Source organism: Urocitellus parryii, chromosome 8 (assembly GCF_045843805.1).
Source record: "Urocitellus parryii isolate mUroPar1 chromosome 8, mUroPar1.hap1, whole genome shotgun sequence".
In the NCBI taxonomy this organism is placed as follows: Eukaryota; Metazoa; Chordata; class Mammalia; order Rodentia; family Sciuridae; genus Urocitellus; species Urocitellus parryii.
The window spans coordinates 151,765,630-151,837,718 of NC_135538.1; positions in this window are offsets into that span (position 1 = coordinate 151,765,630).

Below are 72,089 nucleotides of genomic sequence, written 5' to 3' on the forward strand. Positions count from 1 at the left end.
CCTGTGTGCATTTTCTTTTCCTTTTGGCTTATTGCATTAGTTAGGGCTTCGGTGTGATGTTGAAAGCAGGGGTGAAAAGGGTCACCCTGAAAAAAATACTAGAAATTCTGTAATGAATTTAAAGAAAAAGCATCTCATCCTAGTATTCAAAACAGCATCAAAAATAAGAGCATGTAGATCTGTAAGTTGTAAGTTACAAACAATCTATGTTGTTTGTAACTACCTAAAACTTGGGCATAAGTTGACTGTACAGGGGACCCCTTGCAGAAACTTCCACCACTCACCCCAGACCTGCTGGTGTTCAAACCTCGGTGTTACTCATTAGTGTTGGGGATCAGCGTGGGTCCAGGGGGAGTGACTGACAACTAAGTGAGCCTCTCTGAAGTTGTTTCATCATATGCGAAACTGCGATGGTGCTTACCTTGTGTGGTGTTTGTGAAAATTAGATGACAGGCCTCCAGTGGAATCAACTAATTCCTGGAAGAAACGGGGTGCAATTCAAAGTCACCTCTCTCTCAGCTGACACTGCCAATGCCCTCTGAGCCAAATGTGTTGCTAGAGCATTTTAATCTATTCCATACCCGTCCCTACAGAGCTCCGCTTTCCTCCTCATCTCTCATAGGGGTGAGGACAGGTTTCTGATGACACAGACTCCGTCGTCTCACAACGCTAACTACATAAATGCCGTCACGTTTCCACATAATGGTAGTTAGACGACGTCACCTGGAGACGCCACAGCCTCTTCATTTGTGTGAGGGCCTTCTCTGTGTTCTCCCAACAGCACCATAGTCAGGCGACACATTTGTCAGAACCTGTTCATTGTTGTGTACCCGTATCAACTTAGGGACAAACCCTACAGAGGAAAGGACAGCATTGAAGAAGGAGACAACTTGAGATTTACTCCCAGCTCCACTACTGACGGGCTTATTTGCATAGGCATGTGATTTAATATTAATAGGCCTCAGGAAAATTAAATGATTTTTGAGATGGTTTTAAATTATAATATGCAATTATTCTCTTCTTTAAATAGAGACACATTTGGAATCGACACCATGCTCTATATAATTTTCTTACTGTGTCAGACTTTTGAAGACAGAATCTTAATATACATCTCAAGAAACTGTCTACTAATATTTCTCTCTTAAGCATGCCTTTAGGTAGCTGAGACTAAAATTAAAAAGACATTTAAGGCCCATAGCTATCAGAATTTTATCTTTCAGTGATGCAAAAACATTTTTCAAATCCCCCTGAGAAAATTTAAACTTCCATTTGGTCTACTCAAAACCTGTGTCTTTGCAAAATCACCATCTAGTGAAAAGAATATTGGACTAGAGGCAAATGGGATTGTGGCTGAGTGGTACAGTGCTCATCTAGCATGTGCAAGGCGCTGGGTTTGATCCTCAGCACCACATAAAAATAAAAAACTAAAATAAAGGCTTTATGTCCAACTACAACTAAAAAAGTACTAAAAGAAAGAAAGTATACTGGGAAAATACTGATTAGGAGTAAAAAAAAAAATACTAAGAAGTTTAAGGCATTATTTTAGAAGATCCTTAAGTAAGCTGCCAAGTACTGTTAGATAAATTGTTTACTATCTTAAAAACTAAACATTTCAATCTTAAATTGTTATACTCTTTTTATTTTATGAAAAGAAGGAATAATTACATTTTATAAAAATAACAGCAAAGTGAATCCCCTTCAACATTCATTTATGTTTTAATGGCAGTGATGAATTGGAGATGATTTATTTATCCATAATCTCCCTAAAAAAGTGAAGTCTGTTTTCATGTTTTGATATAGTTCACTTAGATGCGTAGCATATCACTTTGGTAATACATGCTTACTAGATATGATGCGGAGTTTTTCAGTTATTTTCTTTTATTATTATTATAAGTTATTCAGAAAAAAATGAAATCAATGAAGTATAAAAATTCATTAAACTCCATTCCCAGTACCGGCTCCTCTAACTTAGAAAAGTAATCATTTCCAGGAGTCGCAGTTGGAAGGTTTTCACTTGCTTTTAGCTTTTAAGTGTCTGTGGGAGCCAAGTAAAGTGAACGGCACACACATCTTTCTTCCCTTTAGACTCACACTTTTGAGCAAACCATCGACCTGGTATCCAGCACTGGTGACCATTTCTAATACAAGTTTTCCAGCTAGAAAGGCAGTGTCTCTGGCTACACATATTAAAAAAAAAATGCTTACTAGAACCTATTCACTCATTATGTGGCTACTTACAGGAATTGAAAAAGAGTGAAAAAAATACAGATATTATGCAAAGAATATTGGAAGACACATAAAATGTTCCATATATAAATGAAATGCTGGTGATGAAAAGTGTGTAAATCAAAGATAAGAAAACACAGGAGTAATTCACATTCCACCCCAAAATACTGTTTTCAGGGGTTTGCATGGCAGCAGGCCAAACGCCTTCTTTTCTGTTTGCCAACATTCTATCTTCATAGTAGGACATCAATGCAGGCAGTGAATATCACCATTTTATTTAGCATTTGATATTTGGAAGTTACAAATTGCATTTTTGATATTAGGAAATTGGGGACAGAATATTGGAGAGTTTCTATGTCAGCAGCTTAGTTCTACCCTTGACTTTGGCATTAAGGAGCTTTACAATGTTAGAATAACACCATACTTCTCTGTGCAACCATAATTTACTCAGTGTCCTGTGTTTGGGAAATATTAACTTTATTTGGAAAAAGCAAAGTACCAACTGGAGAGTTTCTTACATATTAGAAAAAGGAGATCAAATGACAGCTACTTGGGTCATGTCATGTTTTGGAAGGTCAAGTGTCCTCAACAAAAAACAACCACAAGGACAGCTCTTCACAGAATTCTCAGCACAGATGTGGAGCATGAGCCCTTGTGGGACACAGGCCTTGCGTGAGAACTGTGCATCTCAATGGCCCCCACACTGATGCTCCCAAACCAAAATATATGGCTGAAGACTTGCATTTTATTAAGTCAGAGAATTTTGCAAACTTGTTCAGTTTGCCAATGACTTGCTGGGCTTTGGGGTGAAAGACCTGCATTTTGGGAAACCACATTGTCTGTTGCTTTTGTGTTTTGCTGTGTGACCCAGAGCACTAAGCACCTAGATCATTTAGATGTCATTAATTTGCACCTCAGCATCCAATCATGTACATGTTATCGTCAGACAATGGGAACTGATGAGGCTCTTATCAGCTTATTGACCGATTTTCTGCCACTAACAACATCCTGTCCCACTCCACCCTACCCCACACATCCCCACAACTACAGCCTGCGTGTGCCGGGCTAGTTTCACACGAGTGCACAAAATGACCAGGAATACAAGTTAAGGGAATAACTAGCACAAGAGCTGGATTTTTCTGAACCTAATTCTCACTATTAGATAAAAATGGATTTAGAGACAGTGACAGGGAGGGGTGACACTCATGGCTTTAATTTTGTGAAGTCTGTTTATTATGAAATTGTAAGTCCATTATGAAATTATAAGATCTGACAAAAGCAAAAAAGTGCCTTTAGAAGAGATGGAAAGGGAAATGAGGTATCACCCTTGGTGCTGCTAGACAGGTGTGTGAATCCTTTTGCTTCTTTCAAGGCAACTGAAAGGATTAGCACAGATAGAACCTCCAGAGGGTGGATCAATAGTGGCCGCTGCAGATACCCAGGGTGACCTCATGTGGAAAAAGGAACTTTGCAGACAGGAGCATATCGACTATTTGGGGGTAGGGACCATCCTGGATTATCCAGGTGGGCCTTACGTGCAATCACAAGAGTCAGATGTTGTGGTACATGCCTTCCATCCAGGCCCAGGCAGGAGGATCGAAAGTTGGAGGCAAGGCTTGGCAATTTAGCAAGTCCTTGTCTTAAAAAAAAAAAAAAAAAAAAAAAAAAATTGGCTGAGGATGTGACTCAGTGGTTAAGCACTCTTGGACTCAATCCCTGCTCCAAAAAAATAAATCAATCAATAAAAGGAAAGGAAAAGAAAAATAAACAAAAGAGATCAGATAATGGAAGGCAACCTTACGCTTCTGACTTTAAAAGCAGAAAAGGTGTTCAAGGTCAAGGAGTGCACAAATCTAGAAGGTGGAAGAGGCAAGAAAAGAGCCTCCAGGGGGAGCACTTTGATTTTAAACCAGAAAACTGATTGCAGACTTCAATCCACCAGAACAACAACACCACCAAAGAGCATGTTATTTTAAGTCACCAAATTTGAGAGGATTTGTTACAGCAGCCGTAGGAAACTAATACACAGCATGCAAATAAGAAACCAACAATATGACAGAGTGAAGGAGAAAGCCATGAAATGACCCAAATTTTTGAGACTAAATGAATCACAGATTCAAGTGACAAATCAAATATCATTCTTCGTTTACTGCAAAATGTCACTGTGATATTCAGTATGAATAACAAAGTGAATAAATCCACTTCATGTTAATTCCTTCATAAATACAACTTAAGGACAAGAGTGCCATGGTACTGACCACCAGAATACAAGCAGTTGAATTTTACTAGAAAATACCCACGGTGTCCAGGCTGTGTGTTAAATGAGTCGGAGACGTGGAGACATGCACATTGTTACAGAAATAAATACCACTGCCGAAATGAGCAACTTTACAGAAAGTCATAAGGGATAGAAAAACCAATCTGAGTTCCAGAGATTCTGAGCAAATGCTTTACATAAATAAATAAATATTAGATAGCTCTCTCTCTAACTGAGGTACTCACTAACTCCCCCCTACACACACACACACACACACACGCACACACACACACAAATATTGATAATCATAAAAAGGAACTTCATGACAACTGAGGTCTCTTTATGGGCAATACTGTCCTATGCTGTCTGGAAACTTACCCTCTAGGGAGAGTTTGTGATCTCCTTTTGACTGACAGATCAGAATACAGCGTAAGTTCTTTGTCTATTCTAAATAGGCATCCCCTGTTGGAGGAGGAGTGGTTTTCTCCAATCCCATAGTCGCTCCCTTCACACTCATTTCCTTTGCTGTGCAGAAGCTTCTTAATTTAATGCCATCTCACTTACTGATTTGGGGTTTTATTTCTTGAGCTTTCTGGGTCTTGTTAAGGAAGTCAGTGCCTGTGTCAATATGTTGAAGCATTGCCACTATGTTTTCTCCTAGCAACTGCAGTGTTTCTGGTCTAGTCCTAGGTCTTTGATCCACTTTGAGCTGATTTTTGTGTAGCGGGAGATATAGGACTCTAGTTGCATCCTGCTGTAAATGTGCATCCAGTTTTCCCACACCCTTCATTAAAAAGGCTATCTTTCCTCCAACATGTGTTTTTGGCATCCGGATCTATGCAGATTTGTTTCTATGTTTTCTATTCTATTCTGCTGATCTTCATGTCTGTTTTGATGCCAATACCACATTATTTTTATAACTATGGCTCTGCAGTATAATTTGAGGTCAGATCTTGTGATGCTTCTAGCATTGCTCTTATTGCTCAGAATTGCTTTGGCTATTTTTCTGTCTTTTAACCCTACCAACAAATGAGCAAATGATCTAAACAGGATATTTCTCAAAAGAATAAATACAAATGTCTAAGAAATATATGAAAAATTGTTCCACATCCCTAGCAACAAGGGAAATGCAAATCAAAATTAGACAGAAATTTTATCTCATTCCAGTTAGATTGCAGTAATCAAGAATACAAATAACAAAAATTATTGAAAAAAAAATTATTGACTTCACGAATGGGGCAATTATAAAGTATAGAAAAACAAAAGTGAAACATCTAACATCAGAAGACTCTCATGAAAGGAAATTTCCAAGACATACATCCAGCTGCTGGCAATTCACACCAGAGAAATATACTTGTACATTGTTGGTGGGACTGAAAATTAATACAACCTCTATGGAAAGCAGCATGGAGATTCCTCAAAGACTAATGAATAGAATCACCATATAATCCAGTGGTTGGTATTTGAAAAGAACTAAAATCAGCAGAGTACCATGATTATTGCATATCAATATTTATAGAGCATAATTCTTAATGGCCAAGTTATGGAACCAGCTCAGGTGCTCATCAATAGACAAATGAATAAAGAAAATGCCAAAAATAATGACTGGAAATTAAAGAAAAAATAAGTGAATTTCTGAAGTCAATTATTCCCTAAGAGTTTTTTACAAACCTACATAAATTTAGTTCCTGTGTTCATAGTCCTAGTAGCACCTGGAGAGAAGATGAAGTTCACTGCCCTCCAATGAGGGCTTCTAACAGGAAATCCCATGATGATAAAGCTGAGATCCTGGAGGGCTGAAGCCTACCCATGAATATGAGGCACAAGCTAATCCAAATCAGGCTCCATTCTCAGGAAACACCAAAAATAAATGCCTTGGTCAAGGACAGAAGTGAGTTCTCAGAGAAAAGGTCCTGAAGGTTGTAATTATGAGCTGGCTCTCAAAGAGATTTGCAGTCCCCAATTACATTACCTGGGTCATCCCAGATAATCTCAAATCACTAAGTCAAAGGTACTCTAGAGCTTTTACTGCCCTGAAGCACCAGGCAGAATGTGTCATCTGCAGCAGACACATACCCTTGGATCTAAAAGAAAAGGAAAAAAATATTTTCCCACCGGAAATGAGCACCTCTGCATCAAAAATCAGAAAGAAAAGAAGAAAAAGTCACCTTGACAGAGAGTCAGCAAAACAATAGACCAAAGGAAGTCTTCCAAAGATTCTAATTGTTGGAATAAGGATGCAGAAAATAAAGAGCTATTTTAATTGATCATTTTTAACTTTTTAAATTGTTGATAGACCTTTATTTTATTTATTTATATGTGGCTCTGACAATTGAACCCAGTGCCTCACACACGCCAGGTAAGTGCCCTACTGCTGAGACACAGCCTCAGCCCCTTAATTGATCATTTTTGAAGGAATAAAACACAAAATTAAGATAATCTTAGACTTTTTACGGAATAAAAAGTCTATTTACAACATTACAAAATAGACACTTTAGATTAAGCTGAAGACAGAATTAGTAAACTGGAATGTGGGCTTAGTGGGAAGTTATCCAATAAGGAGCAATGGGAAGATAAACAGGAGAAGAGAAGGGAAGACATGAAGGATGAAGTATGCAGGTGAGGTCTGGATTTAATAAAGCCTCCAAAGAAATGAGTGGGTGAAGCAGAGGCAATACAGTAACATAGTAGTAACACTGGATAATAACTTAGGAAAGACTTGAATCCCTAGATTCATAGAAACCAGTCAATCTTAAGTAGGAGGTTAAAAAAAAATTAAATCCACAGCCTGGCTTATTATCACCATGCTGAAAAATGCCCAGATACTGAGAAAAAAATCTCAGGAGCCTGCAAATGACAGACGGATTACCTTCAAAGAAGCTCAGTCCTCGGACCGCCTCTCCACGGCCACACTACAGAGCGAACGAGGAGGTGATCTTCAGTGTCACAGAGAACCAAGGCCAACAGAAAATGCTGCACCCAGAATGACTGACTTATGAATGGGGCAAATATACAGTACAGAAAAACAGAAGTGAAACGTCTAACATCAGAAGACTCTCATGAAAGGAAATTTCAAAGACATACATCCAGCTGCTGGCAATTCACACCAGAAACAAGGACAGATAAGAAACCCCAAGTTATAATGCATTGAAAATAATAATCTCTCAATTTACAAATGAGATAGAGTTAAAGTACACTAAGGCAGAGGCATTTAATGCAGGAAGAAAGTATGTTTAACATGTGATGTGATCCTTGCTATTATTAACTTGGGATACTTTGATGTTAAATGTGTATTTGTAATTCAGGAGAACCACTAAATGAAAAGAAAATATGTAAAGCCCAGAGATTAGGAGAAGACGGAAACAGAATGAGAATAATCAACCCAGGAGGATAATAATAAAAAGAGGATGAAAAAAGAGCCATAGCCTACCTTGACCCATATCAAGTTGTGTAACTAGAGCACAGGGGGTACCCGATGGGGCTCTGAATAGATCTGTTTTATAGGAACATGCCCGACTAAGTGCTCCAATTAAAGTCTAAGACTAAAGACTATCCAACTAGATTTCACACACCTAAGCCATTATGAGAGACATATCTATCTATCTATCTATCTATCTATCTGATAGAAAGAAAGAGAGAGAAGGAAAGAAAGAAAAAAAGGAAGAAAGAAAGAAAGAAAGAAAGAAAGAAAGAAAGAAAGAAAGAAAGAAAGAAAGAAAGAAAGAAAGAAAGAAAACCCAGAAAGTTGAAAATAAAAGCACAGGAACATATATGCAAGGAAAATTTTGACCAAAATAACTTTGTATTTCAATAGCAGCTGGCATAGTATTACCAGATAAAACATACTTTGAAAATCCCCAAGTATACAGGTGAAGATATCCACTCATAATGAAATGATCACTTTGCCAGAAAGATCAGTGATAAGTTTGTGAGTGTTCAATAATATAAAAAGAAACCAATGAAAGTTCAAGGGGAAATGGAGTGACAGAATTCACCACATGGCTCTTAGCAATTGGTAAGACATCAAAAAAAGTCAAATGGATACAGAAAATTTGGAAAGCATGATGACCAAACTTGATATAATTAATATCTGAATAAAGAGTATTTTTAAAAGGAAATTTAAAAGGGTGACATGATAGCAAGATTTGCCACATAGAGTCCCTTAAGAATTGCTATCCATATGACTTCAAGTACCTATTATACAAGTCAACTTTAAAATGAAAGAAAGAGAACCCAATGGAAAACAGGCAAACCCTGGGAAAGGGGTGGCTCCCGTGGGTCCTGGTGTCCCCTGGGGAAGTGCTCTTGGGGGGCCTCCTTGGAGCCAGGCTCCCTGGCCTCTGGGGTCCTGTGAATGTCCAGTCCTATAAGCGACTCCTTTCTCTTACAGCAGTCAGAATAGGTGTCTGTGTCACACTCAGATTTCTGTCTCAACACCAGGTGCCAACGTGTGGCCTGTGGGCAGCTGGGTTTGCTGATCACACTCGAGGCAGAGTTAACCCAGCATGAAGCGCCCACGCCCCTGCAGGCGCCTTTGGAGGGTCATCAGGCATCCGCCACTGTTGCCTGTCTCCTCCAGCTGGATCATCCCCTGCCCCTCCTGCTGACTCTGTGCTCTTTCCCCTCGCCTGCCAGCAAATTCAGAGCTGGGTACCTTCCCAAGCACCTCTCTCCTTCCTGACAGCACCCTTTGTGGGGGGCACAAATTCATCCCAAATGCCAACCACCTTCTGCTGGGGGGCCGAGGAGCCCCTGTGTGACTCCACTCTGCTCTCTGCTCTTCCCGTATCCTGAGGGCATTTCCAGGAGGAAGATGACTGTTGCCAGGCACCCTCCTCTGGGTCCCTCCAGCACAGATTGCCGGAAGTTTCGCCTTCCCCAAGCTCCCCCTGGATTTCTGGATTAATAAAGTGCTTTGATCAGAAGAACATCAATATTCTGCCTGGCTTCCTGGTTTCCCTGCTTGTTCCCGTGGCTGTGGTGGGAGTGGGCATCCCTGTTATTGATGGAAGTCTTGTCGATGCTCATATTTTGTTTTTCACCTCTATTTTTCCTCAAGGTGAGACTGAACTCTGTAGTTCTCCCAGATCTATTCATGACCTTTATTTTTTTTTATTTTCACTTGCTAATAATTCATTTCTTGAATAAAATATATCCCCTTCTGAATTTCATTCCTGATCAGTTATCTTAACTCAACATGACTCAATGTCGGAAAATACCCTTTTACTCTTCATTCTCTCTCCCCATAAAAAAGTATATTGTGATTTTCCTGCATGTATTTTTGGCTTCATTTCTTTTTTTTTCTCCTTATAACTTTTCTATGTTAGCTAAATGCTAATAGAAAATAAATAAATAATAAAGATACTCTACTATTATAATTTCTTTACAACACACACCAAAGAAAAAGTTATATGAAATTTCAGCTTTTAAAGATAGCGGCTCCCCATTCGCTCTTTCAAAGCGCGGTTCACTCCTAACAAACCCCGTGAGCTGCGCTGGGAAGCGATGCTGGGTAAACCCTGTGGACTGGACCCACTCCTCTGTTCTTCATCTAACTGCACCCCATTCCTTCAGTGTTTGCCAATGTGTTTTTCCTTGTCCTGCCAGAAATAAATTCATGCTTCCACGCTATTTGATTCCTGAATGTGGTTCTCAATTCGGAGTGATCTTGGGTAGAATTAGAAATACACTGGAGATTAACAGTCTGGATTCTCTGATTAGAATTTTCCATCATCTTTACATACATGTTGGAATCTTCGGGGCCCCGATAACTAGTAGTCTTCTTTCCTATTCAATTTCTGAATGAAATGTGAAGATAAATACAGAATTAGCAGATGAGAGAACAAAATTATGTTATTATATCTCAAAAACTCTGATATCTCCCAGAGTCTAAGACATTCTGCACTTACAGAAATAAAAATTTGAAAAACGCGTGACAGGTATTAAAATGTGCTCGTCTCTGTCCTCCTGACAAAGGTCAGGCTGCAGGATACCATTTCCACCTGTGAGAACAACTGCCATGTCCTACTCACACAGAGTCACCCAGCCAGATGTGCATGCTGCTTCAGGCAAGATGGGCCTGGAGCAGGTGTCCCCCGGCCAGAGGGCCAGTGCAGCCAGGTTAACTTGTGGCATGAGAAGTGATCACCTTTACCTTTCTGTCCACCCACTCCTTCGCCCAGCAGTCAGAAGAGGAGGCTGGGCTGAGCTGCAGACAAACCCATAGCTGCCCCAGGCAAAGAATGATTGAAGTATAAATTGAGACCAGGAATGTTCAGCCAGAGTGGATCCTTCCATACTGAAGGAAACATCAGGAAAGAGGAATAAGGACCTTGTTTCTATGTCCTAGCAAACCCTCCTTCCCAACAAAATCCTGTCATTTTCCATGGGGACCGATTCCAATGAATCTCAGCTGCAAGGCATACCCCAACCAAACATGCCCCTGAGGGAAGTCTTGAGGTTGCAGCAACTAGAGATTGCTGTTTAGCACCAATGCTCCAGTTCCCGGCATAAATATCTGAAAGACACTTAATCTTTCCCTACAAAAGGGGTAAGAGTTACATCCACCCTCCCTGATGGCTGTGATCTGGCCACAACACAATCCTGGGTTCAGTTGACTTTATAAACATTCTTTTCCAGACAACCACATGACATTTCATGGTACTATTAAATTTGGACTCATAGAGAGGACTACCACAATTTCACAGGCTGGGTCGCAAAAGTATAAATTACTATCTTAGTCCATGAAAAGGAGCCATGGTATCGTGGTTACAGAAAATGTGGGGAAAGTCAAACACTTGACGCAAAATCTCCACCTCATTTTCAACTTAAAAATCCCTCTCTATATGGTATAATCCTTTTTGTTGACTAAAATAACCTGGTAGCATACAAGTCATTCGAGTTACACAATAAATATAGCCTTACCTGCAGGTGATATTAGAAACTCAAGAACATTGCAAACACTGTTCAGCAGTCTGTGTCAGCATGCTCATAGATGTGTGGCTTCTTCAGCAACCGCATCTCATTCCAATTGCCTGCAATTTTTATCTTTCTCATGCTCCATTTTAACACCATAGCCACCAACAGCTCTTTTCTTAACATCGACCTCTGTGCTTTTTCCAATACAACCGCAATTGCAAACATCTCTGACAATGTTTGCTTTCTTACAATAAAATATTTTAGGTCTGTATTCGTTTGTTCTGCCTCAAAACGTGGCGTTAGCAATTCTCCCAGGAGTTCTCATTGCCTTAGTGGATTATACTAGTGCTCAAAAACTGGGGTCAAGAGAAACATGAAAATCGTTCCCATTGAGCACTTACAGTAGCCAGAGTAACTCAAAAAAATGATAGGGAGGACAGGTCCTGTGGCCACGAGTTCATGTTGACAATTTCAAAATGCTACCCTTCGTTGGCTTTTCCATTTGACTTCTTGCACGGTAAGGCTTCCCAAAGCAGTACTCACCCTGGTGACTGGCACCTTTTATTCTCTTTCCCCGCTATTCCCCAATGTGCACATATTCCCATCTTTCCCGCTGATTTTCAGCAAAGCATCCTGGAACAGACTACGAGATATCAAACGTGTCCAACACTCTCCATGGATTGGAACCCAAGGAGGGACAGCAGGGGGATGCATCAAACACGACTCCCCAGGTCTTCTCCTTTAAGCTCCACATCTTTCCCATTGCTTTTGTTTTTTCTTCTTTTATTACTTCGTCACTTGTATTTTGATCATTGAGATCAGTCCAGTTGTAACTCCATATCTGCCTTTTATTTAGATACCGGCCATCCCCACCATCCCCATGACAAGTAGTTTCAGATACATACAGCGCATCACCAGATGTTTTCTCTCTACTGTGTCCTAACAAAAGGAATCCACAATGTAATAGCACTGAGAACTCAGTATGAACACACGCATTTTGTCATGGATGAGGACCTGCCAAAGCCAGCGTAAATGCATACCTGCTGAAGAAATAAAACACTCAGTCATCCTAGAAGAACAAAGGCATCAAAATGTAGCCTCGCTTGTCAAGGGAACTCACGTTGTCCCCGAGTAAACACTGGCAAGCTAAAAGCTAACTATTTTGACACCAAGTAACTTGAAGACATTTGGGAAAATCAACACCATCCAAGGTCAGACTCTGTTACTGCAGAGAAGATGGTTTGGGGTCCACGTTTCCCATGAGAGCTATCTGGACCCCGGTCTCCCTTGGAATGCAAATGGGCCAAGCCTTAGCTGGAGCCGAAACAAGGGGCCTGGAGTCTGTGTGTCCCTCACTCATGCAGCTGTGCATGGCTTGGCCCAGGGCAGGCGTCAGCTTGGATCACCAGAGTGCACATGGCATCCAGTTGACGGTGTGGGTGTATGGTGTGTGTGCTGTGCACGTATGTGGTATGTGTGGTGTGTATGGTGGTGTGAGTGGTGTGTGTGGTATGTATGGGGTGTGTGTGATGTGGATAGAGTGTGTGGGTGATATGTGTATGTGATGTGTGTGTTAGGTGTGGGATGTGTGTGGTATAGTGTGTGTGGTATAGTGTGTGTGCTATGTGTATGTGTGCTGTGTATGTGTGCTGTGTGTGCACGTGTTGGTATATGTGGTGTGTGTGTGGGGGTGTATGTTGTGTGCTGCGTGTGGTGTGTGTTTATGTGTGTATATGGTGTGTGTATGTGTGTGTGGTGTGTGTATGTGTGTTGTGTGGGTATGTGTGTTGTGTGTGCACTGTGTGTGGTGTGCATGTGTGTATGTGTGTGCTGTGTGCTGTGTGCATGCTGTATGTGGTATGTGTATGTGTGTGGTGTGTGCTATGTGAGCTGTGTGTGTGTAGTGTGTGCTGTATGCCTGTGTGTGCTATGTGTATATGTGTGTGCTGTGTATAGTATGTGTGTGCTATGTATGTGTGTACTGTGTGTGCTGTGTGTGTATGTGTGTGCCATATGCCCTGTGTATGTAGTGTGTGCTGTGTATATGTGCCATGTGTGTGTTGTGTGTGCCTGTGTGTGCTGTGTGTAGTATGTGAGTGTATGCCGTGTGTGTGTGCCCTGTGTGTGTGCCAAGTGCCCTGTGGGGGGTGGCGCCCCTCCTCCACAGCAGTGCCCAGTGGCCTGGCTGGTGCCCTCTCCCCTGCTGGGCGCCCTCGGGCAGCACTTGGCCCCGGGCTGGGCAGCGCCTCTGCTCACCCTGGTGGCCAGCGCTGAACCCATCTGGGGATCTCCGCACACGGCTCACCTGCCCGCAGTCCCTCCTTAGGGACTTCAAACCGCGCTGCCCACCCTTGGGCCTGTCCGAGTCCGCCCGGTCTCCAGGGTGGACTGGAGTGTCCAGTGGCCAGGTGTCCTAGGCAGCACCTCAGGAAACGTAAGGCCTGATCTCGGTGGCCTCCCGGGCCAGGAGCGCCTTCACGTCGCCGACCTGAGAGCCGCTTCACCCTTGGATCCTCTCTGAAGTTTTTGGGTTTGCCCTCTTTTCTCTTAGAAAATGGAAACAGAGGCCGAGTTTGAAGGGCCGCGGTGGGGTGGGGAGAACAAGGCGGTGCCCAGGCGGGTTCGACCCAGGAACATAGGAGAAGTGGGAGGGACTCCTTTTGAAGAAGGAAAAGCAAATCCTATTTTTTTCCCTCCAACTTAATTGAATGCAGCGATGTCAAAGACCCTGCGACACCATTCAGAACAGACCCATTCATGTGGCAGAAGCCTCCTGACCACTGTGCCGCTGCTGGGACACTGGTGAACCCAACCACAGCAGATCTCAAATCCCGCTCCTTGGGAAATTTAAATTTTCTAATAGCAACAACACTTCACCATTTCCTACTTTCACCAAAGATTTTTTTTTTCCTTTTTACTGTTTCTAGCTCATTTCAGAAAGGAAAGGTGGTTATTTTGCTGTCTGAGGATGTCACTCTGTTGGCTTCCTTCATGCAACATCACATCAAGTGACAGCAACCCCACCTGCCCATCATGTGGCACATGCAAGGTGAATCCATGGCCCACTGTGACCACGGATTCCCTGTGCCCAATTGCGGATCTGTAATCTCTGCCCACAAGAGCTCCATACCTGGGGCTCATGGAGCAAACAATTAGAGATGAATGTAAATTCTGACCTTGCTGCAATGAGTACACTGTCTCTGGACTGGAACTTTGTGTTACTGACTGTCTTTGGCCATAATTTCCTTTGTGGTCCAGCATGATGCACCATAAGAAGATTGGCTACCAGGACTTTTATTAATAGAGTGTCAACCTTCACAGTCTCTGTTCTTCTTTATCTGATGCCAAAAATTCAGAAAGAGAGATTATGCTTTTACCATGAGGATTCGTCCAACTCGTCATCCATTTCTACAATTGCTCTGAGGCTGCTTTCTGGGCAGAGAAGGGAGCAACAGTGCCAATAGCACAGCCAGTGTTATTTCTTATATCCTCTGGGGTTAACTACACATCACCTTCTCCATCAGCACACTGGCCATTCCTAGGTGGGATTCTCATGGCCCTTTTCCATTTCTGCCCTGTGAGCACTGGGGTTGCTCCTGACAGCAGCCTGCGTGGGCTGGGCTCCAGCCACCATCTCCTCAGGACCCTCCCACACCCAGAGCTTGGATAGCCCAGCTGAACATGACCGGGCCTGCATTTCCCACACAGCTGCCTTTCACTCAGTCAACCATAGGGTGGGTAGACCACCTGAGCTCATAGAAAACATTTAGGACTCCTACTGAGATCAAACATTTTGGATAAGACATATTTTGTATTCTTTTCACTTAACGCCCTGAATTATTGCTGGATACATCCCTGTTACTATAGTCATCAATTTACAAAATAGCTTTTATGTAGCACACACATACACAAACTCACTCTTTTGCTAAAAAGGAAAGATTTTCAAATGCAACAGTTTGGTAGAGCAGGAGACCCGCTGAGCTGAAGAGCCAACACAGCCATCTGATTAATTGATTCTGACCTCATAAATATTATACACTGGGGGCTCTAATGGAACTTCTGGAGGGCAAATTGTATGGTTCACCTCATTCATTTGTATCTCTGGCTGACAGATGTACATTATAAAATGTCACTGAATATGCTGGCAATAAATGAGGTCTAGCATTAGCATCTTGATACTGTGGCGGGATTTTTTATGGAACATTTTTGTTAAATGATTCCAACAGTAGTAAAAATATTACAGTATTATTCACAGTATACAGTCGTTTCCATTTTAACCACTCTCCCAGCAATTCCCATTGATCTTCTTAAAAATCTCAGCATTTAAATTTCAGCATTTATGTAGCAGGCTTGTCTTTTACTGTATGCTCTCCCCTGCGGCACTGATAATTGCTGGCTATTGGTAACAGGAAGCTCTGGGCCTTCCGGCTGTTGTCAGGAAGGTTCTTTATTTACAGACATAAAGGATGTGAGGTAAAATTTCAAACCTCACTGTGAGATGAAAATCAAGAAATATATCAAAACTCAATAGTCATGCTTCGAATTAAAATTTCAATATCATGATAATTATGCAAATGTTATCATTTAATTCTAAAGAAACATTCATAAGTGTTAAAAATCTAGAGAATAAAGTCAAAACAAAGCAATTTTAGAAAATAACAACATACTTTAACAGGATAATGTATTTTGTGTAATTATACTAACATCCTTCTGAAAAGAAAGTTCTTGCTAGTACTGTGAGCATATAAAATTTGGAAATCTCAGCGTGCATTAAACTTGCCAAAGAAAGGATGATTAACTTAAAGACAACTTAGCTTTAGGAAAAGACTAAAAAGAGAACCAGCGTTTCTGCCAAATGGAACAGTTTGATAATATACTTGGGTTGCCATTACTCTTTTTTGTTTGGGGTTTCTAGAACTTAGGGGGATTTTTTTACAGTTCAGTTTTCAACTGTTAAATTAGAAAGTCATCCCATTCTTTCCATGATTAAAATATTTGAGAATTTGACTATCAAAGACTGGAATGTCCTATTGAGAACACGAAGGAAATGTATTCAACTCTACTCTTCAAATGAAAGTCGAGAATGGTTCTAGGCAAACAGCAGTGGAGCCCGTTGTGTCCTCCTCCAGGGTCCAGTTCAGCCCCTTGCTTACCCTTATTGAATCTCCATCCTGTCCAGCAACCTGAACAGGATACACCCAGTCTGCCTGCTCTGGCTGACAGAAGCCCTGCCAAACAAGCAACCACAGAACTGAGAAATCTACAGGTGGAAAAGCCAATAATTCCTACAGTGGTTACTTGATTTATATTTCTGTCCCTGGGTGAAAAGCAGATAGGCAAACAGGTGACACTGGCCGTAAAGAGCCTCATTTAGTATAAAGGCAAATAAAAGTGGCATGGAAGAGTCCAGATCCTGCAAATGGGAGTGACAAAGAGTAAAGTCCATGCTATGGACTTATTTCTAGATGTCCTTGAATGGCTTTTTTTAGGGGGTAAGGGTAGAGATTAAACCCAGGTGTGCTTTACAGTTCAGATACACCTCAACCCTTTTGATTCTTTATTTTGAGACGGGTATCACTAAATTGCTGAGGCTAGCCTCAAACTTGAGAACCTCCTGCCTCAGCCTCCTGAGTCCCTGGGACTACAGGTGTGTGCCGCTGTGCCCAGCTTCCTTGATGAACTTCAACATGGCTTCGGACCTCTGTTTCTGTTGTTCACGCAGGGGACCATCCTGAATACTCTTTGCTCTCTGCATTCTGTGTTACTTTCCTCCCCTTGTATCCACAGAGTCATGAGTGTGGTCGTGTGACAAAGACCTACCTGTCCCACTAGACTAATAGTGCCATTAAAAATGACAGCAAGCCTGTTAATTGTAACCCCAGAGAGCTGTGTTAATCCTTTGACATTTTTAATTTACATTGAATTGACTGTGAATTCTGATTTCTTTCAGATACGTAAATTCTGTATTCTATAATTACATTAAATTTTAATTTACTAGAAACACCTTAACTATTTCTATTCCCTATAAATATTAAAATCTAAGTGGGAGAAATAGTATCAGTTGTGGGAATCTTTCATGAAACTGCTGACCAATGTCACATTTTTTAAACAACCCTTTGACCAATTTCTCTAACAGTATATGAACATTGTTTTTGTTAACGTTTTATACAACATATTTCATATTTTAGCTCCATTCTTCTTAAAACATTTAAATGAAAACACTTAATTGCTGTGTTTGATAAAAATCAGCAAATTGGTCATTTAGCAAATTGATTTTCAGGGAATTGATTTGCTGTAAATTAACTTGCTTCTTATTTCTAGTGTCAAGTACAAATCAGAAGAAAATAAGTGTGGTTGGTTTTATTTTGATTTGCAACATAAAAGATTCTTGTTGAGCCCTTTTAAATGGGTACTGAGTCTCTTTACAAAGACCTATTAACCTCCACGGTCTTTCTTTGGAGATTTTTTGGAATTTTAGGGAGATTAAATCATGCATTTGTGCGATTTTGTAAACTGTAGAGAACTATAAACATGCAGGGCAGTCACAGAGCAGCTCAGTCTGCAGGGTCATTCTGCACGACCCATCTATCTCGTAAAATTTCTCCGCAGTAGGGTCATCTGGAAGTCGGGATGGCGCATTCATTCTTGAGGGCTTTTGGAGTTAATGAACCAGAGGTCCAAGGTTATAACAGCTTCGTGGGTATTTCAAGGCATTTTGTCAAATCCCTGTTTTTAGAAAAGCAAACTCTGTTTCTTCCTAGAAATCCTCTAGGACTCTCACTTACAGAGGATAAGCTCTGAAACTCAGGAACCTTCAAAACCAATAAAATAATTTTTCCTCCGATCTTTGGCTTGTAACCTATCTCCAACATTGTTTCAAGTCATTCTTCTTTACTAATTGTCATCCACAAAAGGTAAAAGTTGTTCCTACTTTCAAACACAACACAAAGAGATGTGCTCTAAAATCAATTGCCAAATACAGAACTGACCCCCAGTCTCTGGAAGCTCCATCTTTTAGCTTCCACGTCGTCAGCTGAGGAAGATGGAAGGAGAATCAAGGAGGAGAGGGGGTAGGCTCTGCCTCTGAATGGAGAGGCCTGTTCTGACCCCACCTCTGCCACACTCGGCTGCAGTTCTGAATTTCCACACCTGGTCATGCTTTACACAAGACACTTCACCTAAAGCCAGAAGCTTCATGCCTTACGTGTTGCCAACACTCAGATTTGCTTTCTGCCGACTACTTTCTGCTTCTCATGAGTTCAGCTTGTTTGTTTCACAGGTTTATTTTTTGTTATGCATTTTTCGAACCATTAGATCTGATGAGATCTTTCATATGAAGCTTTCCAAAACTAACTGACCTTTAGACATAACCAAAATAAAAACTATTATTATTACTAATATTAATAATATTATTGTTACTGATAGCTAACAGAGAGAAACAGGGGAAGTGGAAGAGGAGGGAGTTATGGGTTAGGAATGAGGTGTTCCTCAAAGCTCAAGTGTGAAGCAGTGCAAGAGCGTTCAGAGGTGAAATGATTAGATTATGGGAGGTGAGACCTGACCAGCAGTTGACCCAATGGTGCTGATGAACCAGGTGGCAGCTGTGGGCAGGGGGGTGTGGCTGGGGAAGATGGATTGCTGGGTGCGTGACTTTGGGGTTTGTATTTGGTCCCTGGTGAACAGAGTTCTTTCTCTCTGCTTCCTGGCTGCCTTGCCCAGGGCTGCTTCCGTCCTCCGTGCCTGTCCACCATGATGCTCTGCCTCACCTCAGACACAGAGCTATGGAGCCAGCTGGCCAGGGACTGAACCTCTGAAACCGTGAGCCAAAATAAACGGTTCCTTCTGGTCCATCGTCAGGTGTACTGATCACGGCCACACAAAAGCTGATTGAAGCAGAAGAAGATGAGAGCAAACTAAAGAATGAAATGGGCATATCTATAGAGATGAGTACACGAGGGGTCCCAGACACCGCCTTCCAGTGCCGCCTCCTGCCGTGCATTCTCCTCTCTTTGCTCCGTGGACTCCATCACATGGTCCACCTGCTTTCCCACCAGGACTTGCTTTCTGATACTACCTGTCCTTTGCTCATCTGCTTCTCCTCTTTGGAGCAATAAAATATAATTTTGCATTTTACAACGTATGCAACAATCACGGGCAGGCTGGGCAAAATCCACACAGCAGGGCAGTTATTTATTCTTCCTAGTAGATTCTGCATTCCCTAAAGAAAGACAGCCTTATTGGGTTTTATGTTTTCAATGGCACTTACGTATATTTATTTAATTGAACCAAATTTCCAGTCTTGCTTTCTTTATGGAAACTAATATGTAACTGTTTTCCAAAATTTCTCTAGGAGTTAAACACAAAAGCAGTCTTTGCACACTCGTTCACCCTACCTTAACTGGTCAACAGAGCTGCTTTGGGATGACATGGGGCACTGGCCACTGTGATGGAAACTCGGTTATCAATACTAGATGCATTTTACAATCATGCTGAAAACTTGAAAAGAAATACTGTCGCGCAGCGCATACTACAGCGTAATGAAAGTGGAAGCATCTTGGTTTGTGCTGGGGGAGGGGCAGACACGGGGGTTTGTTTTTAAAGTTTTATGTTTAGTTTAATGTTAATGCAGAATGAAATCATTGAGTCAACTGTGGGGTTTTGTAGCTTGATGAGAAATGGGTAACTGAGCATGGCCAAGCTGGGCTGTATGTCCACAGCCTACTGACCCTCTGACCTCATCCAAAGGATGATTTGGAGCTTATCCAACTAGGGCAGGGTGGCAGAGCCAACAGGCTGGATGCTGATGTGGTTAATCATTTGTAGGTTTCCCAGCCAATGACACATTTCCTCCAGACGTGGAGATTACCACTGAACCCAGAAGATGCAACTGGAGGGACAAATCCCTTTTAGTCAGGCAAAGATTAAGAGTGTGGCACAGAGCGTCTGACTTTGAGGTCAGACAACAGCATTTGACCTTGACTTTGACTTTCTCATGTATAAAATGAGAGTAATAATGCTAACAGTAAGGTGTGGCTGGGAGAGCTAAGAAAACACGTGATTCAGCCCCGCCTCCAGCACTCTACCTCCCCCAACCCTATGCCTGACCTCTGGGAACCATCTTCCCGCAAACCCTGAAGCACCCTCAACTCGTTCCTAAGAAATACACTTACTGGGGTGACAGTGGAATCCTGCTCTCCTTATCATATGGAGGCAACAAATCATGGTTCGGGCTTCATGATTTCCACCCTGGAATTGCCAGAAACGTCTATGTTTATAGGTTGCCCTTTCAAAGACACAGAATTACTCATGTCCTTAAAAATCCTGGATGTGCACCAGCCAGAAACTTGGAGATTCACCCCTTCCCAGCGCACACCCGCCTTCACTTACAGCCTCCCATCCTTCATCCGTGACACCCCTGGCAGCTTGCCCGGAAGGAAACCCGTGAGCCCCAGAGCCGCTCACCTCGGGAGGAGTAGGCAAGCAGGCTTCATTTAACCCAGAAGATGCCAAGAAATGGCAACTGGGAGAGGAGGGCCAGCTGAGCTGACCGGCAGCAGCCCAGGCTGGCAGTGGCCATCCATAGACCCGCCAGGGAGAAGGCAGTGAGGAGCAGACGGGCCTCGGCTTCAACAGGTGGGTTCTGCTCACACACTCAGGGACTTAGGTCAGCCAAGGAAGTGGACTTCCATCCTGCTCCTGCACAAACCACCACGAGAAGCAGGAAAGGACATGGTCAGTGCTGCTACTGGCCACTCCCCCAGGTACCCCAAACAAAATCCTGAAACACATCAGCTACTCACAAGGCAGAAGCCCGCACTGTCGCCAGCACAGGGGGCTGTTGAGGGTGCCGGGCACCGGGGAATGGGTGCCCAGGACCAAGGGAGGGGCCCAGGCATTGCTTTCCCATGACATTTCTGTCATTCGGTTTAACACATGTGAAACGGAAAATGAGAAAGTTAAGACAGATGAGTGGAAGAGCGTCCAAGAGAAACCAGAGAACGTGTGGCTGCGAGGTGGCTGTCTGTCCTTCTCACCTCACACGTCCTCCTGTGGCCAGCGCGGGGGAGTCCCTGCACTCTGAGGGGACTAAGAGCCAAGGCCAGTGTCGGGGGATCCGCCCTGCCCTGCTTGGCCTGACATTGCTTCCTCCTTCCTCCTCAACACCCTGTCAAAGCCACTGGGCCTTTTTGATTCCTTACTCTGACAAGCTCCTGGGGCAGTAGTGCAGCCAAGTCCAAGGCAAGACCAAGGACAAAGTCTCTTCCTGACCTGGCTGGAGAAGGTGGGCTGACAACTGCACTGGGTCACCCTCTCAGAAGGACACCTGGCTCTCCTCGATACCTTCCCTGAGCCCACGACCAATCACAGCCCTTGAACCAGAGGCGGTTTTCAATGGCGCATTGTAATTTAAGAGGGGGAGACAGTCGTTCAGCCCTAGCAGTGCGCCAGGGACTCTCCCAGGGGCCCACAACATGAAGTGAGCATGGGTTCCCCAGAGCTTCTGCCCTTGCTTTTCTGATTTGTGGTGGTGCCCACGGCAAGCCCTGGACTCACCTGACACCACATCAGTGCCGGGAAGAGACCCAGAGCGCTGCGCCTGCTCCTGCCCACTCTGTTCCTGTGGGACCACCTGGGCTGCTCCCCTAGCTGGGGTGGACCCTGAGAGCCAGCCCGAGAGAGCAAGCATCGATGAGGAGGAGGAAGGATGGAGGGTGCACCTGGTCCCGGGGATGGCAGGGCCTCGGCAATAGATCTTCTTCTGCAAACCCAGAGCCCACTCTTCTCAGAGGTGTGTCTGGTCTTGCACAGATTCAGGGGAAGGAGAGCTGGGGGATGGAGTGGAGCCCCAGGCGGCTCCCCGAGAATCAACCTCACACCTCCACTCTCCCTGTTCAAACATTGTGATCCCATTAATATTTTTCCAGGCTAAAAATATGCAACTAATTTAAGAAGCAGAAAATGTTGTTGTGGGATAATAGCTTCCATATTCATTCGGGACAGCTGGAACCTGAGATTGTCTCTGAGATATTAGATTCTTTGCCTTCCACGTAGGATGAGTGTGAAAATCAGATGCGCTGAGGCTTAATGCAGGTCTTCACAGAGCTGAGAAATGCGGTCCCAGTGGAATGCAGAGTTTATGGCCTGGAGCTCACTGTCACCTCTACAACACCACTGGACGCCCCAGTGAAACCCAAAGCTGATCTCCCCCTCCCCCATCCCCCACCCCGTTTCCTCCACGGCATCAGAGATGACGTGGAACAGGCAGGCCCCCCAGGCAGGATGCCACTCCTTCCTTCTGCAGTTTTATTGTTGTTCCCATATCTTTGTTTTAACAGAACTCTTTTAAGAAAGCTAAATCTTAGATGGAATACATTACATTTTAAAATAATAAGAATAAAGCAGACTGAGCGAGTTGAATGGGGTGTTATTGAGTGGACCTCCCTGGTCAGCCACCTCCATGCAGCCTCTAAGGAAGGCTGGGCCTCAGCTGGTCATGGTCGAGTTACTCCTACATCAACACCCTCCCACTTCTCTGCTGAGAAACCACAGCTTCATCTTGTCTCTTACATAATTTTATTCAACATTTTCCCATTTTATGTTGGAGCCAGTGTGGATCCCTTGGAAATCTGTAGTGACATTTTAATTTTAATTGATTAATTTAACTTTTAGCACTTAATTGCCATTTTAATTGATTAATTTTAATTTTGGTCAGCTTGAGCTTTGGTTTGACAAATCACGCCCTTGTAGGTTATGTGGACCAGGACAAAAATTAAGGTGCCTGCTTCCCAGAGACAGGAAGATGGTCAGGAACCTCAAGCCACGCCCATCAGACTTTCCTCTGGAGCCCCCTTGAGCTGAATTGCTGAGTCGCATGGGATGGGAAAAACAGAGCGGCAAAGTGGCTTCCTCCTGTTGAAGACGGAATCCAGACAGCGACTGGTGGTTCTGCAGTGAGGCCAGACACCTCGAGCCAGGTTGGCATCTGCGGTGCCTGACTTATTTCCAGGCCTGGTTCTCCAGTCTTCCTACCCATTCTCTCAGGTAATTTTTATTATTCTGATTAATTTTTGTTTGTTTGTTTGTTTAAGCAGATATTTTGACTTGCAAGAAACAAGATGAAAAACAAACAATTGCAGTTAAGTTCATTTCCTTAATAATCCTCCCATTTTACTGATCACCTTTAATTGCATTCACCCTAAAGGAACTGACCACCCACTTACAATCTTCTGCCACACTCCTGTCCTAGGCAGGTGTTGTGGCACGTGTCCTGTTAGGTGCCAGGTATTCCGTGTATGTTTTTGAATTTAGTTGCCACACCATATCATGAACAGGTTTTATGTTTGCAGTTTTACAGATGAACAAAGTTCATGCAGGCTATGTAGCTTGTCTAAGGCTGCGTCCCTAGAGAGCAGCGTAGGGGTTCACATGCATCTGTTCAGCTTCTACTTCGGGTTCTTTCCGCTTCGATACTCCATGGATTGAATGGCTGCCTAAGGAAATGCTTTGCAGGTGTTACGATTTTAATTTGGGGCTACTACACTATTGCTTCTAGACATAGCAAAATATTAACTGGAATACTAAGATATTAATCAGAAGCAAATTTTGTTTGTGTTGCTAGGTTAGGAAGGAGGTCTTCGTGTAAACATGCATCTCTAACATGAGCGCTGTTTTCAGGATGAGGGTGACAGCCAGGAAATGTCATGTGTTATTTCTTCCTCTTCGTGTTCTTAGCCAAAGCCGTGCCTCAGCTGGACATTTACTGACCACACTCATTAAGGGTCACTCACCTTGTCGGAGGTCAGGAAGCTCCTGAGTGTTGGCTGGTAATTCTCCCGATGTGGATGAGGTCATGTGTGGTCGCAGCCTTCGGACAGAGATATTTCGTCGATTTCCCAGAGGTTCTGGCAAATATCTAACATTTCAGATCCAGTTTAATCTCCACTCTTGATCTTCTTTTAAGCTACTGTTATTTAGAAAATGCAATTCTATGGGCAGAGAGAAATAGTCCAGGATGGTGAGCAACATTTCTTCCCTCTGAGCTTTAAGGAATGGAATTACATGTAGGGAAGTCTGATTTGAAATCTCCCTAGCCTGCTGTCTTATCTCAAACCCTGCCCTGCGTCATTCATATTCCAAACATAAAATACCCATTCGGTAAAAAATGCACCTGTGTATAACATGTTTCTAAATTAAGTTGATGAAAATCACTTCCATGCAGATGTATATCATAGAATATTTGTTTGGATTTCAGAGAGCACCATTTTTAAAAAATATTTCTCTGCTCTTTTAGAAAGAAAACATTTCTCTCTTGGCTCATAAATTTGTCCATTTCCCACTCGATATTTAGTTGAAGGTCACCAGTTCTTCCTCTTCTCCTCCTCTTCTCCCTCCCCCGTTCCCCTTCCTGTATTCTACTGTCTTCCTGGTATTTACTTATTGTTTTTTTAAATTGGTGCTTTACAGACGCACATAGAGGTGACCTTCACTGTGCTGTACTCCTGTGTGTGCATGGCATGGGCATGCCGTGGTCAGTCTCACTTGGCAGTTCCTCCCTTGTCCCTCCCTTCCTCTCTTCCCCTCTCTTGCCTTCTTCTACTTCACTGATCTTTTTCATGGAAGCAACCGCCGCCCCCCCAACACTTTACTTCCTTGGTTTGCTCTAGCTTCTCCGCATCCGAGAAAGCATCCAACCCTTGGCTTTCTGGATCTGGTCTATTGCACTTAGCATGATGTTCTCCAGCTCCATCCAGGAATGCGACAATCTCATTCTTCTCTATGGCCGAGTAGAACTCCATTGTGTACATGGACCACCTTTTCTTCGTCCATAGGTCTATGGACAGGCACCTGGGCAAATTCCAGTTTGGCTCTTATGAATTGTGCTGCTGTAAACATGGGCATGCACGTATCACTGTAGTGTGCTGATTTTAGGGTTTTTGGATAAATACCAAGGAGCGAGATAGCTGTGTCGTGTGGTGGTTACATTCTTAGTATTGAACAAATAAAGATAGGGAAGGCAAGAGCAGCTTCAGGAGAAGGTTAGGGTAGGATGTGCACCAAGCCAGAGTGGGAAGGCAGACAGGAGGGAGTGGGAAGGGCGCATGGAGGCAAGTGTCTTGTTTCTGAAGCCCTGGACGGAGTGCCCAGCCGGAGCAGAAGGAAGGCCTGAGGCACGAGCACTTCACCAGACATGTTTGGGGTTGGAGAGGGTTGCTGAGGCAGATGACCCTGCAGTTTCAAGGTCACAGGTGTCGGACAAGGAGAAGGTCCTTCAGCCCCGGTGTGCTGGCAGCCTGAGGTCAGGGCCTGCAAACCTGCCTTGGGGTCAGTGAGGTTGAAGGGAAACCTGTCTAGGGTCACATGTCTAGATGAGGGTTGGGATAAAGAATAAGTCAGAAAGAAGGGCTGGGGCTGGGGCTCACAGGTAGAGTGCTCTCCTAGCCTGTGTGGGGCACTGGGTTTGATCCTCAGCACCACATAAAAGTAAAATAAAGGTATCATGTCCACCTGCAACTAAGAATATATACATATTTTTTTAAAAAATTTTTTTAAAAAAAGAATGAGTCAGAAACTTCCAGGGGTCTGTGGCCTTTGAGAGCTGGAAAGAGGACCCAAGGAGGGAAGGCCAGCGGGTGCCCCGACGACTAAAGAACCGGTTCTGCTGTCCTGAGACAGGTTCCTAAAACTGACCAGGGGACGTGAAGAGGCATGGTGGAAACTGGGAAAATGAGGCTGGAGCTCACACTCAACAGCTTCATTGGTGACACAAAAAGAAAAACAGACGAAGAAGTAGAAGCAGTTCCACATGTTCCAAGGTCAAGAGCCACGTGAATACCTCACCTACAGACAGAGCTGAATGGGCCCATGGACCTGGGCGTGGGACCACAGCGCTGGTGGGCTGTGGGACGCACGGGGCGGATGGAAGTGCACACCGGGGGACAAGGGGAACGGCTCGCAGGGAAACCCAGGCAGCTGGCGGTGCTGGAGTTGTGCACACAAGTGCATTTCTGTATTCCCCGAGGGCGAGATTCTGCTGGATAGTCTCAGTCTCCCCCTGGAGTTCCTTGGTTAAGAAATTGAGCATAAAGAAAAAGGAGCAGGATTTATGCTCCAGTGGTTCCCTAATATATCAACTGTGCTTTCCAAGCAAGCTTTACAGCAGAACCCAGCACTCCATAAACTCCCCAGCTGGAGACGGCTGCACACATCAGCAACACAATCAGACTCAGGGTGGCCCAGGACGGACTAGCAGCTGTCAGACGGGCACGCTAGAGGACCAACACTGGTCTTGGAGTCTTTTCCCTCCAAAACTATGCAGACATGCAGAGCCCTGGACACAACCAGCCACTCCTTAGAGAGGATCAGAAGGGAGGAACTAGAAGTCTGACACTTACTTATACAAAGGCATCGAGGAAAATCTGAAGTCCCTTGTTAAAATAATATTATTGGTTCTTTTTAGTCATACATGACAGTAGAATCATTTGATATAATTATACAAGCAAAGAGTATATCTATTCTAGTTCAGACCCGAGTAACTCTCCTTCCCCCACCCTTTCCCCACCCCCTGTTGGTCTATTCTGCCATTTTCCCATAGTTATGTTTCTAGATTAATTTCTAGTGGATTTATAGGAAGGTGAAGTTTCTATAGTAGAGCATTATGATTTTTCACCAGAGTTGCCCACCTTTAACCTCATAAACTCAGTCCTGCCTTTTACTTCTTCAGAGAGGAGGAGTGGGAGTTGGGACCATGATAAGAACAGGTCCGTTATGCAGAATAAAGACTAAAGGACCTGCCACCATACCTCTCCTCATCTCTCAGAGAGTGAAGATGGGTATACACCATTATTTTGGTAAGGTTGCTATAAAGAGGAGCTGACAAACAGATGGGTGGTGGGGCTTAGATATGGGTTCCACAGTAATTGTTCATATTTTTAAGGGAAGACTATCCTTTGGCTGTCTTTTCTCAACGATTCCAATGAGGGCAAGAGGTCAGGGGGTGCTTGGATCGGTGCACCCAGGTAGTGCGTGGCAGATTCAAGCTTCAGAGGAGCAGAGATGGCTGTTGAGAGAAGCAGAAGGAGCAATACCCAGCCAGCAACAAAACCCAGCGCAGAATCCACTGCTGCTTCCTGGTCCTGATGGACAGGGATGGAGCACCAAACGGCCACCCTTCGACAGAACTCAGGGGATGGCAGAGAAGGAGGGAATTTAAGCAGTAACTGGTCACAAAGGAGAACTTTTCTTTGTTTTCTTTCTCTCTCTCTCTCTTTTTTTTTGTTCAATTCAAATTAGATTTTTTTACTGATGCATAAAAAATTCAAAAATTGTATAAATTTATGGGTACCATGTGATGTTTGAATACGGTCAATACTGTATAATGTTTAAATCAAGTTAAATATACTTATCTGTTCAAACTTTGATCATTTCTATTGCTTTTCAACTTCCTTTCTTCTAACTTAGACAGTACATTATCCCTGTATGTTGTCACCCTGCTGTGGAATAGCACGGCAGAACTTCCTCCTATCTGACCCGTTCCTCAACCCCTCCCCAGCCCTCCCTGCTCCCTACCTGGCCTCGGTGACCACCACTGTACTCTCAGCTTCCAGGACATCGGCCCTTTTCTCTATTCCATGAGTGAGGCCGTGTCTTTCTGAGCCACACTCATTTGACTTCACACGAGGGTTTCAGTTCCATCCATGCGGCTGAGACTGGCAGAATGCCATCCTTGGGTGGCTGAGTAGTGTTCCGTTGAGCCTGTGTACCCCAGGATCTTTGTCTGTTCATCAGGATGTGCACCAAGACAGGCAGGCAGCATGCTGAAGGGACACCTGCCCTCCCATGTGCATTCACAGTGGCTCTTCTGGTCACTGCTGATCCCGGCAGCCCTGGGGCAGTGAGCAGAGGTGAGCAGACACACATCCCTTAGCTGTCAGGTGGAACTGCAGAAAGGGAACTGCAGGGAACCATCAGGAAACCTGGAGACCCCGGCACTCCCAGAGGGGCCGGGGTGAGCAGGGACCCATGACCAAGATGGCTGCGGTGTGACGGTGTGACTGCGCTGCCCTCCTGAGGCTGCTTCTTCAGCATGGCGGCTTCCACGGGAAAGGGCAAGAACCAGCCTTGAACAGTGTGCCCAGGTCAGGTTCCAGGTGAGTCATCACATCTCTGATTCTACCACTTCCTCAAGGTGCTATCACCTTCAATCTATCAAGTCGGACAATGGAGACTCACCTTGATTCATACAACCAATAAATGGAAGAGTCAGTTTCAACTCTAATACCACAGTCCAAGTTACTTTTAATTTCACGGTTCCCTTTGTATCTCTTACAACACAATGACCTTGTTAAAAATGTAAATCATGAAACTTCGTCAAAAAAAAAAATCAAATGAAACCTACTTCTTGCTTTGAGATAGTATTCTCTGCTCTACTTTATAGATAGAAGGCAGTTTATTTGGTTTTGTTTTTCTTTTGGTGAATGAACAACTCTATAATATGAAAGAAGAATATGATATGGTTTTGATATGTCCCCTGAGAGCTCCTACTAGTGCAGGAACCATCAGAGTTAAAACCACTGGAAGGTGAGAGCCGTGACCTAAGCAGTTCATCCCAGCCCTTGGGTTGACTGGGGTAACTGCAGGCAGGTGTGGTGTCTGGAGGAGGCAGGCCCCTGGGCATGAGTCCTGGAAGGATTCCTCCCCATGTCCTCCTTACCCTTCCCTCTCTCTGGTTCTCAGCTCCATGAATGGAGCCATTCTCCTCCACCACAACCTCCGCCATGATGTGCCTCCTCATCTTGGACCCAGAGCAATGGAGTCCGCCCACATGAACTAAGCTCAGGGACTCTGACCAAAATAAGCTTTTCTTCCTCTCACTTCTCCTTATCAGGGGCTTTAGTCACTGTGACAAAAATCTGGGTAACACACGATATTATAATTCATTCAGCCATCTTGGATTAGAAGATCTTTTTAGGGAAGACCATGGTCCACTTGGGGGAAACACGGTGCACTGAGGAGCCTCAGCCTCACTAGGCCGAGTCAGCCTGACCTTGAAGAGCAGCTAGGACAGAGCCACTTGTTGAGCATCATTCACTGAGTGGACGGATGAACTCATGAACCCGCAGACTGGAGTCCAGCAACCCATACTTTCCAGTCATTTGCCGTTGGACAAATTAGACTGTTTAGGCTTTCCAAACTGCTTACTTCTTAAACTTGTAAACACAAAGATCACGTAGGGCCTAACTACAGCTCAAATGCATCCTAAGAAACTCGGGGAAAGACTGGAGTCACTGTCACCGTGACGGCCTGAGTCACATGGCACCCAGACATAGGCTCCTCTTGGTTCCATGTTAGGTGAGGCCACTCCCCAAGGGTCAGTTGATTCTGAATTTTCTTAAGGACAAACAGATGTTCCCCTCACCAGAGTAAGATTACAGCTGTTGGCCTTGAGTGGTGTCTCCCAAAGGCCCGTGTGCTACATGCTTGGTGTCCAGGCAGGTGCTACTAGAGTGCCATACACCTTAAGGAGCAGGGGACCAGTGAAAGCCCTTAGGTCATTAGAGTGTGCTACGGGACTGGTGGGACACCAGTCCACTCTCTTTCTCTCTCTTGCTTCCTGACGGGTAAGATGAGTATTTTGATCTGCCACTGTCTTCTGCCATGATTGCAAGAGGCCCAAAGCAATCATATCACCTGATCTTGGATTGGACTCTCTAGAGTCATGAGCCAAAATAAATCTTCTGTCTTTATAACTTCATTGACTGAAGTGTTTTGTCATAGTGACAGAAAGCTGACTCACTGTTATTGGTGTGGCTTGTGGCAACACTACCTTAATGAAGGACTTGGCAGATGAACTTACCCTGGATCAAGGGAGAGATGATGGATGTCCAACACAGAAGCTTTTTCATAGAACACTGCATTTGTCTCTGGCAAAGGCTATATGATGGAACTGCAAACTCCAAGCTGTTATTATCCCAGCTGGGGCTCATCACCAAGAGGGAGAAAGCTCTAACGTGAGCATATTTAAAATCTTCATAACTCATGTTGCAAAATACAGTCCAAAAACTTCAGGTTGCTTGTAGTTTTCCATCCAGTGTGTATCTTGATCTATGTGGCTTGAAAGATAAGTGGCTTTCCCAAAAACCAAGTGTCTGGAAGAGGTCAGAGTCTAGATTTAGTCCAGCTCCATTCTTGGAGTCCACCCACTAAGCCATCCTGGGTGGGTCCTGGGGGGGGATATGGGTGTCTAGTGCGCTCTGGCCTCTGGGAGTGGACTGAATGCTGGGGGTGTCTCACTGGAGAACCTGTATCTGGATTCAGGTGCAGAGATGACATGCAGAGGCCTACATGCAGGTGATTGGCGGTGCTTCTGAGGGACACCCTGAAAGGCCACTGCACTCTCTGGAGCAAATCTGACAGAAAGGTAACACAGAATCAACTTCCACCATGATTAAGGGTCTCCCTGGCTTAACCACGGAGAACGTCGGCTTCCTTCAGATTCCCAGCGTCTTGGGACAAAATGGAATCTCAGATGCACAAGCGACTATGGCTCCCGAGGAGGAGGAGGCCTAAGGAAGAAGAGTGCGGGTACATTTGGGGGATTTCCAAACCAGCTGCGATTTTAAAGCCCTCTAGAGCCCTCCACTTCCCTGTAGAGGCTATAGGAGGATTTGAGCTGGGGTTGTGCCTGTTGTCATTCTCATCTGATCCATGATTAAAGCAGTAATATTGAGATGGCCCAGGAGTAAGCATCAGTGTCCTCAAGTCAGAAATATGAACGTTCCATGAGACCCTCCAGCCCCATGCTGATGCTGAAGAGAGCCTCTCCTTTGCAGCCCTGCACGGGTTAGTGTGAAATAGTCCACCCCTCCTGAGGCTCCCGCCAAGGCTGCACACGCCCCAGCTGTCCTTCCCAGAGACCTGTCCTTGCTGTGTGCCATGCAGCTGTTTCCTTCACCAAGGTGACCTCGTCCGAGTTTTCCCCACGGAGTCTCACGCTGGGATCCACGTATTAATCCAACATGGCGTGTCTCGTGCAGAAGTCTCCTAAAGATCTTCTCTTGTTTTTTACAGGCCTCACCAGTGTACATTTCCATGCCACATAAGAACAAAGGTCCCACGTATAAACAATACCATCAACGCTCCAAGGGTGGTGCCAACTGAAACACCAAATCAGCCTGAGTCGGAAGGAATACAGACATAGAAGGCAGGTTGGGACACCAGTGTTTGTTGAATTGATGTTAAAGACTCTTCTGGAAGCAATTTCCCCTACATGACTTCGGCGAGGGATGGACCTGAAAGGGCATGAGAAGCTCTTGCCCAGGATCCTTTATTAAGTCATTTGTACCTGAGCGTCTATGAAATGGTCATTGTCTGAATGACATGAAAGGGACTCGGAGAACTGGAGAGACATATTTTGGATGAGTGAAAGAAAATACCAAAAAAAATTAAGCCTTAGAATGTATTAATTACATCAAGAAATGGGGCAGGCAGGCCTTGTGACTACTCTAAGGAAGAGGGAGGACAAATTCCTGAAGATGGAGTCATCCAGTGGAAGCCATGAGGAGCTGGAGAGAGTGCCTGCCCACTCACAGCAGGTGAGACAACAGCGTCCTCTGCTGGACTGCGGCAGGGCCGCACCAGTGCACTCTGTAGAAGGCAGGTAATTTTTTTAGAGGTCGTGGGAAAGCCAAAGGTTAAACAAGAAATGCAGTTTAGTTCTCTTTAGCTACAATCTAATTTTATAGCCTTCAAAATACATTACGAAGTTCACATTCTCCTGGGAGGTTTGGGGTTATTTCCATCCTGTGTTCCCATTTCCAGCATTTGGTTTTGCTAGAATTCTATAACCAGCGCCTGAAAGTAGGACACACTCTGACAAAACAAGGAACAGCCCTTGTTCCGGTAAGCGTATCACCTAAAGGCACAAGTAATGTAGGGAGGAAATGAAGTAGCTATGTAGCAGCACATGTATAAATGTAGTAATTATTTTTAGACCGGGGAACTTGGAACCTAATTTCCTAGGAGAGAAAGTGAAAGATTAGCAGACGCTAACTGGAGGCCCATATCCAAGGGGTGGTGCTCACAGGATGAAGGCTGACTCTCTGGGACCCAGGAAGGTGTTCACGCAGCACAGAATCAACCCCTCTGTTCCTCGCGGGGACCTTTGGCCCTGGGTCTAATTTCCCCCACTTCTGGGTACTGCTATCCATTGCCCCTGTGTGAGCATTGAAGGTCATGCCCACCCATGCTTACATGCTTGCTGAGAGCAGGGTCCTCAGTATTGAAGACCTTCGGGGTTGCATGGCACTAGTCACTGGTGTGAACTGCGGTGACAATGATGATAAATGTTCATATCCATAGCCTCTGCCTCGAGATTGGCGTCATTCTTCATTTTTTTTTTTTTTTTTGTACTAGGGATTCAACCCGGGGGCACTTAATCACTGAGCCGTATCCTTTTCCTTTTCCTTTTGAGACAGGGCCTCGCTAAATCACTGAGGCTGGCTTCCAGCTTGCCATCATTTTTCAGGCTGACCTTTTTCCAAACATGAGTTAGGTCAGGTCCCGGACATACCTTGCCTCAGGAGGCTCCGGGATTTCCTGCTGACCACTGAACTCCACTTTGCAAAGCCGGAGCTTGTTCTGGGAGCCTGGTTCCTCTCCTGTCACCCACAAGCCACACCACCACTCTGAGGTTCACCAGCTTCTCCCTGCACCGGGGACCACTCAGCATCCACCCGAAGCAAGAAATTGTCCATTCGACACAACTATGACCTTGTGTTTCCAGGGCTCTCCTTTATTTATCTGCTATAAAGAGCTGTGGTTTGGGACACCTATCTACTACATTCCAACTTTTCATTTGATGCATGATGGTATCTTCCTGTTATTTAAGCTACATGTTTTCTTGCACATTTCCCTGTTGCTAGACGTTATGGCTGCTTCTAGTTATTATGACTCTTTATTTTCATTTCCAACAACTTTAGTGAAAATGTTAATAAAAGTTATTCTTTTCTTCTTTTAATTATTTCCTTGGGATAGAAGTCTAGAAGTAGGATTTTCATAGCTTAAAGGAGTATATATAATTTTATAGCTTTGATGTCCATTGCCAAATATCTTTCCAAAAGCATTGAACCAATGTATATGATTAACAGTGATATATGAAAATGCACACTCACTGTTCATGGTGTGTCTCTCTCCTATCAGCCTGTAGACCCACATAAACTTAATTCAATTCAGCCCACACTTCAGCAAAACCAACCACTGACAAGGTCTTTTGTGAGACCTAGAAATGCAAAGGTAGATTAAAAAGGCCCTGAGCTCATGCTCAAGAAACTGGGGATAGTGTTGCCACCGGGTATTCCAGAGCCTCTGAAGGCAGCTGACATGCACACACAGAGCCCACAGGTGTCTGCTGAACAGGCCTGAGTGGGGATGCGTGTCCCTCTTCACGCAGCCCCCTCTGGAGAGTGCTGTGTTCACTCACCAGTACACTCAGGCCAGAGTCGTCCACGTCACACTCCCCAGACACGTCAGCAGCTCTTCTCTGTACCTTCCCCAGAGGGGTCCACTGATTGGGAGCCAGGCGCTATTTCCTTTCAAATTTTCAGGTTAAAAAAAGTCGCAAATCTCTTCCTAGACACCAGAGAAAGTGCCCATGGAGAAGGAACACTGGAGCAAAATTACTGTTCAGCCCTGAACCTGCCATGAAATAAGCCAACGGGGGCGAGACATCTAACTAGCTTGTGTCGCCTAACGTGGACAGACGGACTCTCTCTCTCCACTCTGTGACTCTATGGAGCTAATCCCCAGGCACACACTGGCTTGAGCAGGAAGCAAGTCTGGCTTCTCAGGTTCTCTACCGCCCCCTGCTGGCCCCACACTTGACCCAACTACTGAGTCCCCTTCCTTGTCCAGGTCCCATTCAACCAGCACCACCGCCAACAAGTCTCTTCTGTAACCCAGGGGACACTGATGTGCCCCAGTGCCTCTCACGGACAGCGTTAAATTCAGCCTTTTATGATGAACTCTTTAAGTTGTGCCTCAATTGTTCCCTAGTTTTAGAGTTTATCTTCCACTATCTCCTCTCGGTGAACTCTACCCAGCCAATTTAAGCAGAGGACAACATTTTGTTTCATTCTACAGGACCCCCCAGAGTGCCGGGGACATCGTATGTACCCATACAACGTGGGTTCAAAGTTGATTAAAAACAACCAAAGGAGCCGGAACGTTCCATCATTTACTTCACATAATTGAATACAGCAGTGAAATCACATGATTCTATTGTTCCACTCGATGAGGTTTCTTTAGATAAATGTAGACACTCATATAAACATCATGAGGTCAGGAAACGGGACATGTCCATCCAGCCATGGTGTCCCTTCAGGATGCTCTGTGGAAACTTCCACCCACACCCACTTCCCAGCAACACCTGGATGCCTTCTGCCCTAGCAGATGGGTTTACCTGGTTCTGGAATTTCTTGGGCTCACCCTGTTCTGACCTTTGTTCCTGTGCTCCCTTCTTATTGCTGGGTGGCCCCACGAGGTGCTTTTCTGTTCAACTGTTGCTGGACATTGTGGTCCTTCCTAGGCCGCATCTGTCGGAAGGAGAGCAGCTGGCCACATTCACAGGTCAGTCTTGCGCTGCTGTTGATCTCTCGTGGGTAAATTCCTGGGAGTGGAATTGCTGTCACCTGGTAAGGCTACATCTAACTATAGAAGAAACCAGTAAAATATTTCCCCAGGGTAGTTCATGCTCTCAGCAACAGATGGTAGATCCAGCTGTTCCACATCCTTGCCAAAGCCTGATACTGCAATGCTCTTTTCATTTTAGCCATTCGGTGACTGCTATTTTATGGTGGCCTTGCTTTGCATTTTCCAAGGACTGATGATTTTGAGCATTTATTGGTGCTTCATGTTGTTTCTATTCTGATGGGCTTTCTTTCCCATTTTTTTTTTGTTTGTCTGACTCCTCATTGTTTGTGAAAGCTCCTTATAAAATATGTATTTCAAGATTGTTTTCTCCCTGTTCTTTTTTTCTTTATAATTTTCTCAATGTGTCTTTCAAGAAGAAGCAGAAGTTTAAAATTTTAATGAAGTTTAATTTATCAATATTTGTCTTTGATGGCTGGTACTTACAGTTTCTGTCTAAAAAAATCTTTTCTTATACCAAAGTCACAAATCTTGTCCTACTCTTTCTCCACAGGTTTTAGGTTGTAGCCATTAGTTAAGATCTATTATCACTGAACCATGATTTTGTATATGGTGCGAGTTAAGGACTGAGCTTTCTCTTTTTCATTCGAATATGTTGAAAAACTACTTTTTTTCCCTCACTAGATTACCTTAGTGACTGATGGTCAGCTTTTCATCATTGTGACCAAAATACCTGAAGAGGACAACTTAGAGAAGGAAAATGTATTCTGGGCTCAGTTTCAGCGGTCTCAGCCCATGGCTAGCCAACTCCATTGCTCTCAGCCTCTTGAGGCAGAACGTCATGGCAGAAGGGTGTAGCATAGGAGTGCTGTGCAGCTTAGGCAGCCAGGACACAGGGACAGGGGAGAGGAAGGGCTGGGGACACAGAGTCCAAGGCCAGTGATCTGCCTCCTTCAGCCACACCCACAGGCCTATAGTTTCCACCCAGTGGTTTTCAAATTGTTGATCCATCCAGCAGATTAATCCTCTGATGAGGTCAGTTATCATGATCTAACCATTGCCTAAAAGCCCCACTTCTGACCCTGGCTGCATTGGGATCATGCTCTCAAAACATGAGCTCATGGGGACATTCCCAGATTCAAAGCATCACCGTCTGCTGAAAATCAACTCACTGCCTACGTGTGGGTAGATGTCCAGGCTCTATTCTGTTCCAGTGATGCAGACATCTATCCCTTTACAATACTGCACTGTCCTCATACCTTATTTTAAATCATGAAAACAGTGCATGGCCTTTAGACCTTTTTCACTCTTGCTTATTGCTTTTTCAAAATTTGTTTGACAATACCAGGTCCTTTATATTTCCAACTAAGTTTTAAAATCATCTTATAAATTTCAAATTTTAAAAATATTTTTAAATTTCATTTGTGATCATGTTGAACTGACAGATTAATTTTGAGAAAAATTGATATCTTAATATTGATACACCAATCCAGGAGCACGATATACTCTCTACTCATATAGGGTCTTCTTTAATCTCCCTTAGCATCATTTTGTATTTCTCAATGAAGATAAAAAGGTACATTTATCAAATTAAGCAAATTGCTTTCCATTCCTAATTTCTGAGCATTTTTACCACAATTAGGTGTGAATTTTGTAAACTGTCTCTTATGACTTTAATAAGATTATGTTTTTTTCTCCTTTTCTTTCTTGATATAACAAATTATAATGATTGATCCTTTAATGCTAAACTAATCTTGCATACTTAAAATAAACTCACTTTGGTCACACTTTTCTTTATATATTTCCGTACTCAATTTGCTAATGTCTACTTAAGAATTTTTGTATTCGTGTATCATGAAGGACATTTGTCTACAGTTTCCATATAGAGCATTTACGCAGTTTTGAATCATGGTGATGCTATATGCATGAAGTTATTTCACTTAATGTCTCATGCCAAAACCCCACTTTTATCCCTGATATTAGGAAGGTAGTTCTTCAATTTATTTTTAACTGATTACTGTAGCTCAAGTTTTGTCAACTTTCCATCTTTTCAAATAATCCATTTTGAATTTAATTCATTTCTACCTATTTTCGGCCATTTCCTATTTTGTTGGGTTTTGCTGCTTAGCATTTCTTGTGTCTCCATTAAGTTTGGGTTTAATTTTTCTCTTCTATTTTGACATCATTCATTTCTAGAGCTGTTGTTTTCTAATATAGAAGTGTAAACTATACTTTTCCCTTAAGCTCTGTTTTAGATTCAAAACACAAATTTTATGTTATTATTTAACTTTATTCCATTAAAATATTTTCTGATTGCCTTTGTATTTTCTTCTTTGACTCTAAATTATTTAAATGACAGCTGGTTAACTTTCAAATACATGAGGATTTTTCCCATATTTTGTTATTGTTTTCATTTTAAGTCTGCAGTGGTCAGCTTGCATACGTTCACGTGTTCGTTTTTAAAACTCTTTCCTGTGCGTAGAACGTCTCTTCTGCTTCTGTGGGGTTCAGTGGTCTACAGATTCCAGTCAGGTCCAGGCTGCTCAAGATGAATATGTCCTTTCTAATTTCCTCACTTTTTGTCCTGTCTACTTTTTTCTATCAATTTACGTCATTTTGTCATCCATATTTTTTTTCTGCAATTGCTATAAATGTCATAATACTTTGTTGCAAATTTTTAATTAAAAGCAAATTATCCTTCAAGAAAATTAAAATATAAGGAGATATTTTAAAAGTACTCTCACACATCTTAACCAGCCCAGAGCTCTTGGTTTGTTTGTTAGGTCCAAGTTTCTATTTGTTATCATTTTTAGCGGAAGAAGTTTCTTTAGCATTTCACCCTGTGTCTGTGTGCTCGTGTGCTAGACAGGCACAGTCTCCGCTGTACTTGATGTTATTTTTGCTTGAAAGTGTCTTTGTCTTGCCCTCATGTGTGAAGAATGGCTTGGGTGGATGCAGTGTTCTATATAAACAGTTTTGGTTTTTTAGACCTTTAAAGATATTCCATTTTCCTCTGATCTGAATTATTTCTGAAAGGAAGTCAACAATAATTACCATTCACTTTGAAATTATTCATGTAACAGATCTTTCTTCTTCTCATTAAGACTTTCTGGTTCTTGCTTATTTTTAGCAACTTCATTCCAGCGTGCCTTGTTGTGGTTTCATGATTTCCTGTGTGAGGATCATTAAGCCTCCTGACCTCTAGGTTTGTTTTTCTAATCTGCGCAGTTTAATGCTTATAAGTTAAAGATTATATATTTTTTTAGTTCCAGAATTTTCAGTTGGTTGTTCCTTGTGTTTTCCATTTTTCCCCCTTCACTATTTTCACATTCTCCTTTAAATTTTGAGCCCTTCTACAATGGATGACTGCTACCATCTTTGTTCCTACACTGGAACGTGGACTTGTCCTTCCTGGTGTGTGAGCTCCTGCCAGTTCTTTTCAGCTGACCCCAGGGAGTTTTGCCCCACATTTGTGCAACTTGCTTTTCAGCCAGTTTGAAGAGGACACCTAGGCGTGACCCTACACTACTTTTTCTGTACAACTATCCTTTTTCTGTAAATTCTCACTGCTTTACGACACCCAAAACCCAATCTCTGTCTCAGCCAAAGCCACCACGTTCTCCTTGGGCTCCCTTTCTGCACCATGACTTGAAGCAACACCCCCAGGCTCAGCAAGCATCATCTAAGAACTCATCTCCTCTGCTCTTCTTTCCTCAAAATACCACAATACTTTCCTGCTGGGATTCAATTCAGGAAACACTGGCTTCATACATCCAGTCCATATTTCTAGTTGCTCTGTCGTGTCTGGAAGAGATGTCGGTCACTTTTCTGAACCATATTGGGCACTGAATAAAATCATGCTACGTACGGTACGTACCTGAATATGCCACAGTGTATGTCACCGTTATGTACATATGTAAAGCACAATTTAAAAGTCTATGAATGACTGAGGGAAGACCAGGACAGGAAGGGGAAGCACCAGGGACTCGGTGACGCCAGTTACATTCCATGCCTGCACGGTTATGTCCAAATGAACCCCAATGTTACAAACAACTTGAATGCACTGATAGAAATATAAAAATTCCCAGTGATGCCATAAAACAAATTACCAAAAATTAAAGGCAAGAGAAATGTGGGAGATCGCTAAGACTTTAAAATAGCTATGATGAATTTGTTCAAGATCATTTATTAACCATGGATAATTTTACTAAAAATAATCATAGGAAAACTTTTAATTAAGTCCTGGGGCTGAAAAATGAACAGCTAAAATTAATATTGAACTTACAAATGTAATAATGTCTACCAGATAAACATAAGAAGAGAGGATTATGTACACATGCATGTTGTGCAATGGATCAGGGCTTGGATTAGGGGACAAGCTATCACAGACTTTAGTGTTAAAACAGCACACAGTCATCGACGTGCTGCAGATTAGACAATAGGGAACAGTGGGAAGGGGGATAGGAAAAGGAAAGACAGCAGATGAATCTGGCACAGTTTTCCCATGTATATATATGAAAACACCACAGCGAATCCACCATCATGGACATCCATAAGAATAAGATCCCAACTAGAATAAAATATAGTCAGTCCATGATTATATAATTATTTCAAAATGGATTCTGCTGTTACGTGTAACTAGAAAGAACCAACAAATAAAATAAAATAGATTAAAAGAAAACCAGCACACAGTCCCCAGCCTACACTTTCTGTAGGTGTGATCTTGCTCAGGGAGTGAGAGCTGGGGCTGGGGTCTGAGGCTCGGCTGGGAAAGGTCTGCTGCCAGCTGCCTCTGGGTTACGGGCAGAATCCATGTCCTCGCCCAAGTGGGTTCCAGTCCCTGTTTTCTCGATGACTGTCCTCAGGGAGCATTCTCAGCCCTGAGATGGGAGCACAGTTTCCCATCATGGGACCCTCACCACACAATGTCTCACTCTTTCAAACCCTTCATATCTCTCCCTCCATCAGTATAGACAGTATCCACTAATCATCAGGTGTGCAGGGCCCAAGTGGTTCTGGAAGCCAGTCACTGGACCTGCAGAGTCTAGGGCAGGACACAGAACTGGAGGGTCCCCCAGAGGTGCCTCCTCAAAAAAGTCATAAAACATCCAAGTAAAGTGCAGCAATGCCCAGACATGTGAGTGCAGGTAGAGGGGTGGATGGGGATGATGTAGGTAGCGACAGGTAAAGATAGACCCCCCCCCCCGAGATAAACCAGAAACAGAGCCAGATCAGGAGGCCTGCATGTGGAGGGACAGAAGCAGGCCTTTCAAGAGGTGAAAGAAAGCGGCATTGGAAGCAATTTTCAAAACCAACTCAAGACATCTATCATTACTTCAAAAAATCTTTATAAACCCCAAGCAGGAAAAAATATATGTGAAACCACACAAAGGCCCATTACACTCAGACCAATGAAAAACAAAAGAGAAAAAAAATTAAATGCATATCCCAAAATAAAATAAGTATTTCCTCCAGAGGAGTAATGATCAGACACAGTGGATTCTTCACCTAAAACCACCAAAGCCAGAGGTTAGTAGAATGGCAGCTTTCATGAGCTATGTTAAAATGATAGATCTGTAACAGCTGATTATACATCATTTGAAAGAGAAGAAATGTAGAAGATAAAGCCAACAGTGTTCATAGACTCAAACCCAAGAAAGTCCTGGTGTTCTGGGGCAGGCAGAGATTTCTCCCCCAGGCCCACAGTGCAGGAATCATCAATGAAATGGCCAGTGACCACATCAAAGAGGAGACCTCCACTCCACCCAAACCTCCCGTAATTACGGAGGGAACTGCCAGGCCAGGCATGAAAGGAGGCATCTACAAGACATTCATTCAGCCAACATTTACATACAAAATACATACAATTCCCAAATCACTAAAGACAGAAAACCCCCCTTCAAAAAGTGACAAGGAATTTGAATACTTTCTTCACTGAAGAGGATGTAGACTTGGTCCCTAAATACAAAACAGCATCATCTCCATCCTTAGTCCTGGAGAAAACGCTACCCGCCTCTGCACACGCTCACCAAATCCTTGGCTGGGTAAGTAAGTGGTGACGTATTGAGTCAACAAGATGTTGTGCAGGAAACCCAGTGAGCGGCAAGATATCCAGGAAAGAAGGAAGGAGGATGCTGACACTGGGTATCAGGGCACGGGGTTCTGGGCTCTGGTTCTGCCCCGTGTTCTGATCTGAATGTCAATAAGTGAAACCACACAAATTCTGGGTCTTTGTATTCGAACTTGAATGAAGCTGGGCACTTCAGACCTGTTTATATCCTGTACATTATGTCTTAACAGAAATGGCCACAAAACGGGAGACTATCCTCCATGAAATACCCTATTGTAGTGTATCATAATACAGCACAGGAATGCAGCAGGGAAAGATTAAAAGGAATTTGGTAGACACACATTTATTTTCTCTCTGAAGACATATTGAAGGAAATGCATTACAGTAACAAAAAAGAAAGTGGTAAGCGCACTTTGAAACATAGTTTGGATTATTTGTGAATGCCATCTATCATTAGTGTTTATCACAATGTATAATAAGGTGCGCTTAACCACCAAACCACATTACCAGCCCTTTTTAATATTTTGTTTAGAGACAGGGTTTCGCTAACTTGCTGAGTCTAGCTTTGAACTTGTGATCCTCCTGCCTCAGCCTTCCAAGCTGCTGAGATTACAGGCATGTGCCACTGTGCACAGCCACTATTAGTTCTGTCAGAAAGATTCTTCAACCTTCCCAGCTCTAAATTTTCCTTAACTGGTATTGATATATTGAACGCTGACTGTGCGTTAGACTCTGTAATACGCATGTTCAGTGCATTATCTCAATTCATAGTCTGGACGTCCCCATAAAGGAGATCCTATTATTAGTGTCATTCTACACATGAGGAAATTAAAGTTTAAATAGGTTTAGTAACTTGCAAAATGTCACGCATCAGCAGGTGGCAAACCAGGTGCCCAGGCCGATGCTTGTCACACTGAAAACACTCGACTGGTAATTGCCTAGCGTTCTTCTTGACCCTCTTCGTCTGTGCCCTGTGTTTATAACAAATATCTTGTCTTTCAAATGGTGCCCTTCACAAGGCAATGCAGAGTCGGTCTGGGTTTGAAGATGAAGATGATTATTAGGTAGTTCATTACTCATCAAAATAGCACTTGTTCCCATGTGGACCTGGACACCTGTTCTGACCCTGGTGTCTGGTGAGGGGTTCAGTCTGCAGCTATTTGCTGGGTTCCAGGTGCAGGGAGTGTGATACTGAACCGTGGGGAAGAATACCTTCTCCTGGAGCCAACAGTCCCCAGGGGAAGGCAGGCAGGGAAGGAATGGGGGCAGAGAGAGAAGTCCCCTCGGGGACAGAGGTAGAGAACGCAGGGCTCCTTCACAGAGGTCGAGAGGCAAAGTCTCCGGTAGCAACCTCACACCCCGAGAAGAGCCACAGCAAATGCAATGGCCCCGGAGAGGCTGGGTGTGGGAGGTCCCCTGATCAGCCCGCGGAGGTGCCATCCAACAGTTTAAAAGGGCTCTCAGGACACCGTGGGAGCCCACTGTCACTTGAAAGCGCGTCTTGGCGGTCCTCAAGGCCTGCTGTGTTATGAGCACTGTCGCTGTGGCCCTGAGCTCCAGCCCAGCACTTCCCTGGACCCACGGCTCCAAAGCTCAGGAGAGTGAGCCATGAGCCATGCTCCTATTTTTATTGGAGAGTGTCTCTTAGGACATATCTCCTCCTCAGCCAGGTGTAAAACTCACATAACCACGTCCACACTGCCCCAAGCCTGAGGCTCAAACTTCCACATGGTCCCTCCCTTCTTGTTAAAATGCGCTGGGACTCCATACTCCTGACCACGCGCCAGGTGACGGGTTCCTGGGCTGCTGGTCTTTGAACCCCAGGTGGAGCATCAAGACGGAGGAAGGCTTGGAACAGACACCAGCCTCTGTCTTCCAGGGAAAGTTCAAAGCCGGGGTTCACAGCCTGCCAGAGGGGACTCTGGGCCCGGCACAGATGGTCTGCCTCTTTCTCTGGCTCTGGAAGTGATCATTAAGTTAAGTAACATATGTGAGAGCTCTTGACACATACTAAGTGCACAATTAATATCATTTTTATCTGGTGGAAAGTTAACTGCCTCAAATAAAAACGGAATGACTGACAATGGCACTATTAAAATCGTGCCTCGGTAAAGTGCGTTCCGGGCTCGCTGGACTCCGCTGGCCTTGAGGTGCCGAATGGGATCCGTGGACCTATGGCACGCTCTGGGTCCCGCCCGTGGTGAGCGCGGAGGGCGGGCCGAGGAGAGCAGCCTGCCCCCAGGATCACCCACACAGCAGCGAGGGAGACACGTAATAAGGGGACATAATTAGCTGCTAATGAGGATGGTAGCACATTAATTACTGCAGGGATCCAAGGCGCTCGAGATGGGGAGGTGGCAGCAGTGGCTGGCATCTGCACCCCCGCGCAGGTCAGCTGAGGCCTAGGGGACCCACTGAGCCAGGTCCTCCGCGCCCGGGGCTCAGGGACGCAAGGAGGACGCGCTCCGCTCTTCCTCAGTGAGGCCCCTCTGCTGGCAGCGAGGCCTGGGCAATGGACGGGCACTGGAGGCCCCCAGCCTCTGGCTTCCTGGACAGGGAAGGTGTGGGGCTGCAGTTCCCCAGAACGTCCCCATCGACGTGCCCGGCGGGCACAGGGACGCTCTCCACCTGTGCAGAAGTTAGACGTCTTTCCTCTTCTGTTACTTTCCCTTCCTGCCTCCACCCAGATCCCAACTTGAGACACGTCTTGGGACAATTTCAGCATTTCATACTTGAGTTGCTTTTTTTTTTTTTTTCCCCAGAGGTTTGATAGCCAAATAGACGTTGGTATCTTTACAATCCTTACTTGATGACTATCCAAATGTGAATTGATTTCCTTCCAAGTGTGAGTAAACTGAAATCGTGTCAAATTATGCAAAAGAGGTGTGATATTTACTTTTGATTTATTGGCTGATACTAAATTCGTATTTATAGTATTATTTCACTTGGGGGGAAGTGTGTATGCATGTGTATGGGTCTGTATGTATATCCGTGTGCATGTGTACCTATCTTTGTGTGTGTCTGTGTGTCTATGTGTCTGTGTGTCTGTGTGTATCTGTGTGTGTGTGTGTGTGTGCATGTGCCCTTGCATTTCCACCTCTAATTAAGCACATACTACATATTATGGAATACAGAATAAGGTTTAATATGATAAATGAGGTCACAGGAGGAAGGGTCTTAGTTGCCAGTCAAAAGTTAAACTTGAAGGAGCGGGGAAAAAAAAGTGTCCTAAGAGTATGATTTCAGGAAGTGACGAATTTATGGAAACTTGATTTATTGGAGTAATTCAGTTGTAAAATAACCTGGACCCACAACAGACTGACGGCTAGGTAAGAGGACGGTGCAGAGGAGGTAAGGGCTCTGCACCCTGCCCATTTCCCACAGTGGGCAAGCAGAGTCACAGTGGGGACAACATGTGCTACCTGAGGATGCCAGCCACCCTGTGGGCTCATCCACATTCCCTCAGTGCAGCCTGGAGCCTGCGCAACAGTGACGTTTCCACGTCCTCAACGGGCCACCTCCAGAAAGCCCAGGCCTTTGGACCTGAATGTGACAGGCATGTCAATTCTCAAGAAACCAAGATGAGCCTGAGCTTGGGATGGGCACAGGGCTAGGTTCTCAGATGCGCTGGAAGCAAGCACTACACCAGGTATATTCTCAACCTCCTTTTGACTATGCCTTCTTCCAGCTGGTTGCTGGATGGTTTGGGGCGAAAATCTTCATGATATGGTATGTGTGGTGTGTGTGTGCAGGGAATCTACAATTACATATGAGGTGTTTGTGGTTTAACAAATGTCTTCAGAAATGTGTTTCTGTTTTGCCCTTCACCTGCCAAAGACAAATGGTGATGTAATGGGTCGGCTTTGGGAATGACATAGTGATAACATCTGGAAACCCCAACCCTCTCCCTTGAGATCCATCACCTGTGCTCAGGGACACGGTCTTCTACGTGTCACCTCAGAATTTCATCACCAGGGCTCTGCCTGATCTTCTGGACTTAAACTCTGGCCATTTCCTGGCTTAATTCATATATTGCCAAATTCCTTCCAGTTCTCCACGGGCCCTAGAGAGTCCTTCTCCCCTCCGTGACTTCTGTCCTTGCTCATTGCCTAGATTCCCTTCCTCATTTCCTTCATCTCTCTAGTTCCCCTCTTTTCTCCAGTTCCTGATGAACAATTCATCTTTTCTAAAATAAGAGAGATTCCTCTTGTTAACTCTCCATTCTTCATCTCTGATGCACAGTGACAAATTAATCTTTTAGGATTCTTCTAGGCGGTCACCTCTTCTGGCCCCACCACATTCTGGTGTGCAGTTAGCTGTGGTCTCTATACACAGGCCCTACATACATTTTCCTGAAAACATGCAACCCAGCTGTGTCCACTCACCTCTCTGTAAGTCTCCTCTGCTGCAAGTTCCTTGGGGAAAAGGCTGTCTGTATTTCAAGGATGTCATTGGCTAGAAGACAATCGGTGCTCAATAAATATTTGCTGACTGAATGGCGGTGTTCTTTGTTATTACTAAAATCATTATCCGTGTAAATATGAAGAGCAATCCCATCTAGCCTCTTGAGTCAAACTTGGCAGCTCCCACCTCATGGTGAAATTTCCTTACTTCTTAAGACACCTTGATATACAAACTGCAGACTTCAAGAGCACCATGTATAATCTCCAGAGGGAGGGGGACAGTAACACACCTTGTCCCTGAATACTGCCTTTCTGTTCCCAAACTTCTCAGCCATGTTTAGGAAACAAGGAGATGGGCCTGGGCGGCATGTCCAGATACATATCATCTTGAAGGACACTGGCTGCCTCTTATGCAAATGGAGAACTGTGGCAGGTGGAGTCCTCTGTAGAAAGCCACTTTCTGGCAGGGATGCTGGAACACTTGCTCCTCGAGATGCTGGTAACACAAACAAACGAAGCAAGCTGATGCTGAGGGTGCAGCCAGACATCTACAACCCCTCTCTGGGTGGGGCCAGGTGTGTGACTGAGCAGGTGTGGATGCTGGTAACACAAACAAACGAAGCAAGCTGATGCTGAGGGTGCAGCCAGACATCTACAACCCCTCTCTGGGTGGGGCCAGGTGTGTGACTGAGCACTGTGGAAAAGGTGCACATTACTTGGCCAGCTGGCCACCACTGGAGAAAACTCAGCAAAAGTAGGCACTGCTTGGCGAAGCACCTCTGGGAACCAAGGTACCTCTGGTGGCCTGTCACCACTGACTGTCCTTAGAGCAGGCGCTGACCTCTTGTAAGCGTTCCAGTATATCACGTCTCCCAAGCTTTCCCACCACCTACCCCAGCCCCTGACCCCCGGAGACTGTGGGCGTGGCACTCCACCTTCAGTGTTCTTGGGAACAATACATGGTTGATGATGATCAAGCGTGAATTTCCCAGGAAATTTTCCAATAATCTGTGAGGAAGTATCAATCTCTTAAGAACTGCCTCAGGGAAAACAAAACAAAACAAAACAGGAGTTCTAAGTGAACAGATAGGTAAGATAGACAGGGTGAATAGTTCTCAGATTCCAGAGAGCCTGCAGGGTGCAGGGATGGGTGTCCGCCCTGGTAATCAGATCGCCGGTTGAGAACCCTCCTGACCATCACTAGTTCCATGTAATCAATACCAAGTGCTTTACCTTTTCTCTTTCTCAGCTTTTTCCTCCCTAAAATAAAGGCGATAAAATCACCTAATTCCCAGGATTGTTGTCCTGGTTTTTATATGATTATTGCTATGATACAATGTGGTAACTCTGGGACATTTATCTATTTAATGTTTTATTAGTGCCTTGAAATTATACAAAACAGACTGATTATTGCATGTTCATGCACGGACTGATGTAAGTTGATCCGTCTCATTCCCCAACACCTTCCCCTTCCCGTTCTCAGATGGGACTGTTCTGCTCTCCTCATCTTCTGTTGTGATTGCTATATGAATGAGTGCATGGTAATTATTATATAGACATTGCAGGATTCCTTGTGGCAAACTCATACATGCACGTAACATAATTTGGTAGATTCACTCCTCAATACTTCACTCCTCCCTCCCCCACGATCCCCATTCTTTGTTGATCTCCTGTCTATTATTAGGAGATATTATTCCTCCTTCTCTCCCAGTTTTCCTCTCACTCTTCAGCTCTCTCTAGCTTCCACATAGGAGAGAAAAATTCAGCCCTTAACTTTCTGAGTCTGACTTATTTCACTTAGCGTGATGTTCTCCAGTTTCATCCATTTACCAGCAAAGGACAAAATTTTATTCTTCTTTATGACCGAGTGGAACTCTATTGTGTATTTATGTCCACACTTTCTTGATCCATGCATCTGTTGACAGAACCTAGGTTTCTGGGCCAACTCCCAGGTCTTTGCTCCCCTTGGAGTTGACAGTTGTGCAGGTGGGAGAGAGGGCTCATGGCACCTGCCCACGAGCAGCCAGGCAGTGGAGGACAGAGGTAGTGAGTGTGCAGTGGAGTTGGCCTGCTTCATGAAAGTCCAGCAGCTCACCACGGCAGATCATGCCAGGGGCCAGGTTGAAGAAAGAAGGATCAGGGTCCCTGAGAAGAAAGTCACACAGATATGGGCTCACGACTTATTGACTACTTTGGCATCAATAGGAGAGAAACACAGGAGATTTTCCCTCACAGAAATCTGTTTTTAATTCATCTACAGCTAGGAAACACTGCAAAACTAGAGAAAATAGCCTTAGTTGCTATGAATTATGCCAGAAGAACAGAAATATCAAGAATTAGCTATTCCCCATAGAAAACACACAGTTCGTAAGCTCTAAAGGAGTCATCTGAAACAACTGTAAAGTAAGAAGAGGCCGTGAACAGTCCAACCCGAGACCACCTCCTCCTCGCTGTTTCCCGCCCATCAGAGGCCTGGCCCCCACCAGGGCTCTCAGCACACAGTGCCCCATAATTCCCCAGCTATGGCATGGCCCGTTCCCCCCTCTCTGCCTGAAACACAGATGGACCTGTTTGGGCCCAGGGTGATTTTGTTAAATTCTTATATCAAGTGCTGATCTCTCCGAGGCCAAGGCTCTTGTCTTATTTTCGTTGCTTTCCCAGCAGCCATGAAGTTTCCTGTCTCGTTTGTTTGTTGGTTTGAGTTGCCTCATTTATGAGTACTGGTGTTTCCCAGCTCAGCCTGCACCTGACTCTAGCTTCGTCACTTAAAATTGATTCCAGTTGTTCTCTGGTGCTGTCCTGCAGCAGCCAGGGGAAATTCATTTTGGTCTTTGTGATGAAATTGTGGTCTCTGCCTCGAGGTTCTTGAAAGAACTTGGAAAGAGAAAAGTTAGTGCAGACAAAAGTGAGGTGGAGAACAAGTTGAGACTGTCGATGGTCATTTAGTGAGTCACTGATGGGCCTCAGGAAACTTAGAAAATGGCTACCACTGGCCAGACCCTGGGATCTGAGAGTAAAAATGGCCAGCGGGTCCCGCTCTTCATGGAGCTTACGGCCCAGGGAGCCATCAAAGGATAAAAGGAGAAATCCCAAGGAGACACCAGCTGGGGCACCAGGTGGAGAACACCCTGCTGATGGGAGGCGAGGGGCTCCGCGGGTGTGGAGGCTCCAGGGCAAGTCTTGAGGAGGTGAGGGGAGCTGCGAGCAGCGGAGCTCTGGAGTGACAGTGAGGCCAGAGACAGGGACCTCGCAGCCTCTGCGGCTCCAGATGGAGCAGCCTGTGGCCTAGGGCCTCTGTGTCAAGGGCTGGTCCCCAGCCTCTGCTGCTGTTGGCAGGGCGAGAGCCTTCTGCAGATGGGCCCTGGTGGGAGGAAGTGAGGTCACAGGGTGCCCTTGAAGGGCACCTCCTGGACCCTCCTCTCTCTGGCTGTGCTCTCCCAGCAGCCGTGAGTGACAGGCCTTCCGTCTCGGCCTCGTGCTCCCCACCTGATGGGCAGCCTCACCACAGACCCAGAGGCCAAGGGCCAGAGGAGGACTGAGACCTCTGGAACCCTGAGACAGAATTAGCTCAGCTCTCCTGGGCTAGCTCTTCTCAGCAACAGAGAGCCACCTCACAGACCTGAAGGTGGGCAGCGGGGCAGCTGGTCAGCCGTGCTGTGCGGACCCTCTGGGGGGTCATTATCCCCTGACTGGTGCCTCACTACCCTCGTGAGCTCTCTGCAGGCCCAAGGTGACTGCTGAGGCTACAGCCATCATCTCCATGTGGCAGCCCATGGAGAGGAAGAAGGGGACACAGGGCGCTATGAGGGTGTTCCACGATGCTTTCAGCTGCATCCTACTGGGCAGGAACATGACCCTCTCCCAGCTCCCAAGGAGGTTTAAAATATCTGTTCAGTTTTGATTGGCAAGGGTGGGCAGAACTGATATTGTCCAAATGGCCATACCACCAAGAGTGCTCTGCAGATTTAATGAAATTCCTATCAGAAACCCAATGACATTCTTCATAGAAATAGAAAAATTCATCACAAAATTCATTTTGAAAAAAAAAATAAAGAGACCCAGAATAGCCAAAGCAATCCTTAGCAAGAAAAGTGACTCAGGAGACCTCACAATACGAGACCTTAAACTGTACTACAGAGCCATAGTAACAAAAATGGTGTGGTATTGGCACCAAAATAGACACACAGACCAACAGTGCAGAATAGAGAACACAGAGACAATCACACATAAATATGGCCATGTCATACTAGTCAAAGGCACCATAAGAATTTATGGAGAAAAGATGGCCTCTTCAACAAATGGTGCTGGTAAAACTAGAAATCCCTCTGTAACCAAAATGAAATTAAACCCCTATCTCTACCCATGTACAAAACTCAACTTAAAGTGGATCAAAGACTAGGCACTAGAACAGAGACCCTGCACCTAACAGAAGAAAAAGTGGGCCAAATCTTCATCATCTCAGCCTAGTATCTGACTTCCTTAACAAAACTCCTAAAACACAAGAAAATCAAGAATTAATAAATGGGATGGAACCAAACTAAGAAACGTCTTCTCAGTAGAGGAAATGATTAATAACGTGAAGAGAGAGCCTACGGAATGGGAGAAAATCTTCACCACGTACCTGTACCTCAGATAGAACATTAATATCCAGGATAGATAAAGAACTGAAAAAACTCAACACCAATAAAACAAATAACCCAGTCAATAAATAGACATTTCACAAAAGAAATATAATAGATCAACAAATATATGAAATGATGTTCAACATCTCTAACAATTACAGAAATGCAAATCAAAACTTCTGTAACATTTCATCTCATGCCAGTCAGAATGGCAATTATCAAGAATGCAAGCAACAATAAATAAGTGTTGGCGAGGATGTGGGGGAAAAGGTTCACCCTACATTGCTGGTGGGACTGCAAATTGGTGCAACCATTATGGAAAGCAGTATGGAGATTCCTCAGAAAACTTAGAATGGAACCACCATTACACTCCTCAGTTTATACCCACAGGACTTTAAATCAGCATACTCCAGTGACATTTTATAGCAATTCAATTCACAATAGCCAAACTATGAAACCAGCCTAGATGCCCTTCAACAAATGAATGGATAAAGAAAATGTGATAGACACACACACACACACACACACACACACTCATACACACATACACATACAAACACTGGAATGTTACTCAGCCTTGAAGAAGAACGAAATGATGGCATTTGCAGATAAATGGATGGAGCTAGAGAATATCATGTTAAGCAAAATAAGCCAACCCCCAAAACAAAAGTCCAAATGTTTTCTCTGAAATGCAGATGCTAATTCACAATAAGAAGGGGAGGGGCTAAGGAAAAATAGAGGCACTTTGGATTAGACAGAGGGGAGTAAAGGGAGAGGAGGGGTATAGGAAGGATAGGAGAATGAATCACATGTTATTACCCTATATACATATATGATTACATGACTGGTGTCTATATCATGTACAACCAGAGGAATGAGAATTTATGCTCCATTTATGAATGATGGGTCAAAATGCAATCTACTTTCATGTATAACTAATTAGAACAAGTTTTAAAAAGAAGAGTTTTGTCTCAGAGTTACAATGAAGATACGTATGATTTGAGGGATATGTGCATGTATCAAGAGGGTAAAGAATATGACACTAACAGAATACAATCTATAAAACATTATCATTTTTGCTTAAAAATTTAAAGGTTAACTTTAACTTTCAATGATATAAAATTCAATCCAATTAAAGAGTGGGTAAAAGACACAGCAGACACTTTTCCAAAAAAGATATCCAGATGGCAAATGAACATATTAAAAGGTGCTCAATATAATTTGTCATTAAGGAAATGCAAATTGAAACAAGGGGATACCATGACACTCCTACTAGAATGGTAAATTTCAAAAACAAGGCAAGGCTGAAGGCTGGCAGGGGTGCAGAACTTGGCAACCCTCACTCCTTGCTGGGGGAAGGCAGAGTGGGACATCCCCTGTGAAAGAGTTTGGCCATTCCTGTAAGTTACACAGTCTTGATAAAATCCAGCATTCCTGCTTCTGGATTACCAATTGATTTTAAATTGTATGTGCCTACAGAAAATCGCATATGAAAGTATATAGCCACTTTATTGACAATCACCAAAATCACGAAGCATGGAGTTCCTTCAATAGGTCAAATGACGTGCATCCAAAAAAGGAAATATATCCAGGAATACGAAGAAGTGAGCGAGGAAGTCCTGCAATGACGGGGAGAAGCTCAGGTGCTGCGTGACAAAAGCCCATCTTACAAAGCTAGAACTCTCTGACTTCACTCATGACACTCTGGAAAATGTGAAACTGTAGAAATGGGAGGCAGATGGGCCATTGCCAGGGACCCTCACGGCAGGGGTGGAATGTCGGCAGGTGAAGCACAGGGGAAATTTTAGGGCAGTGAGATTATTCTGATGATAATGGATATAAGACACCGGGTATCTGTCAAAAACGTATTGAAATGTGCAGTGCAAAGAGTGAACCCTAATGAGTGCAAATTTAAAATAATAATGATTTAGGAAGCCGGGCAATGTGGAAGTGGTGAGCAAAATGTAATACTGTTCACTTTCAGCTGCAAAAGCATCCCCACGGAAGGAGGCAGGGGAACGGGTGTTCGTGCATCTTTGGAGTCTCTAAGACAGAGACGGAGAGGGGCGATGCACCTGTGCTGTGCTAGTCGACCAGATTGTCCAGGTCAGCGGTCATGACACCGCTGTATGCTATACTGAAACTGAGCAGTTTACTGGGCGATGGCAGTGGACACCAGCCAGCGTTCTTGTGGTCAGAGCAGGGATCGGTGACATGCCAGAGAAAGAGGGTGGACAAGGTGTGTGGCAACGAGCCGGAGCGGGGAGGGGCGTATGACCTCGTGTGGAGCGTCCTAGAGCTGCACGGGGTGGCACGGGGAGCCTCCATTTGTACCTATGTGCGTTCACACTCACGTTGACTCTCCTGCTTTCAGATGAACGGGCCCAGAAACAATGAAAGCCAGTTCCAGGGAGCACGGGAGCACCAGTTCTTGGTTTCTAATGCTACTGTCCCCCGTAGTGGGGTGAGTGGCTCTCCTAGGAATGGGGAAGAAATGCGTGAGATGAGGCTGGGACATCTTCTGTGCCAGCAAGGTGGGAAAGGCCTCAGAAACAGCAAGAACCCTTGGAAAGAATAATGGGGGGAGGGCCAATGGAACCCCAGCGCCCTCGGTGACCAAGGCTGAAAAGAGCACACAGCACCGAGGAAGCAGACACTCAGTGAACCCCCACTCCTGTCTGTCCTCGGGTCCCAGCCACCCCGTGCAGCCACTCCTTCCAGAGAGCACACACCTTGAGGAAGCAAGAAGAGCACCACTCCACCACCGTCACGTCGGACAGGCCTGGCCTCAGCCAGTGATCTAGGTCAGCATGGGCAGGCACCTGTCCCCGTGACTTGCATACCCTTAACTGGCCCCATGAGAACTCACCACGTCCAAACCATCACCCCGCGGAGGCGTGGGCAAGGCACCATGCCACTGAAGACATGCACAGAGCACTGCACCGTGCTCCCCAAGCTCCAAAGTCATCTGAAACAAGGAAAATCACCCCAGGGCTTCTAAGGATACAGGAGAGCTAAACGCCACTGAGTGTCCTGGAGGAGTTCTGGACAAGGAGAAGGACACTAAGAAACGTGAATCAGTGTGGACTTGACTTAATAATAATGGATCAGTGCAGGTTCATTAATTGGACAAATGTGTCCCACACTCATGTAGGATGCTACCAAGGGGAAGCTGGATGAGGAGGGACACGAGGTCTCTGTTCTAGCTTTGTAACTTCTATGTAAATTTAAAACAATTTTAAAGTGGACATTTCTTTTGAAAAGGTAGTTGATGTTCTTCACCCATCTACAACCTGAAAATAATTTAAACATGGAGGCCATTAAAATTGAAAATTTTTTGACTCTTCTCTATATTCATGACTTTTATCAGGCTCAAAAAAGCCCATGATGGATTAGCAATAATACTTATTTTTTTTATTTTGTTAAATTCTACTGCATAAACAATTTCATTAACACAGGGAGTTACCAATGACATCAGGGACGAAACAGTGGAGACCATTTCCCAGGTCGAGGGTGAGCTTTGTGTGTGGGAGCGGGTGAGGCTTACCACCTGTCTTCTGTTTTCACGGGGCCAGGTGTACCTGCCACAGAACCACCGTGCGATACTTCAATACGGCCCCAACGGAAGCACATTTTTTATAGTTGAAATTTTTATGTGTGTGATCATCACACAGAGCAGAGGAACTGAATAATTCAAGAACATAGTGAAAGTTCAGTGCCAGATTTTCAGAGACCACACGATTGGAACGCTGAGAGGGAGACATGCTAACTGGGAAAGTGAATTGCCAACGGGTTTTCCTCTCCTGCTGGTCCACAGGAGATCTGGCCACCGGGAGAATGCCCTGCTGGACCCCTGCTGCAGAATCTCATGTGTCAGGTGAAAGATGCTCTGTAGGACCTCACTCCAATGAAAGAGATCACAGCGCACGTTATTTATAAGCACGTGTGTGTGCCTGCAACAGAGGAGGGCAAATGCCAAGATAAAAGCACAAATTCAGAGCACTTTCATCTCAGGGAATTCTTCTCTATTTGGCCACAAAGTAAAATGTTTCCACAAAATGGGATATCAGGGTGTGAGTGCAGGTGCTTGAATAGGATGTATACCTGCCGCTGAATGTGTGTCAGACTAACATAGGAGCAGAAGACCATTTTAACTTCCTAGTCATGCTGTTGGATAACTGATAGGTCCCTTTGGGGATTCTGATGGAAAGATTCAAATTCTTCCAAGTGATCTACCTGTTCAAATAAAGGTTTGTGAACTGACTTTTAACCCTGTGGAGGCCTGACTCGGGTGGGTGTGGTGGAGACAGCACAGATCGCAGGCGTCATCCGTGAAGAAGTATGAGGTTCCATTAGGCCTGGACTGGAGGTGACCACAGAGGGGCCACCAAGGTGCAGGAAGGCCCAGCAGAGATGTGAGGACAACCGTCTTCAGCAACACGCTGAGTGGAGAGAAGAACTGACTTCACGGCTCAGCTCCGTGGCTTTCTCAGTGTGAGCATAAACCCTTTGAAACCCTTTGTTCTTCTTTAAAGAATGGACACTGATTCTTCTCCCCCCAGGCCCCGGAGAACAGTGGTGTAAGGTTCGTAAAGAGCTCAGCTCAGCCCAGCATACAGAACCCACGAGCGATACACGTCAGCTTTTATCCTCATGGTTGCTTACATTCTCCAGGAGGAAAGTGAATCAACCAGTACAGAATTTCCAAAAATGCTGATGGAACTCGGGGAAACGCACCTCCCTAAAGGTGGACTCTTCCCATGGCGCGTTTCTCGTGGGGCCAAACTCCCTGTAGCCGACGCATCTTGACTGCATCCCCGTTTTGCTCAGAGCTGGCTTTGACCCCACCTCACGAGACCCCTACTTAACGGGGGCAGTATGACCGTAAACAGGGAGAGGAAATGACACCGTCCACTCAGGAATGCCTCGGAGGAGCCTCAGCGCTGCCCAAGCCTCTCGCCAGTTCACTGGTCTCGTTTGAAAGCATTCATCCAAAACCAAAATTCAGACAGAATTCAGAAAAATCCAAATATATTAAAAGGATCAAACCAAAGGAACTGGAAAAGAAATTAAGTCATATGATATGTCTGTGTAAAAAGTGTAAAAATTCAGCTGCTCTTGGATTTGCTAAATTCCTGTTTTCCTTTTAGAATGCTTTTTTTGGGAATAGGCAAAAGGTGTTTTGCTAAGCCCTTTTTCCGTTCATGTGGAAATGTCCCAAAGGAAATTTAATCTCCATGTTTCTGATACCTTCACACTTAACATCAAAGAGTCATTTTGTAAGGGTTATTTGATATATCAAGAGGGTTTGGAGCATTTTTCCAAGACTTCCAGATTGTTTTTCTTGGGGAAAAATGTGGTCACACATAACCAAGGGGAAACTAATTCATACACCACCAAGTTCAAATGGAGTTCAAAATTCTGATGCCAGATTGTCTACAGGAAAGCCTTTCCTGATTAAAAAGCAATAACATTTCCTCTGTGGTGACCCCAACTTCACCAAAGATACACATACGATCTTCTTTCTTGCTGTACTAATTTCACATACATCACTGAATAAAGAGGTAGCGCGTCATCGAATGGCATTGAGAAGATTGCTCCTCCTGGTCCGTTGCTCTCATGAGTTGAAGATGCACGAATGACCGCATAAGAATCTTGCAGAATTCAGGGTGAATGGAGGAGAATGGGATCTCCATTAGTCCTCAATGGTTACAAAACCTGAAATTTAATGAAGTTCTTTCCACCAAGTGCAAAGGTATTTAATCTTCATTTTATAAAAATCATTACTACCTTGGGATTTTCTAATCTTTAGCCCAGAAGTTTCCAGACACCTGATGTCTGAACTGCAAAAACAACTTAGCAATTTAATTCCTCTAGCCACAATTTTCTTCCCTTTCTTCCATTGATTTTTCATAAAGCAACCATCTCTCTTAGCTACTCCCAACCTGCAGTCGATTCTTCCCAGGTCAGCCAGAATAGTTCCCTAAATTAAAACCCAATCATATCTTCAATGCATTTGAGAAGAAGAATGAGGGACAATACGTTCTTCAGCAAAAACAAAAGCAAACACTGACCCCCTTACTCCAGCCTCGCCCTCAGTTCCTAATCTTGAGCTCTGACCTTCGTTGGGACTGCCAGTGAGGAAGGCCACTTCCACAATCCTCCTCTGTAGTCAGTGACGGGTTGATCCAATTGCAGTGGTATCAACCTAAGACAGGAGGCTGATGCCTAGAGGTCAGTTTTTCCCATGATGGGTAAGAACCATATGTTGAATTGGACAACCTACCAGGCACGGTCCTTAAGCCACATTGCTTGTTGTTTAATTAATCAGAACGGGGGAGATGCTGAGAGCCATTGCCAAGTAGGAATGAGGCATGGCATGACCCAGGTCATTTGCAGTGACATTGCATGTAAGGTGACCTTGCTCAAGGACCAGGGCGGATCCAGGTTTAGGGCACTCCTTGGGTTTAGGGCGGTTCCAGGTTTAAGGTGTATCCTGCTGAGAATAGGGCATATCCTGCTGCCTCAGGCGCCCAGCCCGCTCCTTGGGTTCCCCTTGAGTTCTGGAGGGATTCAGAGAGTATTTTGGGATGCAGAGCCCAGTGGAGGTGTGGATTTCCCCAGAACGTGTGTGTGTGTGTGTGTGTGTGTGTGTGTGTGTGTAGAGTGCTGGTGACAGTTCTAGAATAAAGAGTTGCTGTTTGAATCTACAAGGTGTGTGGTGGCTCGTGATGTTGTGCCCAGCCAGACTGCGGCAAAAGCCCCATCATAACTTCAATGTATTTGAGAAGAAGAATGAGGGACGATATGCTCTTTAGCAAAAACAAAAGCAAACACTGACCCCTGACTCCAGCCTCACCCTCAGTTCCTAATCTTGAGCTCTGACCTTCGCAGGGACTGCCAGTGAGGAAGGCCACTTCCACAATCCTCCTCTTTGCACAGGCTCCCCCTGTACTGAGGCGCCCTGCCTCTGGGCCCAGGGGCTCTATTGCCCGAGTGCAGTGCTCACCATCCCAGCTTCCGGAAGCTGTCCCTCACCACCAACTCTGCTTCACACCCTGAGATTCTTCTCACACTGTCTTTAAAAATCAGATGTGGAACTGGTACCTCAGTGATGGGCGTCAAGCATTCAGTCTCTGTAAGCCTCTACAGTAAGCCAGAACTGTGTCACCAGGGATCTGTTCAGGACCCACCAGAAACGCTGGGTCCTATGATGCAAGTGACGTAACAGCTCACATCCTGGTCTGGACCTGCCCAAGAGCCTTCCCTTGTCCTGGTCCCCTCAAAGCTAGCAGCTTCTTGCATCAGTTGTGAACTGAGTCCGAGCGCCATGTTCAAAGCATAGATACATTAGCTCCAACATCCACAGATGTCATCTGAGAGTGACGTCCCTTTCTAAATAATTGGACAGGTTGGATGACACAACTTGACTTTCACCTCAGAAGGAATATCACACCATACCCCAAATTGCTGGAACTTTCAGAATTTCAATAAGGTGATGAGCCCCAGAATGTTTTGTGGAATGCAGATATCTAGAGGAGTTGCTGCTTACAGGATCCTATAGGGAGTATCAGCACATAGTGATCTAATTTGATGTGCCTTGGAAAGAGTAACAAGGCCCAGGGACTAGATGTCACAGGACTGAAGGGCTGTTGTAGAAGCTCACCTGTCCTGACATCTTCCCTGATAGATATAAAGAGAAAAGAATTAATTATACCAATCGCTGCCCACAAGATGCTAGGGGATAGGTTGATCTGATCCAATTATAGGGACACCCGTGGAACGGCGGCTGTAATTGGAGTTGCCACCCGAGTGTGTTTTATTCTCTAACATCCTTCTGCCTTCTGCGCAGGGTGAAGGGCTGAGCTGAATGGGGACATGTGGGGATTACCAGTAGTGTGTCTTCATGATGGCACAATTTCTGAAATTCCCCCAGGAATGTTTCATTCGGGGTTTACTCTTTTTGAAAGTAGAAACATTTCTAGTTCCTTCTAACTGGCCTTTCACGCCATAATTTGATAGGAACAAAGGTTGCGATTCTGCCAGTTGCTACGGATGAATGTTCCGATGGCACCTTCCGTGACGGGAGAAATAACCAGAGGACGCATCAGGGACCCCCCGCACCTGCTTCCAGATGGATGTGAGTCACATTTCCAGTGACCTCCTGACCTCTGCAAGTCACCGTTCTGACGGATGAACCCCAGTCGTGTCCAGTACTGACTGAAAAGTCCCATCCTTTCCCCTTCACCTGGACCTCGTTGTCCATCAATGCTCCAGCTTGATCAGAGAGCCCCAGAAAGCTGGTTGTTCCCTTCCCCCTCCGGGGTGAGGAGGAGGACAAGCAGCATCATTTTGGGCAGTGTGGTGGGGTCCTCCTTAATGGACCAGGCCTCTCTTTCCTGCCAGGGACTCTGGATTATGAACTGGCTCAAGAGGTCGTAACGAGTAAACGGATTGTCCAAGTTGCAGGATATACGTACAGTACATAAAAATCACCTCATTAAACTCTATCAGCCACAAGAGAATTAAAAACAACTCTCAGTCCCTTAAAATCCATTCACATCCTTATTCCCAAGTTTCTCCTTTCCCAAGAAAACCATGCAATTCTTCGGTGTATACATCCTTATGTTCTTTAATCTCACCTTCTGGGCCTTGCTGCACCTGAATCTATACCCAGGCCTACAAGCAAGGGGTGGAGGATGAAGGTGGAACTTGAGTGCCCCTACAATGTGTCACCTGGATTTGTCTCAGAGTGACTTGAGAGAAAGAGCAAGTGCACAGTGACAACACTGTTTTTACGACTTAGTCTTTGAGGCCATGTGTCATGGACTGAATGTGTGTGTGCCCCCCAGATTTAGGTGGTATTAAGGCGAGGGAATAATTGGATTGTGAGGGTGGAGCCTTAGAAGAGGGACTACTGTGTCCTATGACAGAGACCCCAGAGAGCTCGCTGGCTCTCCTCCTGCCATGTGAGGATACAAGGAGAACAGGCGGCTGTTACCATCAGAAGCTCCTCACCAATATGGGACACTGCTGTACCCAGGTCTCGAATAGGAGCCTCCCGCCATGTGAGACATGAAATTTTTGTGGTTTATGATTCACCAGTCTATGGTACTCTTTCAGAGTATATCCTGAACTGACCTTGAGATCATCCAATATCTCTTCTCCGATATTATATCTGTTAGAAGCAGGAATCTAAGACCTCTCCATTCTCAAAAGATTCAGAATTAGTCTCTTTCTTTTAAAGAAGGTAAAGAATTTGTGGAAATATGGTAAGCTATACTACCCTTATATTTTTACTCAAATGAAAGTATACAAAAACAGATCTCTGAGATCGATTGCAACTGTTTAGTTTTTTTTGTTAAAAATAGTAAATATATGAAAATGTTCATCATCTTTAGCAATTAGAGAAATGAAAATTAAAACTACTCTAAGATATTATCTCACTCCAGTAAGAGTGGCAGCTATTACGAAGACAAACAACAATAAGTGTTGGAGAGGATGTGGGGAATAAGGCACACTCATATATTGCTGGTGGGACTGCAAATTGGTGCAGCTGATATGGAAAGCAGTGTGGAGATTCCTTGGAAATCTGGGAATGGAACTATCATTTGACCCTGCTATCCCACTCCTCAGTCTATACCCAAAAGACTTAAAAACATCATACTACAGGGACACAGCCACATCCATGTTTATAGCAGCACAATTCACAATATCTGAACTGTGGAGCCAACCTAGGTGCCCTTCAATAGATGATGGATTTTAAAAAATGTGGTATATATATATATATATATATATATATATATATATATATATAATGGAATTTTAAAAGATTCAGAATTAGTCTCTTTCTTTTAAAGAATGTAAAGAATTTGTGGAAATATGGTAAGCTATACTACTCTTATATTTTTACTCAAATGAAAGTATACAAAAACAGATATCAGCAATAACAAAGAACAAAATCATGGCATTTGCAGGTAAATGGACGCAGTTGGAGAAGATAATACTAAGTGAAGTTAGCCAATCCCCAAAAAACCAAATGCCAAATGTTTTCTCTGATATAAGGAGGCTGACTCATAGTGGGGTAGGGAGGGGGAGCATGGGAGGAATAGATGAATTCTAGAGAAGACAGAGGGGTGGGAGGGAAAGGGAGTGGGCAGGGGATTAGCAAGGATGGTGGAATGTGATGGACATCATTATCCAAAGTACCTGTATGAAGACACAAATTGGTGTCAACATACTTTATATACAACCAGAGATATGAAAAATTGTGCTGTATACGTGTAATAAGAATTGTAATGCATTCCACTGTCATTTATTTTTTAAATCAATTTTAAAAAATAGTAAAACACAAATCTGGAATAGCGCTTAGAGGTTAATCAAGAGGAGAATGGATAGACACAATGGTACGTCCATACAATGTAATACTGCTCAGCAATAGAGACTATGGATTGTGCAAATATGTAAGAAAGCCAAAAATATTATGCTGAGTAAACAAGCCTCACACAGTTGATCTCCTGCATCTGCATCTGTGTTATGTGAAGCTCCAGAACAGCTCAACTGCTCTATGTGAATGAAATCAAGACAACGGTGTCTCCTGTGGCTGGGAGGGGAGGCTATTTGTGAAGTGGCCTGGGAGAACCATCTGTGGGCATTATGACGATCTTTAACTTGTTAAGGTTATGCTACTCTAGTGTCTGAGTAAAATGTGTAATCATTGTGCATTTCACTGCATGGAAATCACACTTTAAGTGTAAACAAATATTAAGCACTTACTGATTATATGCATTCTGGCATATTTAAATGTGAAGTTACTGCTACCTGCAACTTACTTTGACAAATGTAAAAAGAAGATGGATTAATGAATGAACAGAGAAGTATGAGGTTGAATAAAGGTAGATGACAGATGATAGAAATATGGTAAAGTCTCTGTAGAAAAATATTAATAGTATAGGTAGCACATATGGGGTATTCATTGTCCACCTGTTTCATCTTTTTATATGTTTGAATTTTTTATGATAAATGTTGGGGAAATGCGTTTGGATTCCAAGGCTTGACTTCTTGTGATTCCATTGCATAAGAACGTGCCTTGGTGTACTTGCTGGTCCCAGGAGGATGAGAGACATCTGGGGCCATCCCGAGGCCATCTGCAGTTCAGAGGCCCGGCTAGACAAACCCAGGCCAGATGAGCCAACACCCAACCCCACCATAGGTGGGAGGGTGAGATTAACCGATGGCAGTGTTAAGGGTCTGGATTGTGGGGTTGTTTGTTACCTTGTTGTAGCAAGAACTACAGAATCCCTGAGGTAATGCCGTTCTTGCATTATCTGTAGAGAAACTCTTACATTAAAAAATACTTCATTATGTGTTGCACGGAGGTGATTAACAGCTGTCATCCATGTCTTTAGGGCCTTAACTCTGGAAGACCTATAACAAATCCAAGGGCAATGAGTAGCAGGTATGAAGATAGTCTTAGAAACACACTGAAAATATTCCTGGGTGACAGAACGTCCAAAGTGCTTGTCTTAGACCAGAGGAAAGTTGACATCTGACGAGATGTGACTGAATTTAAAAGTGAACTAGGTTCAGTTTTGTGATGTTTCCCTGACAGTGAGGGCCCCGCTCCCCAGGGTCCTCTCACTATGATTTTATAACGTTGGTGGCCCTCCTGCAGCATAATTCAGAGACAGATTGCCAAAGGAGCGCGGTGATACATTAAATGCAGCTCTCTGAGCTGCGGTGGCTAAGGGGAGGCCGGGCTGTCGAGGAGGCTGGGCAGGTTCAGAGAGACGGGAAAGAAGGAAAAGCTCATTTCAAGTTGTGTCTGGCAACTTATCCAATTATATTTAATTAGCCCATCAAATTAATTTTGAACAGTGTCTCAGTCATTTTATGTGCTACCTCCTCTCCACATCTTTTCTCTCTCCTCCCAAGACAGAGCTGAGGAATTGGACCATGGGCTGGAGATTTGCGAATCATGCTCCTCTCTCATTATCCACGGAAACCAAGGCTCATTTGCAAAGCCATGGAGGTGATCTTGAGGTCTGATGACAGGCACCACCTCCAAGGCGTGTTCCCCTATGGGCTGGGCTTCACCACGCAGCGTGCAACAGGCCCTGCACCAGACAAGCTTTCGCTCTGTTACCCAGTGCTGTGTCAGAATTGCAAGTTAAAACATGCACGTTATCTTCATCTCTAAATAAATGCATATGCATGGCACACACGAAAAGAATTGCTTGGAAATCAGGCAGAGCAGGGTTCAAACCTGCATCTTAAGAGTGAGGAGCGATTTTGAACAGGCTTAATTTTTAAAAACTTTGCCTGTGAAAGTAAAAGGAAAAATCCCAATGAAAGCCACATTGTAAGAGCCTTCCAATGGAATGGGAACGCCACTACAGAAGCAAGACTTGGCCCGTCTCAGGCTGCTGCCTGGGAATGGGAACCTCGACACCCCCACCCTTTGACTATAGCATCTGCAACTGCCCAGGAAATTACTTGCTGTCGGGGTCCACATGCACGCCAAGGGTTGTGGGGCTCTTGTTTTACAGGCATTTTTACTAAGCATATACATTCTTTATCTTCTACCTGCTATGCAGTTCCTGATCTTTCACAAAGAAGATTCCCACAAACTGTTTCTTACCAATTTTTAATAAATCAACACTGCTTTCCCACACGAGCTGAGCTTCCCCTGCCTTCTCAGAACACTGCTTGGAGCTATCTGAACCTGGGTCTCCCAAACTGCGATCCCTATCACCCCAAATAAAGTTCTTCTACCTTGACAATTTATTGATCATTGTGTTTAAAAGAGAAACTAATATCTACTTCTTCTGAAGGTCATTTTGAAAGCTAAGCGTGATAACATATGTAAAGGGCCCAATAGAGAGAATAGTCTTTAGATACTGTACATCATTACAACCCTCATATGAACTGCAATCTATCTTATAATTGAGAGCTAAATAAGGCTGTGCCAGAATTTTGGGTGGCAATCCCTCCAGGATTTCTATGAATTCCCAGCAGGTGTATACACTTGCAATGACCTTATCTGTAGTTCTGAGTCCTCCCTCTATTAAAATTATTTAGTTTTTAGATTGTGGTGTATCAGAAAAATACTTCATGGGCTGGGGATGTGGCTCAAGCGGTAGCGCGCTCGCCTGGCATGCGTGCGGCCCGGGTTCGATCCCCAGCACCACATGCAAACAAAGATGTTGTGTCCGCCGAGAACTAAAAAATAAATATTAAAAATTCTCTCTCTCTCTCTCCTCTCTCACTCTCTCTTTAAAAAAAAAGAAAAATACTTCATGTTTAATTTACACATCACAAGTATATATATATATATATATATATATATATATATATATATATATATATATAATGTCAGCAAAAAATTGAACATATGGCTGAGTCAAGGACCTAGAGAGATGATGACTTGTTTTAATTTATTGTACTTATTATCCAGGAAATATGTGAATTCCACCTAAATTTCAAAGGAGATAAAAATCCTTGAGACCACTACCATGGTGTGTGGCTATCTTGGTGCATCTTTGCTCACCAGTTCCCACTCTGTCAGCCAGCTTTTTCATGGCTGTGACCAAATGACCCGACAAGAACAATTAAGGAGGAGAAGTTTATCTGGGGCTCACGGTTTTAGAGGCCTCAGTCTTCAGATGGCTGACTTCATTCTTTGAGGCCCGAGGTGAGGCAGAACACCACGGTGGAATTTTATGGTGGAGAAAAGCAGCTGGGGGTATGGAACCAGGAAGCAGAGAGAGACTAAGCTCAGCTCACAAAATTTACACCCCAAAGGCACATCCCCAGTGGCCCACCTCCTCCAACCACACCCCAAATGCCTAGAGTCACCACTCAGTTGATCCCTATCAGGGCATTGATGCACTGATTAGGCTGAAACTGTCATCTCTCAACCATCTCTGAACTTCTGTGCTGTCTTATACATGAACTTTTGGGAGACACCTCATATCTAAACCATAACACTCACCTGTTTTAAATTATGGTTCAGTGTCTTTATTTGCTAATGTCTGTTACAATGTGGCAGCTTCTATGCTAATGTTTTAAAAGCAGGCATCTTCTTTTTATCTGTGCATTATAATCATGCGTAATACTGAAGTTCATGGTGACATATCCGTACATGCACATAACATAATTTGCTCCAATCCATTCCTCTGTCCTCCCCCTCCCTCCTCTCCGCCTTTCCCACCCCCTCCTTCCTCTACTCTTTTGGTTTTATGAGCACTATCATTTTTGTCTTATACATATTGAGGTCATGACAAATAGACCATCATAAAGTAGGAGCTAATTAAAGGCAATGAAACAAAATATTTGAACAATCACAAGTTTAGTCTACAACATAACAGATTGGAGGAGTGAACCTAAAATGTACAACCCTGTACCATCTGAAAAAAAAAAAATAGCTATAAGCCAACAGAACGAGTTTCTTCTGTCCCCGGCCCAGTGCCTTTTCCCAATGCTAATTATATGACAGATACAAATCATGCGAAAATCCTGCACGGATGGGTCTGCAACAGAAGTTAAACCTGACTGAAATCCCTGTCTCCACACAACTTTGATATCCTTAGAAGCAAAATGAGAGAGAAGCATCATGAAAATAAATAGTTTTGATTCTCTATCTGGGTAAAAATACTGTACCCAAAATGCTCCACTCAAAAATTCAGAGTGTTCGTGTACCATTCCCTCGTGGAGAATGTCACACTGTGACTCCTCTTAGAGAGGTTCACGCATTTAGAAAGACAACCATTTTTTTTTCCCATTCAGGTTGCTCTGAGAACTTCTGGAAATGCTCATCTACTGCTGTGGTTAGACTCAAACACCAAGACTCTTCTTTGACTTATTCTGAAGATATTTTATTCTTTTTAGTGGACAAGGAGTACTGTGAGGAGCTATACCACTGAGTCACAGTAAAGACACGGAGCCAGGAGTCCCCCCGGAAGCCATTCCACACAAAGTCTTCTCCTCCTCACACAGCAAAACATGATACAGTCAGAGGACAAGCCTCGATTCTTAGACAACGTTGGGACAATAGGCATGAGTGAATTCTCTAGCTGTCAGAACTTAAGGTGAAGTCAAACAAATCAAATGCCTATGTGGGGGGAAATATTGTGTTAAATAAAATGCCCAAAAGAAGAAAAGTAAGGAACGAGGTGAGCAAGACCTAAACCCTGCCATGCGTGTGCGGATGGGTGAACACACACGGTGAAGTCAAAGGCAGACTTCATTTACTCCACAAGCTCCGTCGACAATGGACTCTCAAGAGGCCGCTCGGTGATTACAACTCTACAGGGTAGAAGAGAGGACTCTTCTCTGGAAGCTTCTCTGTCTCTTTTTTATTGGTGGTGGTGGTGGTTTTGTTTTTACAAGGAACTCTGAGAGTGTATTTATACAGCATTCTGGAAACAAATTAAAAGAAATATGATCTTAGGGACCGTGGGCCAAGGCAGAGCTGATGGCCCACACACAATGGACCCCCGTCAGTTGCTAGTATCTGCTCTGGCCACCTCCTTCTGGTCTCTCATTCCATAGAAGCCTCTCTCCTTCTAGCACACCGTTTCAAATCGGCAAAAATTTAATAACCTGCTACTATGCCCACTAACCTAAAGTCACGATTCTCGCTGAGAATGAGGATTCACCTAGATTTCCAAAACAGTTCCTCCGAAGTTCTCTGAGCATTTTGGATTCGGAAGATCCCAAGTGAGGATGAAGAATCTGTTATTTCTTTTCACTCCCTGGGCAACTTACATTTGAGCCACAGTTGAGAGTTACTGCTCTAGCTTATTTTTAAAAGTAACTTCTTTTAAACAATTGTGTAATGTTTGTTTCAAAAGGAAGGTAGACCTTTTTGAGAACTTTAATTTTTTTTCCTCTTGGTCCCTAAGTTGTTCCACCCTATTCAGGAATGAGGCAGGGACCTTGTCCTTGTAGAAGTGCTTGTTCATAGAATAGCAACCCCATCGTGTGGTATTGTGCTGAAATTGCTACTACAGGCATATGAGGAGGTTTGAGTGCGTTTGTAATAACCCAAAGGAAACTAAAAAAATCATTATTTACACATTTGATATTTACTGAGCAACTATTATACAGTAGGCTTAATACTAGGTGCCCAACAACAACAACAAAAAACCCGCAAAATCAATCACAATCCATTCATACCTCTGTTGAAATCTACACAGCATCCAAAATAAATTCAGTTGGCTCCAAGATACGGAATAATGTATCCTTCTCCTAATTACCAAGCCAATTGTTATAATTAAAATCCATGATTTCTGACAGTTTGAACTCCCTACAAAGTTTGCTTAATCTGAGCTAGAACAAGGCTAGTTGACTGTACCAGGATGATACAGTACCCCAATAATGGGGGTCTCTTCATCTGTTCTCCCAGAGCGTATTCAGTCATTAGTCAGGAGACTCTCAAGGAACCCAATAGAGTAACCACCTTCAAAATGCTGAAGGACACAATCAGAAGAAGTACACTCTCCTGAAGCCCAGAACAACATCGCTTTGATTTTTGTTGAGTTTTACCCCAGTTCTTCCATGTGTGTGTGTGAAATAAACTATTTCTCTATTACCAACAGCTGTAGATACGCATTGGGCTGGGCTCTGAGGTGACATCATAGGAGCAAGTGCTTTTCAGAGAGTTGGTGGAGGGAGTAGCTCAACGTGGGGAACAAGCCTACTATGTGCAAGACCCTAGGTTTAATCTCCAGAAAAGAAAGAAAGAGAGGGAGGGAGAAAGGACTGAAGGGGGAGGGAAAGGAAGAGGAAGAAAGCAGGATAAAGGGGGGGGGGTAAAAGGAGGGAGAAAGGGAAGAAAAGAAGGAGGAAGGAAATTGATTCTCAAAATTCACCCCAGGGGCCCTTTGCTGGCACAACGCCACCAGGGTCTTCTGGGCCCAGGAAACACTGAGCACAGCACTGCTCTCAACACGCTCCCAGGAAGCACATTTCCACATTTTCAGTTATGAATGCTCCTTAGTTTTCCTGCTAAAACAAGATCCTTTCATAGAAACTGATGTTATGAAAACACTCAAGAATACCAGGAGGGCTTAAATAATATAAAACTAAAATTCTATTTTTGTTGATAAACCAAAACTTAAAAATTCCAACAAACTGACGAATTTGGGAAGATATTTAGCCTCCTCACCAACCAATGATTTTCAGTGGTTTAAAGAGTCCATGCTAAAGTGGTATGCAAAATTGCATTTTTCAGTCAAAACCCCAGTGTTTTTAAATCCCTTACCATTCACAGACCACTGAACTAAATATGGTCATTCTTATATAAATACTTATGAGTAGACTTTGCAAATTTAGCAGGTATAGGGTAAATGTTTGAGAACTGGAGATTTTAGCTACAATGAGATGTTGGTGACTGAAGTGCTTCCTCAGTAGCTGGCATCGAAGCCCAAGAAGTCCTCCACCAGAATTCCAGACTCCAAGAGCCAAAGTGAGGAATGTGTGGACACCCTGCTCTGTGTGAAACAGGGAACACCAGCCACAGCTGGACCCTGGGCACTTGGAAGGTGGCTACAGTAACTGAGAAATCTATGTTTTATGTAATTCCCATTAAAATAGCCTCATGTGACCAGTTTCTGCCACTCTGGACCCTGAATCAGTAGAATCCCATAGCATTTTGTTGCTCTTATATCTACAATTCCTTTCTTTCAGCCTTTCTCAGCCTTCTCTTTATGATGATGACATTTTGGAGACTCTATTGGATGGGACATTTGTCCTGGTTTCTTCTCCTCACCTTGAAATTCTTTTCTGGAACTTATTTTTGCACCAAATTTGTAGGGTGTTTTGGCACCTGTGGATCTGGGGCCCTTAGCACCAGCTGAGTGTGTAAGCAATCCACAAAGGGCACTACAAGACACAGAGGGGTATTTAGAGCGGTTTCTCTGATTATAGACAGTCCCTCAGGTCAAGAAAGGGCAGAGAGAGGGAGTGTGGGCTTGAAGCGGCTGTCCCCAAGGTGTGGGGGACTCTGCAGTGGCTGCTGATGTAGAAAATAGGAAAAGAAAGGACGTGAAAGGAAAAAAGTTAGAAAACGTGGTGTCTTAACCTGAGCACCTTTTAACCTTGACAGTGAAGCTGTGAATCACAGCTCCCTCATACGGTTGTCTGATATATGGAGATAAAATAGATATGCAAAAGCCATCAAGGAAAGTGGTTCTCAGTAGTCATTTTTAATAGTATAGAAAGGCTGGTAGGAATTTCTGTAAGAGGTTAGAAAGCAGACGGGAATAATGAGGAAAGCACTCCTAGCGCTATCCTCCAGGCTCTTCCATGTTGTATTGTAGCATGGGTATGAATTGCATTCTCTCTTACGGGGGTCCCTCTTTTTTAATGAGGCACCCATCTGGCTGAGCTCAGATTGACTATGCGGGGCCTCGATCCACAGCCCCATCTCTGTGAGGCAAGACCCTCTGCCGTCCACAGAGCTGTGGGTGTCAGTTTGGAAAGAGCAGGTCCTGCATCAGATAAGGGGGTCCGAGGCTTGCACCCAGCACACTGTGATTTAAGTTTGTTCCTCTTGTCATGTTTCTCAAGTGACTGCTTTGACATGCAGAGAATCTTACAAATGAACTTTCAGGAAAGAGTAGATCAGCCTTCCCGGGGGAGGTTGAACGTGGCAGAGCTTCAAATGGAGATCAAAGTTCTGATTCACACACATGTGCATATTTATATAGATGGAGCTCTAGACTTTTATTGTATTCACATATGTCATATGCATAAATCAACATACAAACATTTAATGTATATATTTTTCTTATGTATGTGCATATGTACAGAGACTTCCCATATAGTGCATAAGTGTGCTCGTATTCAGTGAAAATGACTCCATTAGTTTTGACAATATAAAGAACCCAACAGGAACTTCAGTGAAATGTAACAAAGTGGATAAAAAGAATTAAGAATCCCCAATGACAAGTGTGATTCAAAACAGGCAAAGGCTACTTCTACGAACAACTCCAAACGCTTTTGTTAGTGGATTGATTGTGCTAAAGGTTTCCCCGCCCCTAATCCAGGATGCCTTGGGAGTGCAGGGTGGATTAATGCGTTGGAGAGCTGAATTGCCCTGGTTAGTAAATGTAATGAGGAAAGATCCTAGGTACGTGTAGGAGTGACCACAGAGAATTTCACCTTCATATCCATAATGCACTAATTAAAGACTATAAATAGAAGAAAGATCAGAGTGGAGGAAAGAGAGAGAGGAAGGGGAGGGGAGAAGGGAGGAGAAGGGGATGTCCTGGGGACTGAATTGGAGCAAATTATAGTCCAGGCTTGTATAATCATGTCAAAATAAACGCTGACATTATGTACAACTAAAATGAATAAAAGTAAACTTTAAACATGTGCTTTGAGGGGAGTGCATGCACCACCCAGAGCTCAAGCCTGTCCTCCTCTAGTGATGGCTCCATCTTCAACCTTCTGTGCAAGGTAGCTCCCCATCCTTCTACTGATAGAGGAACCTGTCCTGGCCAGGAGTTGGAAACAAGCAGGCATGCCCATATCGGGGAAGGAAACCCTGGGCTCACAACTGCTGAACCTGTCTTGACATTTCTGAACCACTGTGCTGTCTCTGACTCAGGAGGGTTGGCTTCTGGTGTTTAGGCTTGTGACGGCATAAAAGCAAACCCAGGGCCACCGGCCCTCCCCTCCAGGGCAGTACTCAGCCAGTTACAGACACAGTGGGTGTCACCATGAAGAAGGTCTGTGCAGGCGATCTGCCCAGCTGTGGGCTAACAGAAGTGTTTTGGGGGTGTCTCAGGGGGGCTGGGCTCAGCTCTGATGCCCGGGAGGTCAGGGTGTTAAATGAATTCACGGTATTTTCAACTTACATTGAGTTCATGGGGACACACCCTCGATGTCAGAGGAGCATCTATACACCTCAGAGGGGAACTCTAAGACAGACAGGAGATCCCTTCAAGAGCTGCCTCGGCGGTAAGGGCTCCAGTGGGCACTGGGATTACCACTCACTGCCAACCCGAGCAATGTTAATTGATAAGTTTACAGGTGTCAATGTGCAGCAGGTTTCAAACACTGAGTAGGAAAATTTTTGAATTCTTTCATTAATAAGCTCTATATTGATTACATGTGGAAATGATGATTGTGCTAAATGGACTATATTACTAAAATTATGACCCCATATTTCTTTATATCCTTCTTAATGTGACTACTAGAAATTGTCAAATTAAATATGGGTCTTTATTTCTATTTCTGTTGTACATCACCGGAATAGAAAATTTATAAAGAACTAAAAATGACATGATACAGAAAAACATTTATCTTCAGTTAATCAAACTAAGTAAAACTAGCATAATCAAAAGGTTTTAGGCAAGCAAGACATGAAAAAGTACTAAGGCCTGTTATTAGCATATACGGCTGAGATTTCACGTTGTTGAAATTTTTGTGAAAAAATGTTAGACATTTAAAAGTCTTTAAAATATTGTTCTTGTTTTACCAAATAACTCTACTACTAGGAGGTGACTGTGAAGAAATAATCAGATTGACTACACAGAATTATGTACAAAGACATTAGTTACACTAGTATTTATTTTAGAGACGTATTGCAATAAGTTGTGTATTAAAGGAATATTTAAATAAAAGAGAGTTCACTCACATGATATTGTCCAAATTCTGGTCACAGCATTGCTGCACTAATTTAATAGTGGATACTCATAGAACATTCATTATACCAATCTATCAGTAAATATTCCTGCATTGAAATACAATTATTCTGATACACTCGTGTGGTTAACATTGTTTTTGATTGCTTAACGCTGTCATTTTATTGTTATTACATATTTTCTAAAATTGAACATGAAGAATATAGGTGCTCCAAACACAAAGTGATGATAAGGAAATGGAGACATTAGTTACTAATTTGATCAGCATATAACATGTGCGTGTACGGAAGCAATGCACTCTACCTCATAAATATGATAATTTTTACATGTTAATCAAAATGTTTTTTAAATGTTCAAAGAGATGGAAATGCTAACTACCCTGATTTGATCATTATATATTGTAAACACTTATCAAATTATCATACTGGTCTGTATAAATATGTACGATTATTACAATGCCAATTAATACAAAATGAACATGGATTTCAGGAAGTGAAAAGCAAGACTAAAGCAGGTTTGTATCTGCTCATTTCTTCCACTACGTCCTCTATATTTTTCACTTTCTCATCCCCTAAATTTAGAAATGCCTTAAATAGAAATATACAGGTGATTCACCTTGTTTCTACTGAACTCGTTTCATCCTTTGCCATTTCTCCCCTGCCAAGCTAAGTTATCATTAAAGAACAGTCTAATCACAGATAAGCTCTCCAAAGTTTCTTAGAAAATGATAATGTTAATTTTAAACCAAATCTTTTTAACCTTTCTTATCTAGGTGTTAACATTTTCTACAGTTTTTTTTTTTCCTGGTTGATATAAGAAGAATCAGTACTAGAATTCTAATAATTGACATGTTTATCTCCCACTCTCATCTGAACGCATATTCATTCTATTTATTAATCACTATCTGATAAAATTTAATTAAAGTAGTTATAATTATTCCCCTGCCAAAAAAACCCCTGTGACATTATTTACATATTTAAATGTGACCATAGCAATTTACTTGAGTAAGGATCAAATCTTTGCAGGCTGAAGACGTGAACTCTGACCATGCCCTCAGTTCTCCTGGTCTTCAGCTTGCCAAACCCTGTTGACCTTGACTTCTAAGGCTCCCCAGTTATGACAGCCATTACCTGTGGTACATCAGTTTCTGTCTTTCTCTCCACGGTGTGTGTGTGCGTGCACATGTGTGCATGTGTGTATGTAATGGTACCACACGTACATGTATGCAGACTAGTGTAGTGTGTACTGCTACATGTGCATGTGAAGTGGGACTTCACATGGTTTCAACCTGGGCTC